This window comes from Equus caballus, chromosome 19 (genome assembly GCF_041296265.1).
Source record: "Equus caballus isolate H_3958 breed thoroughbred chromosome 19, TB-T2T, whole genome shotgun sequence".
Lineage (NCBI taxonomy): Eukaryota > Metazoa > Chordata > Mammalia > Perissodactyla > Equidae > Equus > Equus caballus.
The window spans coordinates 20469396-20541484 of NC_091702.1; the positions used below are offsets into that span (position 1 = coordinate 20469396).

Sequence of the window (72089 nt, forward strand, 5' to 3'; positions counted from 1 at the left end):
ATCCTAACACATAAGGATGAACAAAGAAACAGTAGTCACAAAGGTGACTGCCAAAGAGAGGGCAGAGGGTACCTAGGAGGGAGAAGCCTCATGTGGGTAAGGGGAGAGCATTTTTCATGAAGGAGCAGTCAACAATGTCAAATGCAATCAGGAGCATAAGAAATATGAGAACCAAAAAATATCCATGTGTTTGGTAACAATGGAGACCAGGGACCCAGAGGAGAGCAGGTTTAATGGACTGGGAAGGGTGGAAGTCAGACTCCTTGAGACAGGACTGACTGCAAAGTAAGAACGTGGAAACAGGGAGCATGAGAAACAGGGCTGGGAAGGGCATGAGAGACATGGGGCAGTATCTAGAGACGGAGTGAGGAAGCATGTGTGTATTTTCATTATTATTGCTTATTTAATGATGGTGGAAGCTTGCTTAAATGCCAATGGGAAAGAGCCAGCCGAGGAGGAGAGACCGACAACAAGAAAAGCGATCACCTATCGAGTGGAGCCCCAAGGTAGGAGAAGGGAGGACCCACAGCCTACGTGGAGAGATTGCTTTTAAACAATGAGGGGCCTCTCTTCCACCATATCAGGACAGAGGGAGAAAATGTCGATTTTTAGGTTTGTTGGGCAGAATTAGAGGAAGTTCTTATCTACTGGTTTCTTTTTTTTTAAATTAGGAAGTTATATGATCTGCTGAAAATGAGAGAGGATTCTGGGGGGGTCTGAAGTCTGAGGAGTGGGAATAAAGCTTGAAACAGAAAGAAGAGAAAGCTCATCAGTAACTATAAGATAGCCAGGCAGGTTGAAGTTGGAGATCATGAACTGACGGCACTATCAATCTGCCCAGTCTTTTCTGCCCATCTCTACCAGCCTGGAACCTTTGTCCACCAGCAGGTTTCCTAGTTTCTGGAAGAAAGGAAGGCATGCTCACATCCACTGCACAGTCAGAGCAAACAGGCCCTGCTGGAAAGTTCCAGCATGACAGCTCTCACCTGCATTTCCTCTCCTCCCTTTACCGTTCGTGTAAGGCAGTGGACGGAGGGCACAGCACCTAGAAATGTGAGAGATGAAATTTGTTTGCAATGGTTTTTACCCACATCCCTTTACTCAGACTATTGGCCCACTCGCCGATTTGTCCAGCAATGTTTATTGCATGTCTTCTGCTATGTGCCAGCCACTGTGTTTGCGTACACTGGCAAAGAAGGCATGGCCCTGACCTCAAATAATAACTATTCCAGGTTGAAACTTGGTTCTATAAACAGAGAATTACCACTCCAAAGGTTGTTAAAGAACACAAACAATGTGCTGCTGGAGCACAGAAGAGAGAATAACTGAAAATAAGAAATTTTATCAATTTGTACGTCATCCTCAAGCAGTCTTAATGTTTCCTCCAAAACTAAAATATCTATGTAGAAAACTAGAATTTTTTTTAAAAGGTATTTAGACAAAGTTAACACCTTTTGTATTTAATAAGGTATTTAAAGATCATGCAATTGATGGAGAAACTTTGCCATTACTCACAGAGGAGCATCTTCGAAGCACCATGGGATTAAAGCTCGGGCCAGCACTGAAGATCCAGTCGCAGGTAGGAGATTTTTCATAACTAAATATACATTAGTGGTCTTAAACTTAAGAGAAATGTGTTACTTTTATCTTGTCGTAATATGAATAATACCTATTTAACCTCTTTATTAAGCGTTTCTCCTCTGTGGGTGGGGACATGATAGAAGTGGAGGAACCTGAAAACATTCGATGGGGCAGTGGTACTCATTCCTAGGTGTAGTTGGGAAGAAACAAGTGTGCTGGTAAATGTTTAACAACCAGCTCTCTTTAAAAACAAAAATGAACCCTGATTTGTAGCATTTGTCCATTTCTGTAGTGTAAATACTCCCAGCGTGGCTGACAAACTCCTAATGTAACGTCACTGAAGACAGAAGTGGGAAGACATGCCCAGCAGCACCCCGTTTGAGAGTATTTTCACCGTATGGCTAGAACAGGTGTAAATAACCTCAACAGCAGAGATAATAATAATAGTAAAGCAATTAGGTAGAAACAATAAGTGATAAGTTTGGTTATTTATTACTTTAGTTTTCAATATAGCGTATTTAACTGTAAGTTCATATAATTTAATTTTTAGTATTGGCATGTTTAACAACTGGCTTGCAGATTTCCTAAAAATTTAACAACTGGTGCTCAAGGGCAGGAATGAGCCAGCTCCAGCACACCACTTCTCATCACCTCCACTGCTTCATTCTGGACTAAGGCACCATCATCTCTTATTAGATTACTGCATCAGCCTTCTAACTCTTCTCCTTGCTCTGCCCTTGCCTAGCCAGAGCCTATTCACAAAGCAGTAAAGAAGGATCCTTTGAATACATAAGACAGATCATGTCACTCTTCTGCTCAAAAGTCTGCAAGAGCCGCCTGTTGCCTTCAGAGTAAAAGTCAAAGTCCTATATTATTTGCACTCCTTCTCACCCACCACCACCCTTACCTTCTTCACCTCATCTTCCACTTCTCTCCCCTTCGATTCCTGCTTTTGCCCACTTGCCCCTGGATGCTACTTGAACATCAAGGCTTGCTCCACCTTAGGCCATTCCTTCTGCTTGGGATGCTCTTGCCCCTGACAGCATCCTGCTTTGCTCCCTCATCTCTTTCATCTTTGCTCTACTCTACCTTCTCAATGAGGCTCACAGGGTTCACTTTATTTAAAATAGCATGCAGCCCAGCCCCCCATACATCCTATTGCTATCCCTGTTTCTGCTCTTCTCTTTTTCCCCATAGCACCTACCACCTTCAATCATACCATGTAGTTTACTTATTCCTTATATTCATGTCTATTGTTGATTTCCCCTTGCCCCTACTAGAATGTAAGCTCCCTGAGAGCAGAGATCTTTATCTGTTTTGTTGACTGATGTATCCTTAGAAATGCCCATAGACCCATAATAGGCAGTAATTATCTGTTGAAAGAATGAGTTTCCTGAAAGTGAAACTAAAAAGCATCAACTAATTCTTCCCAGAATTTATACAGGACTCTATCCATTTATAATACATGTTTATGCCAGCAGTTGAGATTTCAAAATGTCCTTCAAAAACCATTTTTATTTGCCCAAAATGTTTAGGGGTAAAGAAGTTATTTCTAGTGCAAATACTTTAATGTTTCCATTGGTATTCTTTTTTCCAGCTTCTTGTTCTGGAATAATTTTAGATACAGAAAAGTTGCAAAGGTAGTACAGAGAATTCATTCAGCTTTTCCTAATGTTAACAGCTTACATAACGTGGTACATTTGTCAAAACTAAGAAATTAGCATTGGTACAATATGGCATTCACTTTTAAATAACTTATTTTTTTTAGTGAGGATACTATATATCTTGGCATACTTACAATGACACTGCATGGATTTTTCTCAAATCAAATTTTCTTTGGCTTTGATTTATCACGTTGGCTTTTTTTCTTTCTTTTTTTTTTTTTTTATCCTTACAATGCGGCCAACTCCAAGTCATTCTTAATTCCTCCTCACTTGCTGCTAGTGTTACCCTCTATACCATTTTCACGAGGCTGTCGTCATTTCCTGTGCTCCCATCTGATATGTGTAAGTGCCTCCAGGAAACCCAATTGGGTTGATACATCCCAGGCTCCATTCACCAGCGTAACAGGACAGGACTCCCACTGAAGCTTGGGGGACAGTCCAGCTGATGCCAGATGTTTAACCAAACAGAACAGTTCTAGAGTCCTTGGGGTTGGGAATTTCTGGGGATCCAGTTGAAGCAGTAGAATTGGAAGGTTCTGAGTAACATCTGACAGACCCAGAGGTGAGCAGGCAGGAGTTCATCAGTAGGTAAGATAAGAAAGTCTCAATCTCCAAAATGGGAATCAAGGGCAAAATTCCACGTTAGTGAGCCCTGCCAAGAAGAAGGAAACCCACCCTCCAGAGCAGAAACTTAGAAGTTGGGCCAGAACTTGGCACACAAGGAAAGGGGCAGGAGAAGAAGAAGTTATTGGAATTTGAGAACTCAGATAGTCCCAGAATGAAGGAAGCTGAGTTTGAGCTGTGACGATGTGAACAACACAGAAATCTTCCAGGTCCCATTTAGGGTCAGGTTTGTAGAGAAGGCCAGTGGTTAGTACAGAGACACCAAGTCCCAGAGCAGCCTCGTTTATGTCTCAGCACTAAGCCAACTGAAAGCCAGCTGTGTGCTGAGGCTGCCTAAAGAATCCCAGCCTCCACCAGGAGAAGGACCGGCTGGGTGTTGGTGGAGGTGGAGTGGGTCTCTGTGGGACCTATTGTGGGACCTCCTGTGGGACCGTTGGAAAAAGGAGAGGTGGAGTGAACTCAGAGGGAAATAATTGTGTGTACAGATGAAACACGGCAGAACCAGGAATGGCATTTGGAAAGTTACTACCACTTCGATATCTAGTTTTTCAGCAGTAAACACTGTATGATTCTGAGAGAAAGAAAAAGCCCACCACATCCTAGAATCAAGTCCCCCGCAACTATACAGATGCCTTGTGCCTGAAATTACCTCAGCATCCCTGCCACCTGTGGCTAAGCAGAGTACCTTAGGTTATTGAAAGTATTCATAGACTTAATTACTCTCATTATTTTGTCTTCAAAGGTATCTCAGCATGTGGAAAGTATGTTCTACAAGAAAAGTCTTTCACTTCCTGCCCATACAAGACAAGCATTTGATCAACCAGCAGATACATTCCCTATTTTGGATTCTAATTCCTGGGGTGATACGTTGGACATGCCTTGTTCCAAAGATATAATAATTCCTAAGGGAACTGAGCGAGATAGTATGAGAAATTAAAACCCTCGAAAAGTGTGAACAGTCTTAATCAGTTTTCCAAAGCGTCTAGGATACTCTGAAGGGTGTGTGAGGTTTTCCCGGGACCAGACGAAGGCTGAGAGGAAGAGAAAGCCAGCCCTCCCAGAGCTGTCTTGGAGGAGGCCTTGCCCAAGAGGCTTCCTGAAGTGACCTCAGCACAAAGTGGCTGGAGGCGTATCCTTGGAAACAAATGCTAAACGAAGGAGAGAATTTGCAAACATCAAAAAAGCTACAGTCGGATGTTTCCATGAGGAAATCTATGAAGCCAAAAGAGACGATACTGAAAAAAAGAGCTCCTTACCTCTTTTCACTCATTTCCCATCCCTCAAACCAGAAAGAGACAAAGGTAACCCAGTGGAGTGAGAAGAAGGATGAAGAGAAAGTGGAAAAGTACAAAGCAGAGAAATAAAGAAGCTGACCACAGGCTCCACCTCATCTAGTTACAGGCTTCCAGGCTGGAGGAGGCCCACGCGAGGGAAGGGCAGAAGCTTTAACCTTAAAATTCAGTGTCTGACTCTTACTTGGCGTTTTCTTTCTGATGTGAAACTATGTTATGACTAAAAATAACTGGAGGACTCATTATCTGAGAGGGAGGTGAAAAGTCATAGTACCCACCTCATGTTTCACCCAAGCGCTGGGGCAGCCTTATCTCTGCAAAGCAGGTTTGAATTGGCAAGATGGAAGGGAGAGGATTAAAGTGGCTTTCTGCTCGTACTCTGTGGAGTATGACTTTTTTCAACTTCACATTAACAGGAAGCCTCTGAAAAGATACGCAAGAAACTGAGGAGAGTTTGCTGAAGGAGAGGACTGGGTGACAGGCGTGCAAGGGAGACTCACTACATGCCCTCTTGTACATTTTGAATTTCTAGCTATGAGAATGTATTTTCCGTTTTAAAAATTGATATCTAAAATAAAGAAACTGTAGTAAGCAGACTCTAAGATGGCCCCCAATGATCCCTGCTTCCTGGTGTCCATGGCCTTGTGTAATCCCCTCTCCTTTTGGGAGAGCTGAATGTATTGTCTCTTTTCTAATGAACAGAATATGACAGATGTGATGGGATGTCACTTCTGGGGTTTCTATCTGGGGTGCCGTCTCTCACTGTCTTTGGAATCCTTGCTCTCGGAGAAGCCAGCTTCGATGTCTCCAGGCAGCCCTGTGGAGAGCTCTGCGTGACTGAACTTGGAAAGGAATTTTCTGAGGCCTGCCAACAGCCACATGAGGGAACTTGAAGGTGGCTCCTCCCTGAGTCAAGCCTTGAGATGACCATACAGCTCCTGTCTACAACTTAATGGCAGCCCTGAGCCTGAGGGCCCCCAGCAAAGCCGCTCCTGAATTCCTGACCCACAGAAACTGGGAGATAAGAAATATGTGTTGTCTTTAGTCACCAGGTTTTGGAATAATTTGTTTCACAGCAATAGATAACTAAAAAAATAAATTGCATCCATAAACATATATAGCATGCTACCCACATTCACTTTTTGATTTGGAAGGTGAGTTTTGAAGTCATGTCCCCATAAACCATGCTAATTTAGTGGAGCTTTGCTTTCTTTCACTTTTAATGTGAAAACAGCAGAGGGTTTTTTCTGACATAAAATTATATTATACGGTCAAATATGCTTGTGACTTGCTAGTTTACTCTCTTTGGAGAGAGAGAGAAAGAGAAATAATTCCTCCAAATTTCAATTTTTATTTATTTATTTATTTTTGGTGAGGAAGATTGGCCCTGAGCTAACATCTGTTGCCAATCTTCCTTTTCTTTTTCTCCCCAAAGCCCCAGTACATAGTTGTATATCTTAGTTGTAGGTCACTCTAGTTCTTCTATGTGGGATGCCACCACAGCATGGCTTTGATGAGCAGTGAGTGGGTCCGCACCCGGGATCTGAACCAGCAAACCCCGGGCCACTGAAGCAAAGTGCATGAACCTAACCACTTGGCCACTGGGCTGGCCCCCAAATTTCAAAATTTTAAGAAGTTTTGTCACAAGACCTTTCCCCTGCTATAATTTCCAGCAGGCAGAAGTTTCACAAGATGCCAGGTGTGAGGTAACAGATGTTATGGTAGGAGGTAAAAAGAAAAGCTAGCTAATATTTTTAGTGGCAAAGGGATCACGTGGTTCAACCCATATGCTGACTTTTGAGTTTCTTATCCCTGTGAAAAGAGTCAATGGAGTTGGGGACTGATTCACCTGAACAGATGCATCTCAACATTGCTCTAAAGAAAATGTTCTGATCTGCCATGCTGGCATGTGCTATCGCCAAGAAAAGCACTGGGCTTAATTTTAGATCCAGGCATAAAAAAAGAACCAGGGGACACATGGAAAGGAGGTTCTCCCCAGCTCTCGGCATGCTTCACCGGAAGAAAAGGAGACTGAAATTGCTTGTGCATACTAAAATCGCTTTCTTTCCAGATTAATGGCTCCAGGATACCTTCTAACAAAAGACTCATTTGAGTAACAGAAATTATTTGGGAGGCTGAAAATTTTACTTATGTTATCATGTAGAAATAGTTTTTAACTTTTCTGCAAATGCTAATTTAGTCTTGAGCATACCCTAGATCCTTTCTGAGAATAAAACAACAATAGCAACCAAAAAGTCCTCTCTTATGTTTGAAAACCAATCACAATAAGATTTGTTTGCTAAATAGGGTCTTCCGACTTACGAAATATTCTATTTATACAGACTGAATGAACATCCATATAATGGAGCACTATACAACTCTTTCATCTAGAGAAGTAGTACAGCTATTAAACAGTAATAATAGAATTCGAATATCACTATTTTGCACCCCTGAAAAATAAAGGACCTAGACAATGATCATAAATGGCTGCTAACATCAAAAGAAGAAAAACAACCAGACATTATATACCTCCTGATGGAAGTTCATGACACCCCATATGAAGTAGTCTTACCAAAAAAAAAAAAATTACCCAGTATCTAATTAAATCTCTAGATCCCAAAACCAATTTACAGGAAATTCAGAGGACAGAGAAACATGTTAAACATCACCACAGTTATGGAAATAGCAAAATCTGGATTGTGGGAAACTATATGGTAGAAATGACCTGAGTTTCTTCAACAAACAAATTACAAGGAAAAACAAGAGAGAAGGAAAAGGAAAACCAATAGATTAAAAGATATTAAAGATTCAAATCACGCAGATGTCAAAGTTTTGGAAACAAGTAGTAACGATGGTTGTGTAACACTGTAAATGTAATTAATGCCAGTGAATTGTACACTTAAAAATAGCAAATTTATGTTATATATATTTTACCACAATAAAATTTTTTTTTAAAGATTCAAATCACTCAATACAATTCCTTGGATCCCTACTGAATACACTGTAAAAAAAAAAAATAGATGAAACAATTGGAGAAATTTGAACACAATTGGGAATTTCAATGTTATTAAAGAGTTATTGCCCTTTTTAGGAATGGTAACAGTCTTGTGAAGCTGACTTCAATAGACTGCATCAAATGGCCTCCCCTCCCTCTGGGTTCCACTTGAGTTTGGCCAGTGGGAACCACCAACAGGAGAGCAAGGAATGGGAGGAAAGAGAGGCCAGAGTATTTATTCCTTGGGTTCCTTCCAGGCCAGGCTGCTTCCCTCATGAAGGCCACAGCTCCTGTCAGGCAGCCGTCTCCAGCAGCTACAGCTGCAGCTCTTCCTAAATTCTGGATTCTGGGAAACCAGCCCCTACCCTTGTTGTTTCAGGCCTAGGGATGAGAAGATTCTCGGCTATTGATGGCTCTTCTTGGTTTCCCTTAACCCCAGGCACACCAGTGTAAATGGTCCTTCATAAATCCTCCCCAATAACCTTGTTCAAGCGTGCCTTTTGTGTCCTGCCAGGATCCTGACTCACACACAATTAGAAAACCCAACTCAGATGTATATCATCAATGGAATTTATTGAATCATGGAACTGAAACTACAGATAGCTGGCTTCAGGCTACGGCAGTGGCTCAAATGATGGCATCTAGGGCTATTGGAACTGGAAGGGACTTTATTAATCCAATTGCTACCTTGATTATATTATAATTAAATCTGTGTGTAGGAGGGATGAGAGGAAGTTTTCTTGCTCCATTTTGCTAGTAAGAACACCAAAGAATGAGGAAAGTGATTTACTGGCCCAGTTGTTTCTGAATCCTATCTTAGTACTCTGTTAACATTTGAGATAAATAAATGAGGCCAAAAGCAAAAACTAACTCCACAGACATACATGGAACCTAAAGGGAAAATAAATAATTGGTCCACCATTTACATCTTTGCACATCATTAACTTTGTTTATCTTTTATTCCTTACAGTATCTAACACAGTCCTTACAGGGTGGGTGTTCAGTAAATTGATGGATGATGGAAAGTCCAAACTAGCTCTTCTTTCATGTGATGCTGGAGATGGTATAGCAACTGCTGTATCTCTCTGTTCCCAAATGCCTGTTGGCTTCTCCTGCCGAATTCGTATAATAAAAAGACTGAGGAAGGCCAAGGGCACCACCAGTAAGTGATTTATGGTAACCCAGGACAGGAAAATATACACTAGTGTTGATTTTTTTTTGGAAATTTAAAGACTTTCACTATGTACACAATGTTTCTAATAACACTATAATGTCAAAGTTAAAGAACAAGATAAACTATGCTTGAAAGTTTCCCATTGTTTCAAGTACTTTGAATTGTTTCTCCTGTGAACAATGGACAATTGCCCCATTAAACGGAAATACTTTTAGAAGATGTAACATAGCTGACCTCCCCCCCTAGAAAACACCTTTCACACTTTCTAAGTTAGAAAAAGATTTTTAAAATATTTTTGACTCTCTCACTTCTCTCTTCCTTAGGTAACCGATGAGTGTGTCTCTGTTGTTCCATGCTGTGCCCATGACAGCAGCTTTTCCCTCATTTAGCCTGGGCAGGTGTAACAAGCAAGAGAGTATTTGAGCATGAGAATTAGTGCAAAGCACTTGTGGCCTAGAGGAGGCAGGCGGGGTAAAATCGGGCCACATGAACGCAGGGACAATCCCTCCTCCTCTGTGCCCTCACCTAGCCAGAGCTCCCTGGGAGCCACAGCTTTGGGGAAGACTGGAGACCAGCAAGGACACTTTGACCTCAGGCTCAAGTACAGCTGAGCACAGCTCACTTGGATCTCTGAAGAACCCACACAGCACGTCTTTGTCAATTTTTTAAATTAAAAATACCTTTTTTTAAACAAATCATCCCATTTGCAGCAACATGGATGGACCTTGAGGGTATTGTGATAAGCAAAATAAGCCAGACAGAGAAAGACAAACACTGCATGATTTCACTCATGTGAGAGACAAAAACATGGATGGGGGTCGGCCCGGTGGCACAGCGGTTAAGTGCGCACATTGCTCTCTGGCAGCCTGGGGTTCACTGGTTAGGATCCCGGGTGCGGACATGGCATTGCTTGGCAAGCCATGCTGTGGTAGGCATCCCACATATAAAGTAGAGGAAGATGGGCATGGATGTTAGCTCAGGACCAGTCTTCCTCAGCAAAAAAGAGAAGGATTGGCAGCAGATGTTAGCTCAGGGCATATCTTCCTCAAAAAAACAAAAAAACACATGGATAAAGAGAACAGATTAGTAGCTTCCAGAGGGGAAGGGAGTGGGGGTGGGGATGAAAGGGGTAAAGGGGCACATATATATGGTGACGGATAAAAATTAGACTATTGGTGGTAAGCACAATGCAGTCTATACAGAATACTGATAAATAATAATGAACACCTGAAATTTCACAATGTTATAAACCATTATGACCTCAATAAAACAATTTTAAAAGTTAACTTTTTTCTTATTCCAAAAGCAATGCATGTTTGTTACACAGAATGTAGAAATTTAAGATTAACCAAACAAAAAAAAGAGGTAGGAGGAAGTGGCCCTTAATTCCCCCGCTTAGAAATGACGATGGTTAACATGTTGGTGGCTATTCAAAGCTTGCTTACTCCTTCTCTCCCTCTCTCTGTGGGATCTCATTGTAAATATTCTTTTGAGTACCTTTACACATCATTAATTTTATTTATCTTTCATTCCTCATAAAACCTAACACAGTCCTGGCACGAGTAAGTACTCAGTAAAAGGATGAATAATTGAATGTCCAAATCAGCTCCTTTTTCTCATAAGCTGCTGGAGATAATATAGCAACGGCTGCCCTCTGTCCCCTGTGCCTGCCGAAGGAATGCCATGTACTGGGACTTACCCGAAACCATCAGGAAAGCACAGTATGTCCTAACTGCACCAGAAAACCCCTCCTTAAAAAGAGTGCTTCACATCAAAGACCTAAAGATTAGGCCTGAAACAATAAGTCTTCTAGAAGAAAATATCGGCAGCACACTCTTTGACATCAGCTTCAAAAGAATCTTTTCGGACACCATAACCCCTCAGAGGAGGGAAACAATAGAAAGAATAAACAAATGGGACTTCATCAGGCTAAAGAGCTTCTTCAAGGCAAGAGAAAACAGGATTGAAACAAAAAAACAGCCCACTAATTGGGAAAAAATATTCACAAGTTATATATCCGACAAAGGGTTAATCTCCATAATATACAAAGAACTCACACGACTCAACAATAAAAAATCAAATAACCCAATTACAAAATGGGCAGGGGACATGAACAGACATTTCTCCAAAGAAGATATACGGATGGCCAATAGACACATGAAAAGATGTTCATCATCACTAATCATCAGGGAAATGCAAATCAAAACTACACTAAGATATCACCTTACACCTGTTAGAATGGCAAAAATATCCAAAACCAAGAGTGACAAATGTTGGAGAGGCTGTGGAGAAAAGGGAACCCTCATACACTGTTGGTGGGAATCCAAACTGGTGCAGCCACTATGGAAAACAGTATGGAGATTCCTCAAAAAGTTAAGAATAGAAATACCTGATGACCCAGCCATCCCACTACTGGGTATCTATCCTAAGAACCTGAAATCAGCAATTCCAGAAGTTCCATGCACCCCTATCTTCATTGCAGCATTATTCACAATAGCCAAGTCATGGAACCAACCTAAGTGCCCAGCAACTGATGAGTGGATAAAGAAGTTGTGGTATATATATACAATGGAATACTACTCAGCCATAAAAAAGGACAAAGTCGTCCCATTCACAACAACATGGATAGACCTTGAGAATATTATGTTGAGTGAAATAAGCCAGACAGAGAAAGACAAACTCTGTATGACTCCACTCATAGGTGGTAGTTAACATGTGGACAAAGAGAACTGATCGGTGGTTGCCAGGGGAAAGGGGGGTGGGGGGAGGGCACTAGGGGTGAAGTGGTGTACCTACAACATGACTAATAATAATGTACAACTGTAATTTCACAAGGATGTTAACTTTTATAACCTTAATTTAAAAAAAAAAAAAAAAAGAATGCTTCACAAGTGAAGGAGCCCTTAACCTGGAGCTAGAAGATCCAAGTTTGAATTCCAACTGGGTCATTTTATTCTCCATTTTACGTCTTTAAGTCTTCCTCTTCTAATCTGTGAAATGAAGGCATTGACCTATGACCTATAGGATCCCCAGCAGTTTATATTCTATGATATATATCTCTGTCTATCTGTCTATCCATACACATATATAAATACTTATTTTATTTTTTTAGTGAAGAAAGGAGCCACGATCTATGCTTTCAGGGGCTCATATGACAAAATCTGGTATGGTTTGCTTATTTTCTAAAAACTGAAGGTCTTATGGGAAATCCAGCCAACATGTGTTTCATGCCTATGAACAGTTTCTGCAGCTAAGCTGGGAAAATTGAAATCATGCAAACCAACAAAGAAAAACAGAAAATAATAAAAATATCTCTCTACGTGCGGCTTTTCTTAGTTCTCAGATTCTCCGAGGACTGTTGCAGTCCTGTCTGAGGCTCCCTTTCTTGTTTCACAGCTTTACACTTTGTTGTGCTATTTCTGAAATACATCCCCCATTTCCAGGGTTACAAGTGGAGAACAACTCTTCGCTGATCCGTGAATGATGAATTCTCTTCGGTAAGGGAACTTAGCAACTGAACCAAAAGAAATCCTAATATCAAAACAGGTTGAGACAGGAAAATGATCAGTAACTCAGCTGTCTGGGCGGAAAGGGGGTATGAACTATCACCGCCTCCTCCTTCCTTCTCGTCAAGCTCAGAGCCATTTTTAAACCCCATACCAATTCCTTGAGAGCATTTGAGAAATGAGATGTTTCCATGATGCTCTGGGTTATGCTGAGGTCTCCTCCCTGCACGTGCCTCTTCACCCTGCCTAGGCAGAGGGTAGGTTAAGCATGATTGAGGGGGACCAGAAGGAGCCACGCTTGGAAAACCCAGCTCCTGGAAGTTTGTCCACTCAAGTGCACTGAAGCTTTGCAGCTCACCACCTCCAGGGTGTCTGCTTTTTCCAAGTGATCAAACAGAACAGGTTTGTTCTTTGCCAATATGGGTGAAATACACTCAATTCTTGCTCATTTCCTCTAGCTTTGGACATTTTGCCCCTACGCTTGTAGCACCACCGTGCCAGGCCTGGTTGGAAGTGTTGTCTCTGATTCCTGGGGTCTAGGCCAGACCTTGCTGACCCAGTCATCACTGCTGTGGCCACCAAATGGGATGTGCGCTTAACCCCTGGGCCCTCCTGTTCCTGCAGTGGCGGGGAGCCAGCGCTGCCGCCACCTGGGCTAGTGAAGCAGCCCTCTGTCTTCAGCCGCACTTGCTGCTACTCTTCCTACTTTTGTTCTTTAAACTTAAATTTTATAGTTTCCAAAAATTAGTGCATGTGGTCACACGGCTCAAGAATGTATACAATGAAAAACCTCTGCTCCAACCCTGTCCTCTAGCCACTGATTGCCCTCCTGTAACAAATGAAAATGTACGTATATTTTTTTACCCCCTTTTTATGCAATTGTTAACACATTACACTTGGATTTGTTTTTTTAAATGTAACAAAATATTACACTGTTGCCAGCAATGAGTGAGTGCCTGTTGCCCCACACTCACCAACACAGTTTTATCAAAACTTTTGATCCTTGCTGGTCTGATGGGTGAAAAATATCAGTACAGCTTTAATTTGTAATACTTCCCCTGTAGGAAGTAGCAAGAATGCCTGCTGGAGTTACCTGTTCAGCCTTGAACTCTGGAAGAGGAGAGAACTGCCCAAGCGTTTCCTTTATCAAGCCAGCACCCCCACGGGCATCCAGCATCACCTCAGCCCCTGGTCCTTTCCCTCATGAGGCAGGGAGTCCCCGAACCAAAGTGCATGCAGTTCCCTTGTCCTGGGACTTGGCTGGGAATCTCTCTAACTCTGAGTGACTACGTGTGACTGCACGCTCCAACCAACTTCTCCTGATACTCTTCTTCCTAGAGAGCTCTCTGCCTGTGGACACAGTAGAAGCTGGAGCCTACCCCATTCCTAAACCCAAAGGGCCAAGGGGAGAGAACTGTTTCCAGAAGCCCAACTGAGAGATGTGAATGGAGAGGGCCACCTAGCAAGAGCTGTGATCTTCAACCAAGGGCACCGCCAGACCACTGCCTTGCAGCATGGAAGTGAACCAGTAGACCAGACAACCTGAGCTCTCCTCCCACCCCCCAATCTCCTGCCGGCACTCTCCATTGGCTGAATCTAACCAGAAGTCAGAGCAGGAGGAAGAACACTGATGTAGCCTCGGGATCACAAAGTGATGGAGATGCATGGAGAGGGGATCTAGAAAGGCAAATGGAAGACAGACACCCAGCATGCTCACAAAATAGCAAATCCCATGTTCCTCTGGAACTTAATTTCTCAGATTCTTTACTTCGCCTCTTGAATTTTCCAAGTTCCTGGAAGATAAAGGCTAACAGCTCTAAGGTTTTCAGTCATGCCTGTCCATGCTTCCCCTCATGTAAGATTTTTCTGGTAGATGGGCACTTAGCTGCATAGTAGTCATAATCGCCTCTGGGTTATTCAAAAAATTTTTAAACTTCATCATCTGGGTTTTGGATTAGCACAAAATCATATGGAAGAAACAGATCTGAATAAGGAGGAGGCAGTTATTATCACTCATTTGCAACAGGAAGATGATGTTTCATGAAGATCTGCTTGTTTCACAGGTTGAAAATAACTAATGTGTGTGCTCTGGACATGAAATAGGCAAGGGCAAATTACCGTTTTAACTCTAGAATCGTGGTGTCTCACCATCTTAAGACAACAGTTACAAATGAAGCCCCATTGATATTAATATCTAAATCTCAATAGTACTTCACTCCCACTTGTTCAACTATACGTAAACGCCCAATTTTTAACAGTGTCCCTATTTCTGGAAATTTTCTAGGATCCTCAGAAATCTTACACATGCCCATGAGTCAGTGGTGGCCATCATTTGCCATTCTCGTAAACTCAACTAGCATTTCACAGCCTCGGAGGCTGATGGTTCCATAGTCCTATCACACAGGACTGAAACTGCTCCTGTGCCCAGGCAAAGATAAGAAAATCATGAGTGCCCTGCATGGGAAGGATGATTCTGCTAATGCTCCCGTCTGAAATGACAAACAACTACTCTTTCAGTTAAAAAGACAAGTGATTTTTATACTATATTAAACATAAAAATATTTAATATTTTAAAAAAATATTAGCAGGCTAAAATTTACATATTCTCCTTTTTCAAAACAAAATATCTATGCTTGTTTTTCAATGATACATACTCAGTTGTCTTATTTGTGCTATTTCTTGAGCAGAACTCTAAAGAATCAACTCATTTTGAAATATTAAATCAATTTTCAAATAAAATTAGGATTATCATATTTAGTCTTATAGTAAATATATTTATATTAAATTTATTTATTGTTCTTTGTGATAACAGCTTTAAGTCACTGACATTATTAATGACATATTTTTAAATGAATGCTTTTATGAAAAGGTCAGGCCATGATTTGCTATACTTCCCTGTACTTGTTTTCTTTCCCATTTAGTCACGTACGTTTGTTTAACATAAAATGGGCCCAGCCCTGGTGGCCTAGTGGTTAAGTTCAGCGTGCTCTGCTTTGGCAGCCCAGGGTTCAGTCCTGGACCCAGACCTAAACCACTTGTCTGTCAGTGGCTATGCTGTGGTGGCTCACATACAAAAAGCAGAAGATTGGCAACAGATGTTAGCTCAGGGCGAATCTTCCTCAGCACAAAACAAAAGAAAAGAAAACAAAAACATATAAAATGGACCCAGAGAAAGCGTTATTTGAAACAAAGGAAACTGAACGTACCAGTTTCTAGTTTGCGTTAAGTCTGATCCAAAGTAATACATTTCTATATACTATTCCTTTCCACTTACTGGGATGGCGGCCCTCAGGAAACTGAATTTTTCAAGTCCCTCCCTATTCATCAGTTCTCCGGAGAGAGGATCCAGATTGAAGAACCCTTTGTTTAGCAGAGCATGGTAACAAGTTTTTAAATTTACATCCCCTAAGGATTCCAACAAAAAGTGAAGACCTCAATTTCTCTACTCTGTAACGCAAGAGAATCTGAGTTTCAGGGGGAGCTCTAGAAAGAAGTGACAGAGCCCAGGGGCAAAGAGAAGTTTTGCTTTGGCAAAAGAAAGGAAGATGGGCAATGCTCCTCATTTGGGAAAGATATAACAGTCAAATGACAGGAGTGAGATTGCAAATTCAAAGGGAAATCAGAGCAAGAAGTGGCTAGGAGAAACTCCCCACTGCCACCATCAAAGAGATAAATGGGATGCTGGGAAGAGGGTTGGAGCTATTTTTATATAACTATCAAATGGAAGGAGGACTGAGAAATTTGGCACTTGGCTTATATCTGTGTGAACATTAGCCATCATTAATGCTGCTATACACAACTGGGGAGAAACGGGGTGGAGGTAAACAAGGAGTGGAAGACAGTCTGCAGTGTAGACAGGCTAGAGTTGGGGAGAACCATTAGGAGGCTCTTGCACAATAGTTCAGGTGGGTAAGGATAAAGACCTGATCAAAACAATGGCAGTAGGCATGACAAGGAAGGGAAGAATTGCAAACATCTCGGTCTAGAATCAATTGGATGGGTGACTGTTCGGCAGAGGCACGGTTGGGATACCTCCAAGATTTCTAGCATGAGTAACTGAATGAAAAATGATGGACTTATCAGAGTTTTAAAATACAGTAAAAGGGGCAGGTTTTGTGGGGGAAATGGTGATTTCTAGTTGGACTGTCAGTGGAGATATCCAGAAGCCAGCTGGAAATAAACTTTCATGCAGTGTTTTGGAATGAAGCTGTAAGCATGAATGAGAATTCCCGGAACGCATAATGTAAAGAGAAGGGAAGAAGCTGAGCATGGAAGCATGGTGGCCAGGAACATTCCAGAGCTGGGTAAAGAGAGAATAGCTAAAGAGAAAAACAGAAGGAAGAACCTGATATCATAAATGCCAAAGAAGGACTATAAATCAAGAAGTGAATGGTCAATATTGCCAAATGCTGAATAAGATGCTAGCTGAAAAGAAGCTATTGGACTTGACCAGAATCATTAATGAACAGTGGAGGTAGAAACCAAATTGTTGTGGTCTAAGGAGTGAATGTCAGTGAGAACACGGATACAGTAAAAATTGAAGCTCTTCTGAAGAAGGTGGTAGGACAGGAGCTTGAGAGGGACTCATTGTCCACAAAGGATTTTTGTTCCCCATCATAGTCCTAGCCTAACATTTTGCACCTAGTAGGCACTCAGTATCTATTAAATGAATACTATTTTCATTTGTAGACCAGCTCTCTTATGAAAAGAATCCAATGTTCTCCAAATAAAACAGTACAAAACAGATCCATGATTTTGGACAGGGAGCAGGACTGAGCAAATAAAGACATTTCATATTCTATATTATGTTTTAGGTTAATTGCTAAGAATTACCACTTTTTTCTCCGGACACCCCCTAATTATAGACTAGAGGGGAAACGAGCTAAATGGCTTGCTGATCCTGTCCCCTGAGTGCAGAATTGCGTAGTTCAAAAAAGAACTTTCACTATCTTACTTTATAAAAGATTAGGCATCAAGACATCACGATTTGCCTTAATTACATATTTAATTGCTATTAGGTTACATATGTTATATTGAATATGAAGAATTTTTTAATGATATAATAATGCTTACAACATAAGCGTTATTAAGTAAAAAAAGGCTACCATATTGCATATGCAGTGTGATCTCAATTTGGGGAAGGGGAAAATATATAAATATAAATACAAATATCTATAGATACATATACACAAGTACACACAAATTACGAATAAGTACTAGAAAATAAACTAAAATGGTAACAGATCTCTGGGTGGTAGAATTAGGGAATTTTATTTTCGTCTCACTTTTTTGTATTTTCCACAATTAAAAATGCTTTTGAATCTCCATAAAGTCATGGGACTTCCGATCTAAACACTCACTAGCAATTTAAGCCCCTTCTCTTTCTTCTAGGTGGCTCTAAAATGACTTAGTTATAACAGGAATTCATCAGACTTGAAGCAGCCTGCGCTCTTCTCCACTCCCAACTCCTTGGACCTTTTCTCCTATCCATCTTACCAGCTGCTTGTACTTCCCTGGGTTCTCTCTGACTCTTGGATTCTAAACGTGGGTTTTGAGAAGCAAGGTGGAAAATGGAATGGAGAAGCCAAAGTCTGTTTTAGAGGAGCCGTACTACCCGGTACACTGTATGGAAAAAAACCGGCCCAGGCCTCGGCTCTGCCGCGTACCAATTGTGGAGCCTTAGATAAATCAATTCGTACCTCTGCCCCTCAGTTGTCTTGGCTTTCCCATCTTTTAAAGGGGGTTAAAAGAATTCACGTGACGAATGAGGCAGGGCTCATTGGGAAGACGGGAATTGCGAGAGTTGGAGACGCCCCAAATTCCGCAGAGCTCAGTAAGTCCCTCTTGGAAAGGCCCCACCCAAAGGTCTATCCCGAGGGGGTGGGGCCTGGGAATCTGTATTTCAGTAGCTTCCCAGGTGATTCAGACGTTCAGTCAGGTTTGAGACCCAAGGACTCTTTCCAGCCCTCTTGTTCTCTAATCCACTTCTCAACTTCCTTCTGGCCCCAGCGATTACCAGTTCCCGCAACAAACGGAGCCGAGGGAAGAGGGGAGCCAAGACGCCACCAAGGCCAGCCGGGCCCACCCGGTTCCCGGCCTCCCGCAGCCTCCCGGCTCCCGGGCGCCAGCCGCCAGGTTACATAACGGGCCCGGCGGCGCGCTCTCGCGAGATTTCCACCGCCCCCTCCTCACTCCACGTCAGAGGGAAGCGGGCGGAGCGGCCAACATGGCGGAACGCAGGCGACATAAGAAGCGGATCCAGGTAGTAAAGCCGAACCCTGGGGTAGGGGGCTTCAGGGCACTCGGAAGAGGAGGAAGCAGGGAAAGGCCCCTGGAAGGGCGAGCGAAACCGAGGGCGAGGCGGGGCGGGGTTCGGCCGCGAGGCCCCGGCCGCGGGCTGCGTCGTTGCGAGGGGCCTGAGGGGGGGCGGTGCTGGCCGAGGCGGAGACCGAGGCGGAGGTGCTGGGGCAGCGGCGGAAGGCCGGAGGCGCCGGGCTCGGAAGCCGCCGCGGAGGCGCGGCCGCCAGCCCGGGATTCCCGTGGCAGCTCCGGCCGGGGCCTCGGCTGGGGGGTGAGCCTCCTCCCGGGCGCAGACGGCGACCTCCCCGGGCTCCTCTCTCCCTTCTCCACCCCATCCCGTCGCCCTAACGATCCCGAAATTAAGGCCATGATAATTAGGGTAGAAGGAGGCGGAGGGCTGACCTAAGGCAGCCCGTTCTTTGTGCGCAGATAGCAGGACCGCAGGAGGGGGAGTAATCTGGCTTTGGTCAGCTGGCCCGGGGGCCCAGGCGGAGATCTGTCTGGCCAGATGTTCAGCTGCGTGCACTCTCCTTTCTCTTCGGTGTTATTAACTTCATAGTCCACTTGGAGCTTCTGCACCGTGTAAACACTGCCCTGTTGGTACTGCGACGAGGCCGGTCGCGCCCAGAAACCTTTCGTATGCTAGTGTGTCATCCTCATAACCTACATAACATCCCTCCCTCATCCCACATGCATGTCATCTGTGCATTTCTGCCCTACAATTTTCCCTGTTGTTCTTGCTCTGTGCCAGCAGGATTAAATACGTGGAACATCTTAGACTCGAGATGTTTATTAGTCCGTACTCATCAGCTCGTGTGCCTAGAAACCTTCCTATGTCATAAATTGATCACATGTTGTAAATTGTTAATATACTAATCACAAATTGTTACACTCCTCCTTGTCTTTCTGTTTCTTACTATTTCTTTGCTTAGAATGACTTATCTAATGTATGCCTCCATTAAAAAAATTATCACTTAAATTGGCTTACACCACAGGTGATTTTTGCTGTGCAAGTTAAAATTCCCCTGGAAACTTTGAAGTACTAGAAAAAAAGATGCCAGTGATCAGTAAATTTGGAATTTACTGGGAACTGGGGAGAAATAAGAAAGTAGTTGCGAACAGAGTTCAGGAGGGGATCAGAAAGAGACAAATTCCCCCAAATTCAGACAGGTCATAAAACCAGGGCTTAAGGTTATTATGGAAGAAGTTTCTAATAGTACTGTTCCTAGTCTTTCAAAATTTTAATGTTACAAGCACGAATATATAGTACTTTTAATAGAATTTGTATTGACATTACTGGTCAAATTATACTTACTGTACTCTCTATATTTGGGCGTACAGTACATTTTATGCCCCTTAGTATACAGTTTTTACAATTTCAGCTGTTCTTTAATGTTGTTGTAAAGGTGATCCTAATTCATTTTTTGAATTGCTGCTCTTACTTCGTTTGTGACCTTGTATTAAACAGAAAGGTAGATTAAGAAACTATATAGTGGTGGTAGTGGCTGGGAGCTAAAATTTGAGCCAGACTCTGCCTGTTTGTACCCATTTTACTAATTATTTGCTGTGTAACTTTGGGCAAGTTACTTAACTTTTTACCTCAATTTCCAAATCTGTAAGAAGGGATATTTACCTCAAAAAAAAAAAAAAAAAAGAAAAAGAAAAAGAAAGAAAGAAACCACATAGGGTTGTAAGGTTGTTTTGAAAAATAGGTGAGTCAATGACTTGTTAAAAAAGGTTGCAAAAGTTATTAAGAGTGCTTGGCATGTGACTCCTTTCTTTTCCCCCTCGCCCAAGGGTGAAGGATTTTGGATGGTTTGTTTGGGTTTTTGTTAAGCACTCTAAAATGCTGAAGATTAACAGCTATCTATTCAGTAAATAAACTGTTAGGTTGTGAGTTCCATAAAGTATAGCTGTTTACTTATTGTTTATTTGAGGATCAGATAAATATGTGAGGATCTATTGTTAAAAATCAACCTGGCATACTGCTAAATGAAATCAGGTCAATTATACCTCAATGAAAAGAAAATAAATAACATTTTTCCCATCCTTGAAGTTATTTATGTGGTTGTGCTAAAATGTTGTGGAGATCTTGGGAGTGCTACTTGGGCTACTATTATGCAGTCTTAACAAATTTATAAAACTATACAGTATCTTATAAAATTCCTTGTTCCCCCCCAAATCAGACACTATAATATTGACATCACTTTAGACAAAAAGATCAAATGTAATGACAAAGTTCAGAGTTTAAGTTACAGAAAAGATTCTGTTGTAAGACTTTTGGGCAAAAAAGTCTGTAAAATCAGCGGAGTTTCCTGTTGTTTATTACTTGATGTTTCATGTTTAGAAAAGATTTTTATGTTTAATAGATTCAAGTGACCTCAAATTGTAATTTGTGGGAAATGGTTGATACAAACAAGTTAAAGGGTTTAAAAAAGTAGCTGATTCATTTGCTTTTTCTAGTGTAGCATAACTTCAGATTCTGGTATCCCATCAAAGTTGGAAGCAAGAGGATTATTTCATCACATTTCCTTCTTGGACTCACTTTACCCGTCACTGAAACGCAGGAGTGAGCTATGTGTTCATTGACGTTATGTTGGGAAATTTTAATGATTGAGATTCTCAAATGAGAGTGATCTCAGTCCAAATTAATGAAACACTTGAAAATAAATAACTTTTAAGTTATTTAAGAAATGCAATTATGCAAGTTTTTAAGAACATATAGTAAGTGCTTATAGGTTAACGAAGTGCTTACTAGAAAGGTTGATTTAGAATCCTGGTATCATGAAAGTTTTGAATTGAAAAGGATTTTCAAATAGTAGGGTTTGTTTGGAATCCTTTTCCACAAATGCTGTTCTTATGTAAAAGCAGGGTGGTGGGCTGAAAGCTCTTCCCGGCAGTACCCCACTGCCATCATCCCCATGTCCATGGTCCTTTAAGCTACTTCTAGGACCTAGATCTAAAAGTATTACCACGTGTAAAACTTACTGATCTAAACCATCACCCTCATTTTACAGAGAAGCTGAGGTTCAGTGAGGTTATGTGACTTGACCCAGGGTCACTCATCAAGATAGTAACACCAGATTTAGTTCAAATCTTCTAATTCCCAGTTGAATGTTGTTTCCACTTCACCATTGATAAAATAAAAACAAATTGTTTGAAATACTTTAATCCTGAAATCTTTATATTAAATCGTATAACAAAAAGACTTAACGTGACTTGTCCCTACTAAAGAGAGAATCATGCCATTTAGTATTCTGCTTATGTATAAAGTCTCCAGTTGAGTTTTGGAACATTTAATTGGCTTACTAATTCTTAGAGCTTTTATAACCTGCATCTCAGTTAATTTTGTTGCACCCAGCTATCTCCCTGGCAGTAAAACCCTGACATATCATGGGCCTACATGCTTAATTTCAGAAAAGTGAAAAAAAGAGAAAGTTTGTGACTATACAAGTCTGACTCTCTGGGATATTTTGAGGAAAAGAGAAGGAACCCAGGAAGCCACTCCTAAGTCTGAAAACTCCCCCCAGAGGCTTACTGGAGGGCTTAGAATAGGAGTGGAGCAGGATGGTATTACAGACCGGCACCGTCAGAGTCAAGATACAGGGACTCTTGTACAGCTTTATTAGTCACGTGCTGTGACTTTAAGCTAATAATTTATCTCAGGTCCCCTCCAGCTTTCAGATTTTATTCAGCTAACCTATTTACATTTTCACAAATATTTTATACTGCTTCTATGAAGATACAAATTCACAATTTGTAGAGCTTTTTCTTTTTTGCTCAGTTCACTCAGCAAATCAGCTAAAGTTATTTCTATTGAATATAGCAATTTTTGAAAATTCTTCTAAATCAGAAATTCTGTAAGATTGTCCACGGCTTACTCTTTTTTTTTTTTTTAAGAATAGCTGCTTTTTTTTTTTTTTTTTAGTATGCTTTTTGGTGAGGAAGATTGGCTCTGAGCTAACATCTGTTGCCAGTCTTCCTCCTTTTTTCTTTTTTTCCCTCCCCAAAGCCACAGTACATAGTTGCATATCTTAGTTGTAGGTCATTCTAGGTCTTCTATGTGGGATGCCACCAAAGCATGGCTTGATGAGCGGTGTGTAGATCCACACCCAGGATCCGAACAGGCAAACCCCAGGCCGCTGAAGTGGAGCGTGTGAACTTAACCACTTAGGGTGCCAGCCTCCAGACTCTTGATCTAATATTTTTTTGCAGAAGAGCATCTTAAGTACTGGCTAAAATAGTACATAGTTATAAGTGGTAACATGTTTCATTATAGTATTTGAGTGTTGATGTATTCTAAAGTAAAAATAGTATTTGTTAAATAATTTAAAAAGAGTGTCCTAACCAAACTTTCAATTTATGTAATTCTGGATTGTCAGTTTTGGCAGCCACCATCTTGGTATTTGGGTGCAAAGATGGCTGTCCAGCCTTAAAACTTATTGCCTCTTCGATTCCTCATTTGAAGACGTTTGAGTTCATTCATTGAGCTATAGAGTTCTCTGAGGGTTGAGGAGCTGATTTCTCTTTATTAGTGTGTGATGCTGTTCCCAAAAGGCCTTCTCATTTTGTTAGAAGTTTTCTAGAAAAGTTATGAAAATATTCTGAAGATTTGTTCACATCAAAAGGGAACAAAGAGGGGAGGTCCTAAAGTCTAATGTATAAACAGGAAGAGAGAGACTTTGATGCTCTGTGGAGGCTGCAGCAGGGGAGCAGAGAGAGTGGAGACTGCGGGGCGGGATCTTCTGTACAGCCAGCTTCCTGTGGGTGTTGGTGCCTCCATAGCAATCTTTCTTTCTGGCTTCACAGCCCCAGCAGATGGCACAAAGTCTATACTTTTCATTAAAGACAGTCTACAATATGGATAACTTATATGTGGTATAATGAAAATTTCATAATATTTCACAAAGGAAAATAGAAACTTTTTACGCATTTGAACTTCAAGAAGTAGCAAGGAAGGTATCAATTCTGTTAGACCAATATCTTGAAAGAATTCACTACTTTTCTAGTCACAAGTTCCAGAGAAGTTACTGATAGTTTAAGAAAGTATCACTGGATACGTAATTGTGTGTCTAGTTGGAGAAATTAGCCAAGTCCGTGTTTTCTGGGCCTATTCTGTTCCTTGTTGCTTAGTACTGCCTTTATCAAGGAGGGAAAAGGAATGGAAATAGATTCCTTGAGTCTGTTTTGCATTTGTGCAGAAGAGTTTGGTGAACTTGAAGCTTCTGTTAAAATGAGGTCTTAAAATGTTGTGGATTCCTGTAGTATCAGATCCTCTATTTCTTGTGTATCCTGATATCATATTTTACATGTGATGCCTCCACCAACAATCAGGAGATTAGTACATTTGTGCATGTGTTTAGTAAATGGTTTAATTGAGTGTTAGTATGAGTGTAGATTGTCATGCCTAAAGTTGATATGATTGTTTTTTCCCCAGAATCACCTTCCTTCCAAATTTCTGTTATTGAAAACTATCCTTTCAGTTGATCAAATTAGAAATCTGACATCTTTTACTCAGCCATTTCATTCATCCTTTGTCATTGAGTCCTATCTCTTCTACATTTGCAGTGTTTCAAATAGGCACAGTTCCTTCCCATCCCTAGTCCAGTAGCACATCACATCTTACTTGAATACTAAACTAATTTCCCTGCCTTGTGCATTTTTTTCCCAATTGATTCCATGCACAGGCTCCAAAATAACGTGTCTAAGTCATTTTTTCTAATCATGGTCTTCTTCTATTCAAAAACTACTGATAATCTTTCTGGTACTTACAGGGTGAAGTTGAAATTTTTCAGACTGCTTTGAAGACGTTTTAGCCCTATTCTGCTTCTACGTGCTTAACCTCACAATGCTTCCCAGCTTGTCTCTGCTGGAGCCAAATTGTGTGCTCATTCTCAGCCACAGTGTTTATGCTGTTCGTTCAGCTTACCCCATACTTGTCAATTTTTCAAAATCCAGCTGCCTCTTCCAGGAGGTCTTGTATAGCTGTTCTCATCCACACTGATAACCCCACTCCTTTGTGTACTCCTAAAATATTTTTTCTACCGCTCATTTTGGAAAATAACAGTTGTTGTTTTGGATAATTATAACGAAGTCTAGGTATCAGGCCTTACAAATTTTTGGTATTAACTGTAGCGCTGAAAGATATTATAGGGTAGACACTCAGTAAGTATTTGAATGTTTTATGTTTATTCACTCTTCGCTGCCAAAATCATTTTTAATCAAACATAATCCAGTAATACATTATCAGTTAATTAGATAACTCTTTAAATTGACAACAGATGTATCAAATGAGGGAAAAAATTGAGCATATATGAATGTGATTATAAAATAGAATTGGTTTCTATAACCAATTATGGTATCTCATTATTTTCAACTATTGATAGTATTACTTTTTTAGCTATACCACAAATACATAGGATATTAGTTACTAGTAGATGAGGCTCCTAGAAATGTAGCTAAATACTATCCTTTAACATATTTATAGTAACATATATGTTAATATATTTTAGTGTGATTTCAAAAATTGAAATGTAGAATTTTCACCTTTTAGTGTATCAAAGTATATTTTGTGGCTGGGCCTCAAATTAAATCATTATGAACCTTGTAGATGTTAGTGAACTTGGAGTGTTAGATTTTGAATGTGAAATTTTTTAAGATTCTATTTTTCTATGATACATATTTTTATATATAAAACGAAAGGTTTTCTATTCATATAAATATTTGGTTTTTACTGTAGTCTTCAGTTGGATTGAATGATTTAGGCTTTTAATTTTTATTGCCACAAATAATAACCCACAAATGGGGTAGTAGCAGAGTGTAGGAATCATACACAGTTAACTGGGCTACTGGAAGTAGAGAAGTTGGGAAATGCAAAGGAGGAAATATGAGAAGAAGCTGCCAGGTGACTCAACAACCAAAGCACAGGCTTCCACTTCATTCAACAAATTACTCCTTTTCAGGATAAAATTAAAGCTGAAACCCTGGTTTGTTAATTGTTCCTTATTGTCATCAAAGGTAACTAAATTCAGATTTGTATGAAATTTTGGAGAAAACCGACATAAAGACAGATGATTTAGGTAGATTATTTTTTCTAGTTTGTGCTATTAGAATGTCTTGCCTGGAGCATAACTGTCTTTAGCATTAATTGTTCTCAGCATCCTAGATTCTTGGCAGATAATTCTTTACTGTTATTTGGCACTTTGTTTAAGAAACAGCCTTTCCTGAAATCATTCACATTTAGATTACGTATAGCTGGAAATACATTGCGTGAGTGGTCTATGTATTGTGCTTAAACATGTAATTAAAGACAGTACTTTTGTTTCAATAGCTTATAGCAATAAGACAACTTCTAAAAGCATATATATAAGATGTGTACAAGTGTGGATTGTCTTCATTTTCTTCAGTATGTGGGTGGGGAGAATGAGTACACAGGAGGAATTGTCAAAAGTAGTAGTTCAGAAGGTAAGGAAATAAGAGGAAGATGGGGAATGATGAACAATGAAGAGAAAGATTTAAAAAACTGGAGAAAGGAATGGAAGAAAGAAAACAGGGAAGGCTTAAAGCAGCCTTTCCAAAACCCTCTGTCTGTGCACTTCCGTTAAGCAGTTCTTCAAATGATTGTAATTTATCTGTGTGTTGCATTTTTATTTTTGCTTTACCTCTACTAAGGAAGAAAAGAAGAAAGACAAGGTGAGAAAGGAGTCCTAGACAGTATTTGGGATCTGCAACCACAAGGGGAAAGGGAAGGGAATACAAATCTTCAGCATCTCAGATAGTAGTTCTTACGGCTGCTTCCCTGGGACAGATAGCTGACTATCTTTGGTTAATCTGAGAACTCCTGTTGTGGTCTGTTGCCCACTGTTCAGTGTACATAGCTTTGGCTGCTGTTTAACATTCGTTTATGGCACCTGTTTCTACTTAGTTGGATGTTTGGGCACTCCCTATTGGCAACCTCTTAATCTTTTAAATTATTGCTTTGTGGCATATAAAAGGAGACCAGGCAAGAAGGAAGGTGAACTAGTACAAAGTAGTTACCATGCTGGAAAAACAGCTCAAAATAATGCCTTTTCGCTAGGGCTAAGAGAGACAGGTGTGGGCCCTATCCACTTGTATTTGAAAAACATGTAATTAAAAAAAATCTCCGTTCTTTCTTCTGTATACATGACCCAGTCTGCTCTAGAGAAAGCTTGAAAGAAAGGCCTATATTCCACTTGAAAAGATTTGCAGAACAGATCTGTAAATTCAGTGCACAAATTTCTCAAGTAGATGATTACGTTCAATTACTATTCTTACTTTGCAGGAAGTTGGCGAACCATCTAAAGAAGAGAAGGCTGTAGCTAAATATCTTCGATTCAACTGTCCAACGAAGTCCACCAATATGATGGGTCACCGGGTTGATTATTTTATTGGTAGGATTATATCAGTTTAATTATATTAGTGTACATATCTTATGAAGATACCTAAACTTGAGATGTGTAGACGTTTTAAAAAAAGTCTTTCCAGTGTGATTGGTGAAGCTGGGTGATGGGCGTATGGCAGTTGGTTATCCTATTCGTTTCTTTTGTGATTGAAAATGTCAATAATAAAAAGCTCAAAATGCTTTGTGAAAATATTTATTGGAAATTTTTAAAATAGGATTTCTTTTCAGTATGAATACTACCTTTTGTTCAGGTAGTACATGTACTTAAAGATAATCTTTTTGTAAAACTCTAGAGTAGAATTCAGTGTGAAACAAGTCTGTTGGAACCAACTTAGGAGCTTTGGTTCTTCACATAATCCAAACAACCTCATCATAAGGTAATGTCATCTGTAACTTAGCCCCATGGCTTAAAAATAGTGGTTGAGTTTACCTGTCTCATCAATTGAGATTGCATTGCCATTATAGAGAAGAAATTCCTTATCTTCTCTTCTTTAGTGCTGTGATTAATGATTTTGATATTCATTACAAGTTTAGAAAAATAGACATGCTGTTCTCTTCAAACCTAATATATTTAGCTTCTTCTCCTGACACCAGTAGATTGTTCACAGAGCTTATTCCTCAGTAGGTTACAGTAAAACTTGATGACAGAATTTCTGTTATTGTGGGAGAGGAAGATTTTTGTTTTGTTTATTATATATTTAATTGTGCTTATATTGGTAAGAGTGATATTTACATTTATTTTGAATTTTTTTGTTTAGAACATTTTCCCATTAATTTACCTTGCTTTAGTTAATATTTTTGAATGCCATTTATTTCCCTGCGTTACTTTAAAATTTTGAGGAACTGTTTATCACGATCATATCAGACTAAATTTTCTTTTGAACTTAGTTTTAGTTTCTGATGCCAGAATGTTGAACTTTGCTTTATAAAATATAATTCAGATAGACATAAATTCTCATGTATACTAAATTTAAAATAATAAATTTCTTCTTTAGCTTCAAAAGCAGTGGATTGCCTTTTGGATTCAAAGTGGGCAAAGGCCAAGAAAGGAGAGGAAGCTTTATTTACAACACGGGAGTCTGTGGTTGACTACTGTAACAGGTAGTGTTTGTTTCTTAGTGAAGGATAACATAAATAGTAATTTAAGAATATTCTCCTTAGTCCTGAAGCTCCTTACCCGTGTTCATAATTAAATGTAGTGATATTACAACACAGCTCAAACATAGCTTTTACACACAACCTGGATTTCTTCAGTACCTTGGAATGCTTTTATTTGGTGTTAGACTGTCATATTTTTATGATTTTTATTCTGTTACATTTGTACATTTGCCAGGCCGACTGAACTGAAAGATCAGCAATGAAAATCATATACCAATGCCTACAGTGAACAAAAAGTTTCTTTCTTTTCTGGAGCAGACAGTTAGGGAGTCTCTTCCAAAACTTTGGCGGGGATTCCTAATGGACCTCTTGTCCTTGGCGTGGGGTTTTTTTTTAGAGCCTACATGCTGAGCCATTGGCCATGTACCCTTTCCTATTTTGTTTAGTGATTGGTAATGGATTCCTTGTAAAATCAAGGCAGCTGCAACCTCTGCCTTTTCTTGATTCCAAGATGAAGTATAGACAGTTCAGTAACATAGCCATGTTTTTCATAGTAGGCACTTCTCCTTTGGGAAAAACTTTTGATGATGAGTGATGTATGAAAAGCACTTTGCTCTTGGAAAGAAGTATGCTGGTTTTTCTTTCCACTTTTTTCCCTTGGCTTACTTACTACTTAAATAATTAAGCATATTTATTAAGATGTTAATAAACCAGATTTTGTTTTTGTGACACTAAAGTTTATAATCAGTGGGGATTTGACATTTTAAATTATTTTATGTTTGGTTGAGTGGTACAGATAACATTTACTAATGTATTCTTTAATGCCGTTAAAAGTATCAGCCACATGAGACCCCTCTAAAAACCACTCTTTCACAACCTGATTTCTGAAACTGTGAAGTTAAAAATTATCAAATATTTCTTAAAATTCTTAATTGCCGAAAACTGGAGACACTGATGGCCCTTTCAGAAACAATGAAAAGTTCATTGGTGGGGCAGGGATGAGCTAACAGTGGTACAGTAGGTCTTTTCCTTTACAGCCATTTGTGTATTTAGAACTCGAAGGTGCAAATTTCCCTGCCTGCCTGAAAGTAGATTTTTTTTTTTTTAATATATATGGTTTAAAAATTGAGAGATGTGATAAATGCAAAAACAGGGAGGTTAGGTAACTTACCCAAGGTCACACAGCTAGTAAGTAGCAGAGCCAGAATTCTACATCCCACAGTCGGGCTCCGTAGTCCATGCTTGTAACTGCTGCATTATACTCTCTCCTCAAACAAAATGATGATGCATTTAATGAAGCAAAAATTAAGATGAAGGATTCACCTGTCAATACTATTTGAATATTAAATCTCTGAGCCCAAACCTCTGAGGAGAGCAGCCAGAATTAGTCCACATTTCTTGGCCTCTTAGGAGTCTTGATACCTTGTTATATGAAAAGCCCGAGATACCTAAGTACAGTGTGTCCTAGAGATGCACTCACTTGTCATTGAATATGTTATTCCATTCATGCCAGGTTGTTTGTGTCCTTTCTGCACTAAAGCAGAGAAGCATAACTACCTGAATTCTTCAGAGCCACTTGTATTAGAACCATAGAGGCCTCGTGGTGGCCAGCCCTTAGGAGTTCCTGCCTGACTACAGACAAAACCACAAAGGCACACTGGTCTAGTCTTATTGTCTGAAGCTGCGAAGTGGGCTTGAGGGAGTCTGAGGAAAAACAAAAGAAAACAGGAAAGTGTAGGGTGATACACAGAACAATCTTTTCTAATAATGCTCGATGCTTCTTTATGGCCTATTTCAAGTATGAACTCTTCAACCTTTAATCTAGCAGCATCCTAACTCTCCATATAACTTTGCATTTCCAATCCCCTAGTCCAGTAATGTCCTTCTCATTCATTTAGCACACTCATTCTCTCTCTGGTCTTTGATCATAACCTGCCACTTTTCCCAAATCGTTCTCCCTCTACCCTGCCTTCCTCTCAAAATAAATATCCCTTCAGTTTCATCTCTACCGTGTAGTCTTGTGTAGTCTTCCTCGGGTCCTCCAGCCCACATTAATCTTTGTATCTAAGTTTCTACAGAATTTATAAAGTTAGTATCATACAGTTTAGCCTTTAACTATTTTAGAATTGTTGCATATATGTTACTTTTTTTCTTGCCAGCTAAATCTGAAGGCAATTGTAGGACTGTTTTATACTTTATTGTCACTCCACAGCAATTAGCACAATGTGGGCATTTAATAAAATGTCACCATTGCCGCATAGGTGAAAGTCCTAAACACACCTGACATTGAATGTTTGTTAAACCTGAAAAAAAATTAAGAGATGAGGAAAAATATAAGCAATTTAATAACTTTTTACAGCTGCTTTTAATCCATTTGTTTATTCAACAAATATATATCAAATATCTATTATATGCCAGGCCACAGGAATACAGAGATGACTATTGTCTTGGTCTTTACCTCCAAAGTGCATATTCTGGTCTGTTAGAGATCCTGGCAAGGGGCACAGAACATAGTGAGACAGGGAAGTATGAGTAGTTCTGTGAAAATGTCAGCTTTGTCTGAGTGATTTGTACCGTCTGATGTGTTTAAAGCTAAATAAATGGAGGCACTGATTTCATGACGATAGTAAATGCCATCTTGCTTTTCGAAGCATGGAGTGAGGTGAATCAGACATTCTCTAAAGACCCATCAAGGAACTAAGTCAGTGATTCTACTTATTACTGAATAGACTGATGCTATAATATCATGATTAGGAAACCAAATGTGTTTGCATGTGCGTATTCCATAACTATTAATGAAATCCAGGGTTTTACTGTAGCAATAATAATGACTAACACTGAGTACTTATATGCCGGGCACCAAGCTGAACAGTCTACATACTTCTCATTTAGTCCTAGAAACCCCTATGAGATAGATACCCCATTTGATAAATAAACTAAAATTAAGTAACTTACCCAAAATCACACAGCTAGTTAAGTGGTAGAGGTGGTACTTGAACTCATCTACCTGAACATGAACTTTTCAACACTAATTTGATTGGTTGATAGTCTACTTTTCTTTCGTGGGGGTGGGACAGCTGTGCAGGAAGGGTGCAGAAGTGAACATTCCTGCTGGTTCTCTGCCCTTTGGTGTCTACTCATCAAGGGAAAGATTTTTTTCTCCTGAAATTCTGTGTTTTTGTTTTTTTTTTATTATTTATTTCTTTACTAAGAACAATTTTTTCCCACTAAAGTAAATTTGAGAAAACTTTGAAAATGATACAGGAGAAAATCAGTTACACTACTTTACCATTTGAGAATGTATACTCAGGTATCTACATTGTACACATGTACTCTGAATGTATTGAGATCTGTAATTTGAACTGTGATATAAAATACTGGTTTTCAGTTAACATACAATATGTAGGAAGGATGTATTCTTGTTTTCATATTAATGAATGTTCCAGGTAATAAATGTTTCTGATAGAAAATCTGGAAATAACATAAGTGCAAAAAAGAAAAATTGAGACTATGTTCATTATAAATTTTTGTAAGACATGAGGAAGTAGAGAAAAATTAAAAATCCTCCTTCATGTTTAAATACCCACCACTACTACTCTTAAATTTCACTTTCCACTCATAAGTAGTTAATTATATTCTGAACTGGTAGAAGCCTGAATGAGGAGACCTAGACTTAGCTTCGTGGAGATGTTCGTGGAGTGGACCTGATTGGGCATAAGAAAGAAACCCAGCCAGGCAGGGAAAAACGTAGGTGCTACAGAGGGCACAACGCAATGACCAGAAATAAGTGGTCTTTGGGCAGAAAGGAGGCATCTAGTTAACAAGTGGTATGATGTGCTGGAGCAGGCTCCAGTGGAAATAGAAAGGTGGATAGTCACCATTAACAGGCACAGATGGTGGCAGAGAGGCCTAGCTTCTAACTTATGTTTTGGTAGTTGTACCTCATCAAGGCAGGAATGAAGGAACAAATCAGGAACTCTGCAACTGGAATGTAAGATTTGAAAAGATGGCTTTTAAATGGCAAAGGTAAAGGCAACTGAGTTTCTTGAGTAGGATTATAAGGTTAGAAAGGTTAGAAGGAACTGCCACCAAGGTTGACTTAGAGTCAGAGCTGAGCGTCTAAACTCATCAGGTAAAGAAATGAATAACATAGGGCTCTCTCTTAAGTAGTTTACAGTCTAGTGAAGGGGGCAAACAGACATAACATAAATAGTCTATTAAGTTAGAAGGTAAATGCTATGGCTAGGATAACAGGAAACAGGAGGGAGGATGGGGGATGGGTTTATCATTTTAAACAGGGTAGCCTGAGTTGGGAAGGTAGCATTTGAGGGAAGGCTTGAAGGAATCGAAGGAGTGAGCCAAAAGGACGTGCTTGTTTGGGGGAAGAGCATTCCAGACAAAAGGAACAGCCAATGTAAAAGGCCTGAGGTAGGAATGTTAAAACAAAAAACAAAGAAACTGCTGAATAGAGGGAAGAACAATGTATTGAGAGAAATTAGTGAAACAAGGAATACACAGTGTTGTTTCACCAAGTATACTTTACAGTTTTTTATTTGATACAGTGAGAGTTGTTTTCAGAGTCCAGAAATCTCACCTTGGTATATTTAGTTATTCATTACTTAATTCAAGATTTTTTAGTATAGTGGCCCGCTAAATTGTGAAGTACATGGAGAGAAAAAAATAACCTTGAGAAAGACAACACAATTTGGATCAGTCAAATTATGAAGACATTTTTAATCTAACATTTCTTAAACTGTTATATTTAATTTCTTCTTTCTTATGTCTGCTTTTGAATTTGAGATTTAACATTAAATAAAGCAGAGCTTGATTTATTGTTAAATGAATCTAGAGAAAAGCTTCGTAAGGGTAATTCCAAACATATAATCTCTTATATCTAAATTGTGTAGTTAAAAAATGAAAATTAGGTTGACAACTTTTATATAATCAAATTGTACAATTTTTTTGATTAGAGGTGGGGTTGACTATTTTTTTATGGGCTTACTACTTATACTTTCTCTTGTGGCTTGCCAACGCTGTCTTCCTTTGCTCATTTTATTTGGGTTTGGATATTTTTGCTTTTTAGTCTGTGTCTGGGTAATTGATAGGGAATGTAATGCCATACCTTTTTTCCCAAAGGCTTTTAAAGAAGCAGTTTTTTCACCGGGCACTGAAAGTAATGAAAATGAAGTATGATAAAGACATAAAAAAAGAAAAAGAGAAAGGAAAAGCTGAAAGTGGAAAAGAAGAAGATAAAAAGAGCAAGAAAGAAAATCCAAAGGATGAAAAGACGAAAAAGGAAAAAGAAAAAAAAAAAGATGGTGAAAAGGAAGAATCCAAAAAGGTGATTTCAACTAAAATTAAGTAAAAAGCAAAAATCATTATGTTCACATGATCACTACTGGCATATGAACACTTTTGAAATATTATGCAACAACCACTGAAGATAACCATATTAGGGTTTTTATAAATACCATAGTTGAGAATACCATAGCTGAGAATTTTGATTTCTGTGTCTCAAATAGTGAAATTATTTTGACTATTTGAATGTCTTCCTGCTTTTTGCTTGTTTGTAAATGTTTTTTTCTTCTATTCACCTTGTATTTTGACAGGAGGAAACTCCAGGAACTCCCAAAAAGAAGGAAACTAAGAAAAAATTCAAGCTTGAGCCACATGATGATCAAGTTTTTCTGGATGGAAATGAGGTGAGAGTATCTTGCTTATAAGTAGTAATCCGGTTTTCTATAGGAGTTTTCAGAATTATCTTTGATGGCTTCACTAAGAAAAGAAGTAATTTAGATAAATCTAACTATATAGATATAAAATCTACTTTTTAAAAATCAATAATTTCTCTGAATTTAGATTTATAAAAAATTTATTAAAAACCAGTCAGACTTAGGTTCAACTGTCTGAGTGACAGGAAAGCTGAAATCACAGTGGCTTAAAACAGAATAGATACTTGTTTCTCTTCATCAGTGAATCTGAGTGGAAGCAGTACAGATACGGCAGCCCCATGATGGATCTGAGCTCTTCCTCCTGTGTGAGGCAGTTAGTACAGGTTACCTCAGGGTCCAAAATGACTGCCAGCCTTACATCTGCATCCAAAGGAGGAAAGGATAATGATGGATATGCCTCCTATTTGAGGACACCTTGGAAGTTGGCAATTTCATTTTTGCTTGGATTCTGTTGGCCAGAACCTAGTCATGTGTAAAGTCTTAGAAATGTGCTTTTTAAACTGGGTTGTCATCTGCCCAGCTAAAATGCAGGGTTTCCATTACTGTCAAAAAAGAAAGAGCAGACTGGTTGATGAGGGACACCGACTGGTTTCTGCCTCTTATGGTCAGACATACTATTTTAGGGGCCTGAAATTTTCAACATTACATGACACATTACTTAAGGAAATCATTTTTATTTCTTTTATAATGAGAAATTTGTGTGGTGTTAGCTTTCCATGAAGACTGTTTAATTTAGTCATTTAACCAATATCAAAACAGTAGTTGTGTACTGGCTATTTAATTGTGAATTTCAAGACATATCTCTTCTTGCTATACCTAATACAAAAGTAGTATATATAAAGTAGTGGTTCCTAGAGCTATGAGTTTGTAATTTTGGGAAAGCTTTTCAGAAAACATGTGCTTTAGGCTCATTCTAGACAAACTTGCGTGAGACATTCTAGGGTGGAATCCAGGGAGAGAGAGAGAGAGAGAGAGAGAGAGAGGGAGGTGTGTGTGTGTGTGTGTGTTAACGTCCCAGGGTGATTCTGTTGTGAACCCCTGGTTAAGAACCACTGCAATAGAGGACCACAGGTCTTTCCTAACGTGAAAGCTCAAGTACCTTCAATGAAACGTCAGGCATCAGCTAGCTATATGCCAGGACATTTTTATAGGTGCTGGGAATAGCATGTCAAATAAGGTAAAATCCTCTTCTTGGAAGCTCTTGTAGTCTAGCAAAGATACAAGCTTTTAAACATGTTACTGTATTATAGTGTGGTAAGTGTTATGGTGGGAGAACACCACTTAGGAATAATTAGTTTAATCAGGAGAGGATAAGGAGAGTCTGAAGACCCGGAACACTTCAGCCTTAAAGGATGACTGGCAGATTACCAGGTGCGCCTGGGGGACTTATAGGTCTTTTAGGTGAAGAAAGCAGCCTGAGCAAAAGTGTGGGTACTTGCATTCCTAAAAAGACTAGATTTTATTCTATAGAAAGCAGCGTGCTTTCAAAGGTGGGAAATGTCTTTAAAAACTTGTCTTTTTAGAATGCCTAACTGGCAGAAGTGATGTCTGTGGATCTGATTTCCAGGGGAAATGTGCAGAGTTAAAAAAGAGGAATGAAATCCCCAGGGTTAGAAACAGAATGAAATCAAAAAGATAGTAACAGAGAGTTCTGGTCAAAACAGAACCAGAAAATGGAGGAGTACTGTTATTTATAGAAACTAAGAGATAAAACTAGGAGTTTTACGGACGATGATTGAGCAGGGTTCTGCTTGTTCTGAATGAAGTAAATATCTGTTGTATACAGTAAATTAAGCTTTAACGCAGTGATTCCCAGCTTCTGGGTGGCATCCTGCATGGGGGAGTAGGCCATGAAGTTACTGCAGGGGCTCATAAAATCTTTGTTGACTAATCCTGATCTTTAATAGTGCTTCTTTGCATCTCATCAGTAGGAGAGGACAGAATGCAGTTGAGAGCTGCTGAAGCTGTAACGGTCTGGCTGGAATCTCTCTTAACTGTGCTCTTACCCCAGACTGGTTCTACTCATGCCAGTGTACATGATCATGTTAGGGACAAAAAGGTTGTACAATCGCTGGTTTTTAGGTTGAATAAGTAATGATTTGCACATATGAACAAATTGTTAAGTGCTTGTAAGTACATAAAATTTACTTAAGTGCATTACAGAATTTATAGTTTTTAAAATTATTTTCTAACTGAATGGATACCAAAAGAAACACTGCTAGTAAAGAAAAGTCTTTGAAATTTGTTTACCTTAGAAAGTGGTTCTTATATGTTAAGAAGTTGGAAGTGCCTGTTGCAGAGGATCTAAAATCTAAAATTAAGCTTAACTTTCTAATGTGACCTTAGAACTTTAAGCACTGGGGTTTCTTGATTCTTCTAGGTATTTGTGTGGATCTATGACCCAGTTCACTTCAAAACATTTGTCATGGGATTAATTCTTGGTAAGTACAATGTCTAAAATTTAGAAAGGAAAATAAAAATGCAAAAGCCATAAAGAAAAATATTTAACATAAAGTAATTACTTAAATAAGGTATACTTTAGATAAAGTCAGAACATGTATGATAAACTGAGGGAAATATTTGCAACACATTAAAGCAGAGATCTTTAAGAGATTAACAGCCTGGTAGAAAAATGGTAAAAGCAGCTCACAGATAAAGAAATACAGCCATCAATAATTGTGAATGATACTTAATCACACTCATAATAAATACTAATTAAAAGAACAGTGATTGAAAGGATTACAAAGTATGAGAGTGCTTAATCTTAGTGAAGGCCCAACACTTAGGAAAAATACACACTCTCCAGCAACTGATGGTATTTTCATTGTTTCAGTTTTTATGGAGAGCAGTTTGGCAATACCTTTCAAATTTTAAATATGTACACACGGACCCTCCTCTTCTACTTCTAGGAATTTATCCCATGGCTGTTCTTTTGTGTTTTTTGAGATTTTATTTTTCCTTTTTCTCCCCAAAGCTCCCCAGTACATAGTTGCATATTTTTAGTTGTGGGTCCTTCTAGTTGTGGCATGTGGGACGCCGCCCCAGCATGGCCTGATGATCGGTGCCATGTCCATGCCCAGAATCCGAGCCGGTGAAACCCTGGACTGCCGAAGCAAGTGCACGAACTTAACCACTCGGCCACGGGGCCGCTCCCCCAATGGCTGTTCTTAATACAGGTGTACAAAGTGTCTATTCAAAACTGTGCGTTGACATGTCATCTAGTCTAATCCAGATCCCTCAGACTATAGTTAGGAGGATAATTAGCAAATATCTTTCAAATTTTAAATGCCTATAGTTTTTGACCGAACAATTACAGTTGGGGATTTATCTTATGCTGTAGTGCACAGTTGCACAAGTGTATACTACATTGGTATGTGTTGCACTATTGCCTATAATAGGAAAAAACTGGAAATAATTCAAGTCCCTCAATAGAATGGTAAGTAAATTACAGTACTACACACTAGAATACCATGCAGCTTTTAAAGAATTAGGTAGGACGTACTGATGGAAAGATAGCTAGAATAGATTAAATGAAAAAAAGTTGTAAAAGAGTAAGAATAGTATAAGCTTATTTCTGTAAGAAAAAGAATTCTGGGTGGCTAGTTTGAATTATATATAGGCAGTCTCTGGGAGTACAAATAAGAAACATAATAGTAATTACCCTCTGGCAAGTGAACCAAGAATTAGGTGAAGACTTCACCTGTTGGTTTGTTTTTTGTTTTTTTTGACCGTGAGTATCTGTTATTCCTCTAAGTTCAGGGTAGTGGGTGTGAGGGAGGAAGAGAGAATGATTTAACAAGTAGAAAAAAATAGATAGCAGTTAAATAAACAAGCTTGATTAATATGATATCATAGGATCTCATTCAAAATAACTCTTAAGAATTGAAACTCAATTAAATCCAACCGATATAGCTAATAGCTATTGATCGCTTACTATCTACTAATCACTTTGCTAAATATGTTACATGCATTATTTCATTTCATCCTCACAACAGTCTAAAAACCATAAGGACAGTCACATATTAAATATGTGTTTAATAACTTGCCCAGGGTTACATAGCTTATAAATGATAGAGCAAGACTTTGAATCCTGATCTCCCTTGCTCTAAAAGCCTAATAACCAGGCTTCTAATTTCTTCTCATTACTCCATGTGGTCCCACTATGCTTAGAAAAAAACTGGAGGTGCTTGTATACAGTTTCCCTAAATACCAAAGAACCATCTCCATCGGAATCACCAGGTGAGCTTTTTGAATCTGCAGATGTCAGAGCTCCACTCCACAGTGGGATCTTTGGAATCATTTTTTGGTTAGCTTTGTTGTTTGGTTGTTGTTTCTGTAAGCTCCCCTATTCAGTAGACAAGTACCTTATATTCAAAAAGTAAGGTAGGCATTGCTTGAAAACAGCAGCAGTTGATCATTTAAGGAGCTAACAATTTCACATTTTTAGACAGCACTTTTTTCTAATCATGTGTGATTCATAATAGAAAAATCCTAACCTGATTTAAGAACAGTAGTAAAATGTTAGGTTGAACTACGTGAAGTGGCTGGTAATTGACCACTTTTTACCTATAAAAATGACAATTTTAGGGGCTGGCCCTGTGGCCGAGTGGTTAAGTTCGTGTGCTCCGCTGCAGGCAGCCCAGTGTTTCGTTGGTTTGAATCCTGGGCACAGACATGGCACTGCTCATCAAACCACGCTGAGGCAGCGTCCCACATGCCACAACTAGAAGGACCCACAACGAAGAATATACAACTATGTACTGGGGGGCTTTGGGGAGAAAAAGGAAGAAATAAAATCTTTAAAAAAAAAATGACAATTTTATATGAGATGTTTCAGCTTTCCCTCTAGGAACATGTTCACTGATATTGCAACCAGGCCGTTTAACTTTTAATCTAAAAGTTACCCATGTCACCGTGTCGTTTCTTGTTCTAGTGATTGCAGTGATAGCAGCCACGCTCTTCCCTCTCTGGCCAGCGGAAATGAGAGTGGGGGTTTACTACCTGAGTGTGGGCGCAGGCTGCTTTGTAGCCAGCATTCTTCTCCTTGCTGTTGGTAAGTAGTGGTGTTAGTGAAACTGACCTCACGAAGGTAGATATGAGCAGTTCAGACTATAATCTGGAGCTTCAAGTAAAGCTTAATAGCAAAATTAGGCAAATGAAGAAGTACGTGGACCTAATTTTGGGTCATATCCCAAAACTGACTCAGGCTTGAAGTAGTATATGTGCTTGATTAGATTTAGCCTATTTTGAAGAAAAAGGATTTAATGTGTCTTAACTCTGCACGTACATACGCTTTAAAGTTTAGCTACTACAAGGACTTTAGTATTTTTATAGAGGTTAATCATTTATTAAACGTAATACTTTCAGGGAAATATTTTTATATTTTGAATTAAGGCAAATGAAACTTGTATTAAATATTTAAATTCTATGTATATATTCACTGAATGATTCTAGACACTTGATTTGCCATTTTGAGGAAAATCAGTTTGCACCCATGTACCAGAATAAATTCTAAATGCATCAGCAAATTTTAAAATGTTTTAAAAAAGGAAACAAGAAAGTGTAAGTAATGTTTTTTACATTTCTGGATGATTGGGGTCTTTCATAGCTGAAAATAAGAGTATAAAAATGATTAATAAATATATGAAAAATGCTCATCACTACTAATCAAACAATAAAATTAAGATAATGAGGTATTTTTGGCTATTAGGAAGATTTTTTTTTAAATGGGAATACTCAATGCCAGGTAGGGTTTAACTGGAAGAAAATGCACCTAAATATAAATGGTGGTGATAGTAATAAATAATTTTAATGTTCTTTATATTTGTCTGTATTTTATATAGTGAGCATATTACTTACCATTAAAAAAAGCAAATATTATTTTACTTAAAATCTTAATCTTTGAAGATTTTCCCATATAGGGTGGGCAGGTCTAATTTAATGTTTCACTTTGGGAAAGAAATAGAAATTTTTTTCAGCTTATCTAAAGCTATCTAGTGATTTTTAAACTTATCTTTATTCCTTGATCCATCTATAGAGTTTATGTTGGTATATGTTACTAAGTTCTGATTATTTTCCCCAAGTGACAAATCAGCTTTTCTACCAAGACATATAGGAGTACTTCTGTATAAAAAGAAAAACCAACACACGTTAGTGACCTAATATCTGTGGTTAGAGTATATAATTTGGCCAAGATTATCTGAACCAGGGGAATGTTACTCTGAGGTTCCATGATACAGAATAGATTCTTACATTTAAAAAACATTACTCTTGTAGCCCTAAGCAATTTCCCTCTGGACATCAAGGTGCCCTGAGTTGGTGCCACCATCCATAGACCTTAGGAACTCATCTACTATTTTCATTCACTTCGCCATATTCATGGGCCTCCTTTTTTCTCTGTCATGTCTGACTGTGTGAAGCCTTCTCCACCCCCTTTCATTTTTCCCTTCCTCTAGCTTAGTCACCTGGGAAAGTCCCCTTATCTTTTATTTAAACCAATATTCACAATAATTTACGGTTATTATATTGTTTTGCTCCTTAAAATACTGTTTGTTCAGTAGTGTTTTCTGTAATTTTTCATTTTAAATATACTTTCAAATAGTTTTGACCTGTAGCCCATTTAAAATTGGTATTTCTTTTGTATTATCCTATGAAGTATTTTATATTGGTCAAAATTAAATTTGGTGCTACTTTGAATATGTATTGTTAATGTTGCCATTTAAAATAAGACCTTGGCAATGAGGCACTTTAGTATAGGAATAGTATGACAGGACATGTCATGGTGGTTTTCCCATCATTCTTCCCCTTTTGCCTCTATAAAATATGTTAGAATTCTGCCATGCTCAATTTGTATATGTTGAGAATTTAGATTTTATTTGTGCCATTTCTGTATTGTTTTTCCTTGGATTTGAGGCAAGATTTCATATTGTGAACTGTCTTAACAGCCCTGTGAGTCTGTCTTAACATCATAATTCTATTTGGAGAAAAACATATGCAGCCTCCTTAAAAGATGTTCATTATTTCTTTTTATCAGTGGAATTTATTCTTAAATCATAATTTCAAACATATTTGCCTTTTCTGTTTGTACCACAAAAGATAGCAGTGTGCACAGAGTCTTTCAGAATATTTATATTCTTTTGTGAAAATAGAAATCACTACTTCATGAAAGTTAAGTCAGGTATACCATTTCCTTTATTTATCCAAAAAGAATAATGGAGGAAGCATAGATGAGCTTTCTTCACGTGATACAGTTGTCTGTAGGGAACACAAAACCAAAACCCTGTCAGAATTGATTAGGCCATAACATTCACATAATCGTCACGACCTTTTTTTAAAAAAAAAGATCACTCAGCTCTATATAATTGGCAAATTAAGAGAAAACTCTATGAAATCTTGGGGTTTGTGTTTGTGACAACTCATTACTATAAACTTTAAAATTCTCCAATTCTTCCATTATCTAACCGCAGTTTTGTCATATATTGCTCCAAGAGAGTTACCTCAAACCCTATTTGTTTAAGCAATCCAGCTTTCATTAGCATTGTATTGTTTCCTAATATTGGGAGAGAGCTGGTCCTTAAATAAACAAATTACATAATTACTTAATTAACAAAATTGTAACGTTGAGAAAAATGTTCTCTGATTCCTCAGAAGTGTTTTTACTTAGAAGCCTTATCCTCCAGCCAGGGTATCCACATGCCTTGGGCCCAGATACATTGAGGGACCCACAGAAATGTTTTCATTTTCATTTCTTTTAAAATCAGAAGTAATAATACATACACATGTATATAATAATGAACCTATGCAGCATTATATTTATATTTATAGAAATATGGTTGTAAAAAGTATAATTTTAATATTTTTTATAGAGTAATTGCCTTAGAGAAAAGTGCCTAGGGTCTAGGAAAGTCATGGGGCAGCCCTGTGTTTTCTTTTTTAAAGGTTTCCTAAGATATTCTTCATCCCTTACTCGCATTTATTTCCTTTCATTTACTGTGGTCTCATGCATACTTAAACATCCAACTCACATCTGTTTTTATTGACCTATAACATAGCAAAGTGCCTATGTATATCCATGAAACAGCATCCAGATGAAAAAAAACAGAAGTAATTTTTCGAGTGGCATTGTACCATTTTGCCCTCAAGGTCAGAGCAGAATGCCCTGCACCTAGAATACTGTGACAGCTGCTAAACTAGTTAGGATTTAATTATTCATATTTAAGGTGCATGTAAAGTGCAAATAATAAAATTCTGAGTCTTCTCCTAGTTTTTTATTAACAGATATTCCCTGCTGTCTAAATTGGTGTTTGAATGATTCAATTAGAGAAATTTTTCTCCCACAGCTCGTTGCATTCTGTTTCTCATCATTTGGCTCATAACTGGAGGAAGGCACCACTTTTGGTTCTTGCCAAATCTGACTGCTGACGTGGGCTTCATTGACTCCTTCAGACCTCTGTACACACATGAATATAAAGGACCAAAAGCAGACTTAAAGAAAGATGAGAAATCTGAAACCAAAAAGCAGCAGAAGTCCGACAGTGAGGAAAAGTCAGACAGTGAGAAGAAGGAAGATGAGGAGGGAAAAGCAGGACCAGGAAGTCAGGGCACAGAAGGCTCGGGTGGAGAACGGCACTCAGACACAGACAGCGACAGGAGGGAAGACGACCGGTCCCAGCACAGTAGCGGAAATGGGAATGATTTTGAAATGATCACAAAAGAGGAACTGGAACAGCAGACAGATGGGGATTGTGAAGAGGAGGAAGAAGACGATAATGATGGAGAAACAACTCAATCTTCACATGAAAAATCATAATCTGACTAATTTGGGGACTAAGTGCAAGAGGTTGGATTTTCTATGTTGGCTGATCATCATAATGTACACTTGACATTTGTGGCATTCTTTCAGTTCATTTGCTGAAATGTATTTGATATCCAAGCAATTATATTCAGTCCTTCATTTCATAGAATACTACTGTTGGTACATCTAAAGCCATTTATAAGTTTTATCTACTTGATAATTTTACAGTAAGTAGGTCTCATTCATTTTGATAGTTATCAAAGATGTACTTTCCACAATGAAATTTAGATTAATGGCATTTTTGATAGTTGTATGGCTTTTTACTGTTAGACTAATCAAAATAAGTAAAAGGGATAAAAAAGAAACACCAACATTTCAGATTATGCATAGTTACGTAGCCATTTTACAGTTTCTTTAAGATGAAACACTTAAACCCGTTGTTCTGGATAGTTAAGCTTTTGTTGATTATAAAATTATACCAGGAAATTTCTAAGATTCTGAGTTAGCAGGGTTCAAAAGCATTTTGTGGAAACAAGCCAACTAGTAATGATGCAGCAACATTTTTAGTTTAGCTACACATTTTCCTTTCCAACTTAGGAAATCCAAACTGATTTGTACGTCTCATTCATAGACACATGGTCATCTCAGCAGAGAAGGCAAACAGCGTTGGCTGGAAGGTGATGGCTCTTCTCCCTTCTTCCCATCTCCTTGTCGTAAAGTAAAATGTATTCTGTACATAATTTACAAATAAACATTTTATTTTAATTGTTACTTATTATTTAGACATTTTCTCAACACATAAATTTGTAAAATTAAGACCATTTAAGGGTATGTTTTTAGAGAAATGGAAGTTCCAATAACCCAGAGAACATCTGTGATCTTTTACAGCAGCTTCAGTTTTGTGCCAACATTCCATGTATTTGAATATGAGTTAAAACGATCCTTATTAAATAAGAGCAGACCTAAAGTAACTGTTTGTACGCCTTAATGTTCATTTTGACTTATCGTAAATCTCTACATTCAGAAATGGGGTACTGTATTATCAGACCAGGAGGCACAGCTATGAAAGATAATTTACTGTTCTAAAATACCAATTTAAAATAAAGAACATAAAAGAAAACATAAGAGAACCATTGGACTCTAATTGCTTTGAACTAGTTTTGCAGTTTGATTTTATATCTTGCATACTTTAGTTACAAATCTTTTGGAAAAATCTTGTGTTTACTTATGAATATATCATTCCTTGGAGTTATACTCTTATAAGCTGATAATATTAAATTATTTTCCTTCGGTCACAGTGAGAGCATTCTGCTTCGTAGTTGAAATACGTGGTGCGTGTAGGTCTTTATCTTTTTTTAGGCTGTTTCCCATCTAAGTGTTTGACTAAAGGTGTTAAATTTTTCTAATTGTGAAGAAATACAATTTCTGTATACTGACACATTTTATTAAACATGGCTTGATTGCTTCTTTACAGTTTTCCTTGTAAGTGGACAGAAATGTGGCTATTTGATGTTAATGCAGCTCTATCAAGGCTGCCGTCAGTCATTTAAAAAGTTTTCTCCTGGCAGATGTTTATTGATTTAAGTGCCTGGGTGTTTCCTCTTGCATTTTCAGAGCTCTCCTGCTTTATTTCCACGGTAAGGGCATGCGTAATTATAGCTTCTGAGCTTCTTAATCACCAGTAGCATTAATACCTGTTTTGGGTTTTGATAATGGTACCAAAAGTGTTTTTCAGAAATAAAAATGACTTAACTTTTACTCCTATGATAATACCCAGGCACTCAATATTTAATCCTGAAGCTCTCTATAATACGTGTACTATGTCTAGTCCTAAAGACCTTTGGAGCATGGCAAGAAAGTCGGCTTTTTATTGATGTTTGTGAATTCTTACAGAATGTTAGTACAAATTTTTATAAATATTTGGTGGTCCCTGGGGGAAAATGTTATTCTTACTATGGTTAGAAAGTGAGTTAGAAATTTCAGCTCGGTGTCTTCTACTATTCAAGGTTGTGTACTTTAAACAAATAGAAAAGTCAAAAGCTGCCACTATTCTGGCCCTCAGAAGAATCAATGGCTGTCTTTTTGGCTAACGTTAAATTAAATACTCTTACGCCAGAGCTTGGAGAATTGTTTCCATTAGTCAATGGAATGGTGACTTTTTTTAAAAGAAACTTCAGGTTTGCTATGCTACCGTAAGTAGAAGCATGAAGCTTTTGGATAATGTAGGATTTATTGTGGAATGGGTATAAAGTGGCCTAACTAAGTAGGATTGAATTAACCAGCTGAGTCCACATAATAAGAATAATGCATATGTGATTGTTCTTAAAGTGAATGTATTAAATTGTTTTTCCTTTTCCCTCCCATTAATTTCTTTAATTTTCAAACTATATGGCCTTCTAGACAACTTTAAAATAATTTGAATTTAGTACATACTATTCAGAAAGTAATAAATTTCAATATGTCACATTGAAATTATGCAGTGGTGATGGTTTTAATGTTTTCTTCTCTTTCTAGTTTTACATTATGAGTACCAATTAGCTGCTGATTACAGAAAAATCATCTTGTATCTTTTATAAATTGACTTTGCTTGTTTGAATCTTTATTAGGAACTGGAAAACAGCAAGTACAGTTGATTGTCGTTATTCATGGTGGTAGGGCTCTATAAAGTCACCACCAACACGCAATTAATGAGTACTGAATCATTGCTCCGAGGGGAAATACAGGGCTGATCTCTGAGCCTCTGGTCCATTTTCGACAACCAGTCAAGCCATAGACTTGTTTCAGGTGTCTTTCTGTTTTGCTGATTTACTGACGTTGACCTCTTGGTCGGCAGCCCTGTGGCCTCGTCCCTGGCTGCTGCTCATCCAACACATGTTTCTTCTCCCGGAGGCACGTCACTGCCTTCTTCTACTTCAGGAACACCAGACAGCACTTCAGCACTACATTTGGGGGACATTTTAAGCAGTGAAATCCCCAAGAAAAATGCAAAAACACTAAATTGAGCAAAGGACACTTGTTTACAAGAGCTGAGCAGGAAAGCAGCTTGTCACCTTATTCAGCGTCAACTGGGAGCAAATATGTTGGGCAAGTCAAATTTTCTCTCTATGCATGACCATGAAGGCAAATTCGCAAATACGGAATCCACGAATAGTGAAGATCGGCTGTACTTAACTATATCCTAAAGCTGTGACGTGTATCTATCTGGTCTACAGAACAGAACTTACTGCTCAGTCATGCTCCATTATTTCCATAGCCTTTTAAATGTCCGCTCTGTCTGAAAGTAAATAGTTCCTAACTGTGTGCTGTAGTTTGTTATTACTCTTTGTTGCAGCAATATTTCAGTTCTTTGTTAAATTGTTGAGTAATGCTGAGCACTTAACTACGTGCCAGAACTTTACTAGGCATAGCCATGAAGAAAAAAATACAGTTGTGCCCTCTTGGACCGTCAGATAGTGTGATGAGTGCTAAGGTAGGGATTTGCCAGATGTGCTGGCTCTCTACCCCTTCAGCTCCGCTCTGCTCTCTGCCCATGAGACTGATGAGTGGACCACAGCAGTGGGGCCTTTGCCTCCTGACTTCTGGGTGGGTTTGGCCAAGGAGTGTCTGGGCAAGAGATGTGAGGACGGTCATGGCATCTTCCCTTGGTTCTCTCCCAGTGGGGCTCCCTCAGCGGTCAAAGGTCACCACTTCCAAACTTCCGTTTCCCACTTTCAAGTTGCCACTCCCTGTTGGCTTCCTTTCTGGCCCAGAGGTGACGTCAGCTCTGCCGCTCCTGGCCTGGAGCTGCTGCGCTTCCTCTCTGGCCCCCTACACCCACACCTTCCTACAGCTCTCCTCAAAGGATCGTACTTTAAGAACCATCTGTTTTCTATTGGAACCAAGACCAATAAACCAAAGAGAGATTCCTAGAGAACAAGAATTCCCATGAGGAGTTTACCTCTTTGACACATCCTTGTCGCCAGACATTATTAGAAAGGATCTTACGACCTTGTCGAGCATGTTCTACAAGTTTTGATAACCAAAGTCCTGCTCTAGTGGATATCTGTGCAGATAGCTATACAAAGAAATGAATTTGTCTTCTTTGGCAACCTCTTAAACCAATGTCGGCAGCATTTGTTTGTGAGGTTTTTAGTAGGTCCAAATGCATTTACTCCACTTTTCCAACCTAGCCCAGAGACCCTTTGAAACTTAAAGAAGTCACATGGCTTTTCTATCCAGATAGAATTTTCAGTCTGTGAGAGGACATCTTTTCCTAGGTTTGTCCTCTGAGGATTGTCCCAAAGGCCTGTGATCTCTGTTCTCAGCATGGCGTTAGAAAGGAGGTAGGGCAGGCTGTTTGTCTGGAGTCAGAGCATCATGCTTTGGTCTTGGTTCATTTTAAGCGAACACCTGGATCACTTCAACCTTTTTGTGCCCTGGCGCCTTTGTCATGATAATGTTTTTAAGTGCAGAAAACAAGAAGCATGGGATTACAAAGGAAACCAATTATATTGAAGTGTGAGTTATCAAAATTTGTAAATGTGCGCCAGAGTAATGTATGTGTTCATTTAGTGACCAGACCCAGCGGGGAGTTGAGTGACTGCTGTGACACTGAAGTAGCATAAACCATATATTGACATGTCTGCAACAGCTGTAATGTGATATGAAAATACCTGATTTCTCCTATTGGCAAAGTCACAGTTACTGCCTAACACAATTCTGGATTGCTGTCTGCATTTATAATCAAAGGAATACTCAATTTCAGCTACAGTCTGTGGAAAATAAAGCAATTTTTTTCTACCTAAGTTCATATATCCTCTGAATTCTATCCTTAAATCCCTTACAGATCTTAACTCTAGGTTAAGAACCTCTGACCTAGCTAATCAGATCCACTAATATTTCAGATAGGACTATAACATCATATTCAAAGGCCAATGATATTCAATTTAGCATAATTTAGTATTCCATATTGTTCACATCTCACGTTGACTCCACTAACATATTTAATAAGTTATATGTGTTGTGTAAGGTTTGATTTATAATAGATCATACCAGGGCCAGCCCTGTGGCTGAGTGGTTAAGTTTGCACGCTCCACTTCGGTGGCCCAGGGTTTCACAGGTTCGGATCCTGGGCACGGACATGGCACCGCTCATCAGGCTACATTGGGGCGGCATCCCACATGCCACAACTAGAAGGACTCACAACTAAAATATACAACTATGTATTGGGGAGATTTGGGGAGAAAAACCAAAATAAAAATAATAAAATAGATCATATCTTACTCCTAAACAAAAATTCAGGATTTTTTAAGGAATTTCTTTTTTTTTTAAATTTCATATTTTTTTTATTGAGTTATTGATAGGTTACAATCTTGTGAAATTTCAATTGTACATTAATGTTTGTCAGTCATGTTGTAGGTGCACCACTTCACCCTTTGTGCCCACCCCCCACCCCACCTTTCCCCTGGTATCCACTAAACTGTTCTTGGTCCATAGTTTTAAATTCCTCATATGAGTGGAGTCATACACAGATTATCTTTCTCTCGCTGGCTTATTTCACTTAACATAATTCTCTCAAGGTCCATCCATGTTATTGCAAATGGAATGATTTTGTTCTGTTTTGCAGCTGAGTAGTATTCCATTGTATATATGTACCACATCTTCTTTATCCATTCGTCTGTTGATGGGCACTTAGGTTGCTTCCACGTCTTGGCTATTGTAAACAGTGCTGCAATAAACATTGGGGTGCACAGGAGTTTTGGGATTGCTGACTTCAGGCTCTTTGGATAAACACCCAGTAGTGGGATGGCTGGATCGTATGGTAGTTCTATTTTTAGTTTTTTGAGGAATCTCCATACTGTTTTCCATAGTAGCTGCACCAGTTTGCATTCCCACCAGCAGTGTATAAGGGTTCCTTTTTCTCCGCAACCTCTCCAACATTTGTTGCTATTAGTTTTAGATATTTTTGTCATTCTAATGGGTGTAAGGTGATATCTTAGTGTAGTTTTGATTTGCATTTCCCTGATGATCAGCGATGATGAGCATCTTTTCATGTGCCTATTGGCCATCAGTATATCTTCTTTGGAGAAATGTTTGTTCATGTCTCCAGCCCATTTTTTGATTGGGTTGTTTGATGTTTTGTGGTTGAGTTGCGAGAGTTCTTTATATATTAAGGATACTAAGCCTTTGTCAGATATATGACTTGCAAATATTTTTTCCCATTTAGTGGGTTGTTTTTTTGTTTCAATCCTGTTTTCATTTGTCTTGAAGAAGCTCTTTAATCTGATGAAGTCCCATTTGTTTATTCTTTCTATTGTTTCCCTTCTCTGAGAAGGCATGGTGTCCGAAAAGATCCTTTTAATACTGATGTCAAAGAGTGTACTGCCTACGTTTTCTTCCAGAAGCCTTATGGTTTCAGGTCTCACCTTTAGGTCTTTAATCCATTTTGAGTTTATTTTGGTGAATGGTGAAAAAGAATGGTCAATTTTCATTCTTTTACTTGTGGCTTTCCAGTTTTCCCAGCACCATTTGTTGAAAAGACTTTCTTTTCTCCATTGTATGCCCTCAGCTCCTTTGTCAAAGATAAGCTATCCATAGATGTGTGGTTTTATTTCTGGGCTTTCAATTCTGTTCCATTGATCTGTGCACCTGTTTTTGTACCAGTACCATGCTGTTTTGATTACTGTAGCTTTGTAGTATGTTTTGAAGTCAGGGATTGTGATGCCTCCCGTTTTGTTCTTTTTTCTCAGGATTGCTTTAGAAATTCGGGGTCTTTGGTTGCCCCATATGAATTTTAGGATTCTTTGTTCTAATTCTGTAAAGAATGTCATTGGGATTCTGATTGGGATGGCGTTGAATCTGTAGATTGCTTTAGGTAGAACGGTCATTTTAACTATGTTTATTCTTCCAATGCATGTACATGGAATGTCTTTCCATCTCCTTATGTCGTCATCCAATTCTCTCAGAAAGGCCTTGTAATTTTCATTATATAGGTCCTTCACTTCCTTAGTTAAATTTACCCCAAGGTATTTTATTCTTTTTGTTGCGATTGTGAATGGTATTGTATTCTTGAGTTCTTTTTCTGTTGGTTCATTACTGGAGTATAGAAATGCTACTGATTTATACAAATTGATTTTATACCCTGCAACTTTGCTGTAGTTGTTGATTACTTCTAAGAGTTTTCCAATCGATTCTTTGGGGTTTTCTATATATAAGATCAAGCCATCTGCAAACAGCGAGAGTTTCACTTCTTCCCTCCCTATTTGGATTCCTTTTATTCCTTTTTCTTGCCTGATTGCTCTGGCCAGGACCTCCAGTACTATGTTAAATAAGAGTGGTGATACAGGGCATCCTTGTCTCGTTCCTGTTTTCAGGGGGATGGGGTTCAGTTTTTGCCCATTGAGTATGATGTTGGGTATGGGTTTGTCGTATATGGCCTTTATTATGTTGAGGTAGTTTCCTCCTATGCCCATTTTGTTCAGAGTTTTTATCATAAATGGCTGTTGGATCTTGTCAAATGCCTTCTCTGCATCTATTGAGATGATCATGTGGTTTTTATTCCTCAGTTTGTTGATGTGGTGTATCACGTTGATTGATTTGCGGATGTTGAACCATCCCTCTGTCCCTAGTATGAATCCCACCTGATCATGATGTATGATTCTTTTGATGAATTGCTGAATTCTGGTTGTCAAAATTTTGTTTAGAATTTTTGCATCTATGTTCATCAGTGATATTGGCCTGTAGTTCTCTTTTATCGTGGTGTCCTTGTCAGGTTTTGGTATCAGCGTGATGTTGGCCTCATAGAATGTGTTAGGAAGTGTTCCATCTTCCCTAATTTTTTGGAATAGCTTGAAAAGGATAGGTATTAAATCCTCTCTGAAAGTTTGGTAGAATTCCCCAGGAAAGCCATCTGGTCCTGGGGTTTTATTCTTTGGGATGTTTTTGATTGCTGTTTCAATCTCTTTCCTTGTGATTGGTCTGTTCAAATTGTCTGCCTCTTCTTGAGTGAGCTTTGGGAGATTGTAGGAGTCCAAGAATTTATCCATTTCCTCTAGGTTATCCATTCTGTTGGCATATAGTTTTTTGTAGTATTCTCTTATAATCCGTTGTATTTCTGCAGAGTCTGTTGTTATTTCTCCTCTTTCATTTCTGATTTTGTTTATTTGAGCTTTCTCCCTTTTTTTCTTTGTAAGTCTGGCTAGTGGTTTGTCAATTTTATTTATCTTCTCAAAAAACCAACTCTTTGTTTCATTGATCCTTTCTACTGCCTTTTTTGTTTCAATAGTATTTATTTCTGCTCAGATTTTTATTATTTCTCTCCTTCTGCTGACTTTGGGCTTCATTTGTTCTTTTTTCTCTAGTTCAGTTAGGTGTGCTTTAAGGTTGCTTATTTGGGATTTTTCTTGTTTGTTAAGATGTGCCTGTATTGCGATGAATTTTCCTCTTTATACAGCTTTTGCTGTATCCCATATGAGTTGGTATGGCATGCTATCATTTTCATTTGTTTCCAGGTATTTTTTGATTTCTTCTTTAATTTCTTCAATGATCCATTGCTTGTTCAGTAGTGTGTTGTTTAGTCTCCACATCTTTGTGCCTTTCTCAGCGTTTTTCTTGTAATTAATTTCTAGCCTTATAGCACTATGATCTGAGAAGATGCTTGTTATTATTTCAATTTTTTAAAATTTGTAGAGGCTTGCCTTGTTTCCCAACATATGGTCTATCCTAGAGAATGTTCCATGTGCACTTGAGAAGAATGTGCATTCAGCTCCTTCAGGGTGGAGTGATCTATATATGTCTATTAAGTCCAATTGTTTTAGTTTTTCATTCAGCTCCACTATTTCCTTGTTGATTTTCTGTCTGGATGATCTGTCCATTGATGTGAGTGGGGTGTTGAGGTCCCCTACTATTATTGTGTTGTTTTTAACATCTTCCTTTAGGTCTGTTAATAGTTGCTTTATGAATCTTGGTGCTCCTGTGTTGGGTGCATAGATATTTATAAGCGTTATTTCTTCTTGATGAAGTGTCCCTTTGATCATTATATATTGTCCCTGTGTGTCTCTCTTTACCTGTCTTATTTTGAAATCCACTTGGTCTGATATGAGAATTGCAACACCTGCCTTTTTTTCCTTGCTGTTTGCTTGAAGTATTGTCCTCCACCCCTTCACCCTGAGCCTGTGTTTGTCCTTGGGGCTGAGGTGTGTTTCCTGGAGGCAACAAATTGTTGGATCTTGTTCTTTAATCCATTTTGCCACTCTGTGTCTTTTTATTGGAGAGTTCAATCCGTTCATATTGAGAGTGATTATTGATGCATGTGGACTTAATGCTGTCAATCTGTCGCTCATTATCTTGTTTTCCTGTGTTTCTTTTCCTGTGTGCTTTAGATTACCCATTTAATACTGCAATTTCTTATGCTGGGTTTCTTAGATTTTTCCTTATCTATGATTTGTGACTCTGTTCTGTACTTTATTTTAGTGTCTACCTTGAAGTTTGTATTTAGAATCTCGTGTATAATATAGTCTATTCTCTGGTGGTCTCTTACTTACTCGACCAATACTGATTTAGACCCTTTGCTCTTCCCCTCCTAAATAATTATTTTCATTTTTTATTCCAACTCGTCTTATTAATTTGTAGTTAGAGTGCTAAGATCATCCTTGTTTTGGTAGTTTCCTTATTTTTACCCTAATGCTATAGTTGAATATTTGCTATCCTGTTCTGGTTCTATCCATCGGTCTCCCTAGTCTGTGGATTGTGTCCCCTTTCTCCCTTTTTTCTTTTTTCAAGTATGAGAGCCTTCTTGAGGATTTCTTGTAATGGAGGGCTTTTAGTTACAAATTCCCTTAACTTTTGTTTGTCTGGAAAAGATTTAATTTCTCCCTCATATCTGAAGGAAATTCTTGCTGGATCAAGTATTCTTGGCTGAAGGTTTTTATCCTTTAAAGCTTTGAATATATCACTTCATTCTCTCCTAGCTTGTAGGGTTTCTGTAGAGAAATCCGCTGACAGTCTGATAGGGGCTCCTTTATAGGTTATTCTCTTTTTTTTTCTTACTTCCCTGAGTATTCTTTCCTTATCATTCCTATTTGCCAACTTTACTATTATGTGCCTTGAGGTGGGTCTTTTTACATTGACAAATCTAGGAGATCTAAAACCCTCCCCTACACACATTTCTCCGTTGATCCCTAGATTTGGGAAGTTCTCTTCAATAATTTCGTTAAGCACACTTTCTGCTCCATTTTCCTTTTCCATATTCTCGGGAATTCCTATGATCCTTATGTTCTTACTCCTCATTGAATCCATTATCTCTCGGAGATATTCCTCATTTTTTTTAATTCTTAGTTCTCTTTCTTCCTCTGTCTGGCGCCATTCAGCCTGTCTGTCCTCAATTATGGTAATTTGCTCCTCTATGTTGTCTACACGGGCATTCAGGGAATCTGTATTCTGTTTTATCTGGTCCATTGTGTTTTTCATCTCAAGTAATTCTGTTTGATTCTTCTTTATGATTTCAATCTCTTTTGTGAAGTAACTCCAGAACTCGGCTTGTTTCTCTATCTTTCTCTCTACCTCATTGAGTTTTTTTATTATAGCTGCTCCGAATTCATTATCACTTACTTTACCTAATTCCAAGTCCTCAGGACTTAATTCTGTGTTTTTATCGTTTTCCTTCTGGTCTGGGGCTTTTATAAATTGCTGGATGGTAGAGGAGCGGTTTTTTCTCATGGTGGTAGAATTCAGTTGCAGTTACAGCCTGTCGCCACTAGATGGGGGTCGAGAGCGGCGTGTTAGCTCTCCGCCTTCGGGCAAGATGGCTGCGCCCACTGGCTTTGCTGGGGGGGAGGGGCTGTTACTCACACACGCCGGTCTGGGTTCAGATCAGTTCTGTTCTCTGGTCTCCCGAGGCCCTTGATTTATAGGGTCCCCACGGAGGGAAGCTTTCCCCCTGTCAGCGGGTCTCCACTGAATCAGCGGCAGGAGTCCTGGATGATCGCCGGGTCGCGCGGCCCCTCCCCCGCTCCTTCCCAACCCGCGTGGCAGCGATCGCAGACTCTAGGGGAGGGAGCACTGTTCTCTCTACCGTTCCAGTGCCTCCGAGGGTGTAAGCAAGGGTTATGATCTCCGCCTTCTTGGTATTGTAGGTCTCTAACGAGCTGGCATTATGTTTATCCTCTGAAATTCAGTTCTTCCAATCTTTTGTTGTATTTTGGAGGGGAGAGAATCCCGGGCCAGCTCACCCCGCCATTTTGCTCCGCCCTCTAGGAATTTCTTAAATGGAGGAAGCAGGGCAAGATATTGTTCACACTGAGGTTATCTTTTAGTCATTCAACAAACATTTGTGGGGCAAGTACTATATGCCATGTGTTGTGCACTGAACTCAGAGCTAGTTTAGTGAGAGAGAGACAAGTACTTCTGCAAACAGTTGCACAGAGTGCAGTGTGATGTATCTGTGGCGTGCCTATGGGATCACATAAATGAATAACCAGCCCAGATAGGGAGCATTGGGAGAGACATCCCATAGAAGTAACATGAACTAGATCTTGAAGGGTGAGTTGGCTCAGTAAAGAAGAGAAGAAGGTTATTTTGGGCCAATGCAGCGAGACATGCAAAATAAGAGCCAACAGAGTGAGTCTGGCGTGTTCCTGGATCTGAAAATAGTTCAGGTGCAGCTGGAAAAGAGATGAGTCTGGAGAATTGTGGAATGTGGCCGATGATTGGACAGCCCGTAGAACTGGCCAGCACTGCCATCATCATCCTGGTGCGCTGCTTCACTTGTGGCACGATCATCTGCAACAAGTTGGAGGCCTGCCTGGGGCTGCTGCAGGCTCAGTACATCAAGGGGGCTGCCCTGGATGCGCTGGGCCCAAAGTGCATCTGCAGCCATTGCATGCTGCTGGCCCATGTGCACTTGACTGAATGGCTGCTCAATTATGCGCCCCTGGAGAAGTGACTGCTGGACCCGTGCTGACCACGGGCAGTCAGTGTCTTCCCCAGAGTTCTTTCCATTGAGGTAGCAGAGCTGGGAGCAATGCCAGGCCACTGCCGTGTGGGCATGTGTCCTCCCTGTCTGGAAGGAACCATCCAGTAAAGGTCTTTGCAGAACCACAAAAAAAAAAAAAAAAAAAAAAAGAGGGAGGAAGAGAGATGAGTCTAGAGAGGGTTATAGGCAGCAGGTATGGTTTGCCTAGAATCCCTTCCTTCAGGGAACACTTCTTCCCCTTCCGTAGTCTTCCTCGTTCCATTCTGGGGTGACTAGCCCCAGAAAGAGCGCATGACCCAACCCAGGCTAGTCCAAGCCCTCTCACTTCATTACTTCCTCACCGCCTCACTTCTAAGGACCGTGTGGGCCTGGAGATGCCCACGGCTCTGTTGCCTCCACATGGACACAGGCTGTCTAAAAAGAAAACCAACGTGAAAAAAACAGAACCAGGAAAGACAGGGCATTAATGCGTCTGTGAACTCCTAGATCTTGTCCTGCCTGAAGCCAATGTGGGACTTTTCAGTTACAGGAGCGAACAAATTCCTCATTTTTTCATAAGCTATTTTGAGTGAGGTTTCTGTCACTTGGAACTGAAAGATGACTGACTTACACAGGATGGTAAGTGTGAAGAGTGACACTGAAAGCACCTTTGGAGGGAACTGACTCAAAGCAGGGCAGTGCCACCATCGGATTTGCATCTTAGATGACACTAACCACATGGAAATGGGCTGATGGGGGCCAGTCTAGAGGGAAGGAGAATGATGTGGCTACTGGACCATGGAATTCTCTGAATATTTCTAACATACCCACAACTCCCCTCCTGTTGTTTTAAAATAATTGTAAAATCTTTTCTTGTTACAGAAAACTCAGAAAATATTTAAAAGCAAAAATAAGGAAAGAGAAAACCTCCAAACCTACCCTCCAGGGACAATCACTGTTAAAACTCATATATATCCTTCTAAACCTTGACGTGTGTGATGTGCATCTGTGTGTTCACTGAGATGGCACAAGGTATTCAATAAATGGGCTCATACCCTTGAACCTTGAACTTAGAATATGCAAAACTGATGATCTGGAAAAAGAAGATAGTGTGAAACCACAGACAACATTTTTCCAGAACAAATCATTGACCAGCTTATGATTTTGACTTGTATTTCTGCTCTTCAACTTCAAGCTGAGAATGTGGACTTATGTTAACCTTTGACTGAGTATATGCAAATTTCATGTTACAGACAAAGATTCACATTACAGTGTGTTGGATGATCAACATTGCAGGGGATTAGAAGAGGAAGATCTTATGATTAACTTTTCCACATCTTCACCTCTTGCAATTGTGGGAAAGAAAAAGTAAAGATCACTAACAAGCAAATTAGTCTACAGCTGAGGACAAGAGCAATGAGTATGCAGAAACTGGCCTGCATTTATATAGCGTGTCTATACCATATCGGCCAGACTGCACGTCTGTAACAGCTGTTGGATGCTGCACAAAGTAAGACAGGTCGCATCGCCATCCCAACTCTCTAGTTGCATATAATCTGCAAGGTTTACAAGATTGAAACCCTTATTCTTAATGACTTTTTTTTTGTCACTGGCCTTTATTAAAAGAACTCTCAGAGTTCTCCACTTCTCAAATTCCTATATACTTTCTTCTGCCTCACCTTCCACCCTACTCCCAGCTTAGATTGCAAATTTTATTTCTTAAAACAGCATATGCAAGGACTCTGAAGATGTCTGGTATTTTCTTCAGTCTCCAACCAAAGTTACTTGTTAAATAACAGCGTTGGAGGGGAGCGTGGAACGTTTGTTTTAAAGGCTGCATCAATGCCAAGCCACCATTAGCAACAGATCACCTCCCTATCTCAGGGGAGCCAACTACTCGGGAAGAAGCTCAAATTTTCGTCCCCATTGCCACCTCCCATTCTTTATTCCAGCCTAGACAGACTGAGAGGAGGGTGGTGCGCAGCAGAGACAGAAGGCATGCCAGCTGGATGCCCCGAGAGACCTAGTCCACCTTTTCGGGAGGCCATTACAGACTTGTGCAGCGCTCAGCAGGCAGGTCGTCTGAAGACTCTCGCATCTGGGAGAGCTGATCGACCGTGCCTTCTTGTTTTCATTCAGCCAGCACTCACCGAGCCCCTACTATGTACCAAACAATGAAAATACGAACATCAGCAACCTGTGGCCCCTGCTCCCAACAGCTCCCAGTCCAGGGACAGGGCGAGCAGCCGGCCTCTGCCCGTGCGAGCAAACCGATGCCGAGGGAGACCCATCTTCTGCCCTAAGAGCTGCAGGCTCTGCCACCCGAAAGATTCCAGCCTGGTGGCCGATAAGGCGACTACAAAGCTGAAACTTACCTAACATCAAGACAAAACGTTGGTGCTGTGGGGCTTTGAGAGAGAGATCATGGAGGCAAGATCGGGAGGCGAAAAGAGAAGACCGATGACAGCGCTTACCCAGCAAGCAAGGATTTTATAGCTGCCATCGCTCATTCCCTGGGTTTCTTTTTTACCATCAACATATGCTTTCCAAAATTGGGAATACTGCCCTCCGGGAGTTTACAAATCCCAGTGAAAAGTAACTGCTAACTGCTTGAGTAGAAAGGAAAGAAACAGAAGAATAACTCCTTGGGCCTCTTTGTGATCGAGGCTCCCAGCACAGAGCCTTCTCATCTGGGACAATATGAGATAAGCATTCCATTTTTCTCTTAAGTATCTTGTGCTTATCATGGTTAAAATTAAACCTGCTTAAAATAAAATCTACCAGGATGCTCATTTTGTTTACTCTCCCCCCACCTCCCATGTTACAAAGAGGAAGCAACCCAACACATTGTTCTGTGCTGCTGAGAACAATTCCGTTTCCTTCCTGTTGGCTGTTTTTTTCTTGATATAACATGTAATTAAGGGATTTTTTTTTCCAAGTGGATTTGTGCTGTAAAACTCAGTCCCTCATGTAGCAACATAAGATCCCTCTGCAGATGGAGGCAGCCAAGAACTGAGCAAAAGGACGTGATTTGCTTTAGTGTTGTGTGTGACCAACTTCCTGCTGCCTTTTAATGTTCTGCTGCTAGAACAGCTTAATTGGATAATTAGTTAAGAAATGCACAGCAAATATTTTAAGATAAACTTTTAAAATAAAGCGTGACATACCTAATGGGAAGTGCACAAATCCTAAGTGTATGGCTCAGTGAATTATCACCAAGTGAACACACCCACATGACATCAGCCACACCAAGAAGCAGAACGCCAGAACGCCTCCCTACCATGCTCCCTTTGACACCGGCGATTCGTTTTGCCTGTTTTTAACTTCATGTAAATGGAATCATCTTACATACTCTTTTGTGTTGGACGTTTCAACATTGTGGGATCCATATTGTGTGTAGTAGCAGTTCCTTCATTTTCGTTGCATGGACTATTAATCCCATCCTGAATGGGAAAGACAACTACACAGACGAGTGTGAGGTTGCCCTCAGACTGGAACTCCGAGTGCAGCTCCATTTCCTCATCTCCCCGGTCTAACATTGGATGAAGACAGCCGCCATTATCCACTGAGGATGGATTCCTGGCTAGATGAATAATTTCCTGAGAACTCTCGACCATTGTACCTCAATCCCTGTTAAGAATGTTTCTGTTCCCTTCACTGGGAATTCAACTCGTATTTGCTGAGCACCTCCTCTGTGTGAGTCCTTGTGCTATGTGAGTGCAGCAGGGAAAACAATCCCAGCTGTGAAGCTCACACTAGAAAGGAGAAATAAGACTATACACAAGTAACTCTAATTCAAGGGCATAATCTGATTAGAGATGATAAGAGAGCTACAAGGTGCTTTGAGAATTTTAAAGTCAGAGGGAATCACACTCAATCAAGGGATGAGAAGAAGGCTTTGAGATGGTATCTCATTGGTCCATGAGACTAATAGGATGATCTGTGGAAATATTCCAGGCCAAGGCTATATCCTGAGTAAAAACAAACAAACAAAGACAATGGGGTATTGTGCAAAATGTTAAGTGTCTCAATTGTCCTAAGCATCGGGAGTACTGGGGATTGAGTCTAGAAAGTCAGATGGGAATCATATTGTAGGAGACCTTAAATGTCAAGGTAAGAAAGGACTTTATTCCAGTGGCTTCTTCTACTGGTTTCTGCCCTTCAGTCTACAAATGTGCTCAGACCTCCTTTTTCTAACAATTAACTTTTGTCCACTTTGCTTCTCTCTCAAGTATCTTCATCCCTTCCTTGACTCCCTGTCCTTTTTTTTTAAAAGATTTTATTTTTTTCCTTTTTCTCCCCAAAGGCCCCCAGTACATAGTTGCATATTCTTAGTTGTGGGTCCTTCTAGTTGTGGCATGTGGGATGCCGCCTCAGCATGGCCTGACGAGCAGTGCCATGTCCGCACCCAGGATTCGAACTGACGAAACACTGGGCCGCCTGCAGCGGAGCGCGCGAACTTAGCCACTCGGCCACGGGGCCAGCCCCCTCCCTGTCCTTTTTAAGAATTCTTATCCTCCACTTCAGTTTAACCTACTGCAAGCTAATTTCTATACCCAACATTCTTCTGAAATTATTGCTGCTGAGATCTCCGTATGTCTCAGAGTTCTGGTTGTAAAGAACTGAACCAGCTCTGGCTAGAGAAGACAGAAATGGGCTGTATGGGAAGGATGTTGAATGGCTCCCAAGATTGAAGGGAAGGCGGGAAAAGTATGCTTGGAAAATAGGAAGGAACCAAGAAATATCTAGCAGCCTAGGACTCAGCCGCCAGAACAGGCTACTCAGGCCTTCACTGCTGTTGAATCCTCCCACACCGCTGCTTGCTTGATCTGACTGCCCTAGTGTTGCATCACTTTTTCAAGACTCAAGGTCCTGGGTGGGAGCATCCTCTGGCTGAGCTTGGGTTATGGGTTTGGCCTCTCACCCGGGTGTCAGGGAGAAGAACTTTTTATCCTTCTCTCTCAGCTTTTTAGTGAGAGGCAGAGTCCCCCAGATAGTAAGGTATTTGAGTAAGTACAACCTCTCCCAACTGCTAAGCCAAATAGTCTCTTTCTAGCCTTCATTCTGCTTTATCTCGGCAACATTCATCACCGTCAGCCACCAACCTCCCACCTCCCCGCTTCTCAAACCTCTCTCTCCCCTCAGCATCCAGGATATGGCTTTCTCCTAGTTCTTCTCAGCTTCTGGCCACTTCTGCTCCTCTATCTGCCTCTTAAATGTTGGGGCTCCCAAAATTCCTCCCTTGGTTCCCGCTCATTATACACTCCCTCAGGAGATTACTTTTATTTCCTTGGCTCCAAATGTAACCCTAAATCTTCTGTCGTGGCCTTGATTCTCATTCTGGCCTAAGTCCCATGGTCACTTCAATATCAGCACGTCTCAAGTGGAACTTCACCCTCCCTCCCTGTAGGGCTGTGCCCTTACTGATCTCAAGTCACAAATGGCCCAACTAGAAAGTCGTCATCCCCAGTCCCCACGTATAATAAGTCACCAAATTCTATTCATTCCACTTCAAAACTGTCCCTTTACTTACTGAAGTATTTAAAAGGTCTCTCAACTGCCATTCTGCTTCCCAATTGGCTCAAGGCTCTATGATCTCAGGCCTGGATGAGGGAGGTGGTATGAAGGGTTGAGATGGGGTAGATGGAGAATGGCTAATAAGACAAAGAATGCAAAGAAAGATTGTGTAGGAGAGAGAAGACAAAGTCTGAGATGATTCCAGGTTTCTGGCCTCAGCAACTAAATAAACCAAAAGAAAACAGTGGGTCTTTAGAAGAGCTCCTAGTTTGGAAGGTAGGGCAAGATAGTGCCGTTTCAAGCATGTTATGTTTGAGATAGGACGTCCGGATGGGAATGTCCAGTAGGCCATTGATATAATCATGTAAAGGTTGAGAGGAAGGACAGCATTAGACCCCTGATTTTTGGAGACATCACATCAACCAACACCTAGTGGATGAAATCATGTAACTGGGTAACATTAACAACAGGAAGCAAAGAGAGAGATGAGCAGTGAGGTAAGGTTGGACCCCGGAGACATCGCCATTTCAGAGGAGGCAGAGAAGGAGGAGCCCATCAAGGAGGCTGTCATCAAAGCCAAGGGACAGAGAGTCAAAGGCCAGGCTACTAATAGTGGAGTCAAATGCAACAAGGAAGTGCACTGGGCTTTGCAAAATGGGATCAGCATAGGGCACGCAAGAGCAATTTCATCAGAGGCTGGGACAGAGCCAGCCGGCAGGGAGTTCAAGAGTAAATGAATGGGAAGTGGTGAGAAGAGGGAAGTGACCAAGGGATAGCAGGATGAAAAGAGCCCCCTTTTGTCTGGAACACTTAAACTTGTTCAGAGTGAGATTGAGAACATGCGTGCACTTGAGAGGAAAAGCAAGCTTGAGAGAGAAACTGAAAACCCACAGAGGAGATGGACTCTGTCTGCCTGATGGAGCCACACAGCCAGGAGAGACAGGAGGGAGGAAATCAAGAGTCCCACCTGGGAACTTACAGCTGCTGTATTTCAGGGGCCTTCAAGAACATTTGCTTTTTCTTCTCTGTCTCTTTTTTAAGTTTAATTTTTTAATTATATTCACATGTTCAAAAATAAAAAATTATAAAAGCTCCCTCTTAGCCTTGCATCAGCCCAGTTTCTCCCTCCCACTCCACCCTGTTTCCTGTAGCTATCCTTCCAGAGTTTCTTAATACATGTACAATAAAGTACAAATATAGATTCTTATTTTCACTCCCTCCTTCTCCCCTGACCTTTGTTTTTACCCAAAAAGCACACACCATATCCTCTATTCTGTATCTTACTCTTTGTCACTTAATAGTATGTCTTGCAGAGTCTTTCCATATCATTGCATGGAGAGCAGCCTTATTTTCAGAGCATTTTCCTCACGTGCTGGTGTCATAAATGCCTGAAAAGTGTGTTAGACATGTGTTTTCATTCCATCTGGGTGAACTGCCTGTCAACCCTAATAGTCAGGGACTTTATTTTTGGAGTACAGCGAGTTCAATAACAATTTGCTGGAAATATTAACCAGTTCTGGTCTTTTCTATATTCCAAATCAGCCATAAGAGTAACTGAAATTTAAACAAACATCAAAGATTATGACTCCATCTTAGAAGAGAGGATGTTACCACATTTCAGAATAAATGCCCTGTTGTGGGGTAGGATGGGGAAAGTGTAAAGAAATCGTTTGGGGGTTAACAGCAGGAAATCAGCAAACTACAAAGCTGATAGTGGTTAGAAACTTGGGCAGGATAGCTGATTCAGGTTTAGCAACAGGAAAACGTCACTATCACCTAAGGGCAAATGCAGAAGCGGTTCTGGTGACCTCCAGAAGTGGAGAGCTGGGGCACAGTCAGAGCTGTGAAACATGTTAACCCTCTCTCACCTCCTAGGCTTTCAAGACGTGAAGTGATTGTTTTGAACTATAATAAGCAGAATCATTAGCTGCCTTTCTAGAAATGTTTGCATGGGAAGAGATGATTTGAATTGGATTTTGTGCTTTGAATAAATTTAAAGGATTATGTATCAATTTTAGCCATTATAACAATAATACTGTGTGACAAATCACTCACAATTCAGTGGTTTCAAAAACCCAGACGACCTTGGATTTGGCAATGAGTTTTTAGATTTAATACCAAAAAAAACAATTCACAAAAGAAAACACTGAGAAGTTGTTCTTCATTAATATTAAAAACTTCTGCTCTGTAAAATACTCTATGGAGAGAATGAAAATACAAGCTGCAGACTGGGAGGAAATATTTGCCAAGTACCTATCTGATAAAGGACTTGTATCCAAAACATACAAACAACTCTTAAATGTCAACAATAAGAAAACAAACAACCCAATTTAAAAGTGGGCAAAGATCTGGACACCTCACCAAAGAAGATAAACAGATGATGAACAAGCATATGAAAAGATGCTCAACATCTTATGTCTTTAGGGAAATGCAAATTAAAACAACAATGAGATACCACCACACGTGTATTAGTATGGCTAAAAGCCAAATCACCAACAATACCAAACCCTGATGAGGATGTGGAACAACAGGAACTTTCCTTCATTGCTGCTGGAAATGCAAAATGGTGCAGCCACTGTGGAAGACCGTTTGGCCATATCTTACAAAGATAAATGCAGACTTACCATACAATCCAGCAATCACGGCCATATCTTACAAAGATAAATGCAGACTTACCATACAATCCAGTATTTACCCAAAGGAGTTGAAACCTTATGTCCACAGAAACACCTGCACACAAATGTTTATAGCAGCTTTATTCATAATTGCCAAAAATTGGAAACAACGATGACCTTCAATTGATGAATGGCAACAAAGTGTGGTACATGCAAACAGTGGAAGATTATTCAGCAGTAAAAAGAAATACGCTATCAATCCATGGAAAGACATGGAGGAACCTTAAAGGTTAACTGCTGTGTGAAAGAAGCCAATCTGGAAAAGGCAAAACTATAAAGACGGTGAAAAGATCAGTGGTTGCCAGGGACTTGGGGGAAGCAGAAACAAGGGGAGCACAGGGGATTTTTAGGACAGTGAAACTATTCTGTATGATACTGCGACAGTGGATACGTGACATTATGCATTTGTCAGAATCCACAGACCAGTATGTACAACACAAAGAGTGTACCGTAATATAAAACTGTTGACTTTAGTTCATAATAATGTGTCAATATTTGCTCATCAATTGCAGCAAATGTACCATGCTAATGCAAGATGTTAATAACAGGGGAGGCGAGTATATGAGGCCTCTCTGTACTTTCTGCTGAGTATTTATGTAAACCTAAAACTGTTCTAAAAAAAAAGGCTACTGGGGCTGGCCCCATGGCCAAGTGGTTAAGTTCGCACGCTTTGCTTCCATGGCCCAGGGTTTCGCTGGTTCAGATCCTGTGTGCCGACCTAGCATCAGGCCATGCTGAGGCAGCGTCCCACACAGCACAACCAGAAGAACCTACAACTAGAATATACAACTATGTACTGGGGGGCTTTGGGGAGAAGAAGAAGAAGAAGAAGAAGAAGAAGAAGAAGAAGAAGAAAGAAGATTGGCAACAGATGTTAGCTCAGGTGCCAATGTGAAAAAAAAAGTCTACTAATTTTCTTTAAAAGCCAGCCTGTATGTCTACGAGTCAGCTGTGGATTGGCTGATCTGGGCTGGGCCTGGCTAGGTGGCTTTGCTGCAAGCTGTGAGCCTGGCTGGGCTTGACTTCTCACTGTGAGGTCTACTCCACATGGGCTCATTCTGAGGCCTAGGCCAAAGGGGCAGCAGCCATACAGGGGAACCTCTTCTCATGGTGATGGCAAAAGCACAAAAGGGCAAGCCCAGCCATTCAAGTGCAGGTCAGGCCTCCACTTAAGGCACATACACTAAAAGCCCATGGGCCAAAGCTGGTCAGAAAATCAAGCCCAAAGTCAAGGGGTGGGAAATATCCACTATCTCAGTACAAAGTCACATGGCAAAGGGAATAGCCAAAGGGACACGTGAAGAATTGGAACCAATAATTCCAATTCTAATCCACAGAGACCTTCTCTTTTTAGGCATCCTTTAGGTATCTCTTTTTAGGCCACTCTGTTAAGTAGCCAATAGACACAATATTTTTCTGTTTTTACTCTTCACATATACACCACCATATTTCACTGATTTTAAGAAGCCATTAGTTGTAAAGCATACCCTTATTTTGTATATCCCTAAAAAAGAGAAAACACTGCCAATTAAGCAATGATACAGTGCTTTAACAATAGTCCTGTGTTGCTCTGATCTTTCTTTCATTTCTTCTAAAGATTTGGTAGTTTACTCTGTTTTCAGCTGCACTGATTGACATGTGATAAGCAGTCCTATGGTATATACTCAATAACAAGACGTAACCCACCTTCATCCACTTGTAGCATCTTCCTTTGTTAGGTCCTGGAGAGGACATGGTTCTTGCTTTGCGAGAGAATACAGAATTGCAATCATTTCTCCAATTATAAATATTTGCTTCACTAATATCAAATTTACAACTTGCTGATATCACCGAGAAAAAAATGAGAAAAAACCCAGAAAATCTGAATAGTGATATATCTTTTAAAGAAACTTAATCTGATTTTTAAAAAACTTTCCCACAAAGAAAACTCAAGGGTCAGATTGAATTCATAGAAATTCTTCCAAATGTTTAAGGATAAAATATCACCAATCTTTTTGTGTGCGTATTAAAATTTTCTTTATTACAAAATTTTCAAACAAACGGAAAAGTTGGGTAATGAACCCCAAGTGTCCCTTCACATAGCTTCAAAAATTAACAATATCTGGCAATCTCATTACACTTTCCTCTTCCATTTTCCAGTACCAAAGAAAATGTGTGCCTCCCAATACATCCAGTAAAAGTCTGTGGCTTGCACTTCATCAGCCTGGCTGGGCTACCTTCCCATCGCTTGCACCAATCAAGGTCAGAAGATGATCAGATGAGGCAGCCTGGATTCTGTGCCCACTCCTGCTACTAGGATGGGTCAACTACTTCCAAACCAAATGGACTCCTTGCTTATGCAAAATCTTATACAAACTCTTCTGGAAAATAGAAAAAGAGAAAACATTTCCCAACTAATTTTATGAAGCTAGTGCAACCTTGATATAAAATTCTGAAAAGGACATAAGAAAAAAGGGAAAGTAGAGATCAATTTTTATCATGAACATATATGAAAAAATCCTAAGTAAAATATTAAAAATCAAATCCAGTGATGCATTTTATATATATATTATTCAAATGATAAACCACCACTGCAATTCTAGAATAACCATATATGTGTAGTTATACACACACACACACAAACGAGGTGAGTTATTCTAAAAGTGCAAGCATGATTTGTCACTTGAAAATAAATCAATATGATTCACTACATTAACAGAAAAAAGGGAGAAAATCCTATCAACACTTCTATACATTCAGAAAAAGCATTTGATAAAACTTAACTTTATTCATAATTTTTAAAAATACTCTTAGCAAACTACAAGTAGAAGAAAATTTTCTAAACCTAATAAAGAGTACCTACAAAACCTATAAAAACATCACAAAGATTAATTATTGAAAACTTATTCCAGTAAGATTCCAGTAATGAAATAAGAGTGTCTCCTATTTGATAGCATACTGGAGGTCCTAGCTGATGCAATAAGGAAACAAGAAGGAATAAAGAGCATAAGGACTGGAAAGAAAGAAACTGTATGACATGATTATATACAGAGAAAATACAAAAGAATTTACAGACAAACCACTGGAACTGGGAAGACAAACCATATATTAAACTGGGTAAAGTTTAATACATAATAGATTAAAAACTCAATGGAATTTCTATATACAAACAGCAAACAAGTAGAAACCGAAATTTAAATAGTGCCATTTACAATAGCATCAAAAAATATCAAATATCTAGGATTAAATCTAACAAAATGTGCAAGAAATGTTATTGCACTGAATTAATGCTTCTCTATACTGAAAACTTAAAAATATTATTAAGATGAACTAAAGAAGACATAAATAAACTGATTACTATACCATGTTCATGAATTATAAGACAATATTATAAAGGTTTTAGTTCTCCTCAAATTGATTTATATATTCAATTAAATTCTAATCAAATATCCCAACAGGGATTTTTTAAAATGGAAATTGATAAGCTGATTCTAAAATGCATATGGAAATGTAAGAGCCAAAAATAGCCAAGACATCCTTGAAAAAGATTAATACTCACATTTATATTCATTTGATTTATGATAAAGATGATACTCGAGTCCAGTGGGGCAAGAATGTGAGTAACTGTTTTATTACCAGACCACAATGACATAGAGAGCTTGTGCAAGAATGTAATCAACATACTACTTACTTCATCAAGAAGTCTTGGTCTGAAAAAAAGTCAGGAACTAAACGATGTGCTTAGTGAAATAGATGATTGACATTCTAGTGCAAACCTCATCTGATGGCAGACTAATAACAAAAAAAAAAATGCCATAATATTATTTGAAAGTACACTGCGTTAAATTAAAGATATATACTGTAAACTTTAGGGCAACCATCAAAAAAATTTTTTATGATGTATAATTAATAAGTCAATAGTGAAGATTAAATAAAAACAATAAATACTCAATTGATCAAATTAAAAGGCAGGGAAAGAAGGGAAAATGAATTAGGAACAGATCAGACAAACAGAAAGCAACTAGAAAGATGGTAGATTTAAGGCTGACACTAAGTGTAAATAGTCTAAATACCCTCAAGTAAAAGGCAGAGGTTGTCAGACTGAATAAAGATAAAAGCATAGATGGGCTAAAAGGAAAAGGATGGACAAAGACGTACCATGCAAATGCAAATCAAAAGGAAGCTATAGAGGCTCTATTAACATCAGACAAAGTGGTCAGCAATGAAGAGGAATATTATACAATGATAAAGGCATTAATTTATCAAGAAAACATAATTCTGAATACGTATGCACTCAAGAACAAAGTTTCAAAATACATGAAGCAAAAACTGTTAAAACTGATAGGAGAAATAGACTATTCTACAAATATAGTCAGAGATTTCAACACTACTGTCTCAGGACAAGTAGACAGAAAAATCAGAAGGGAGATAGAAGTGCATCACACTATCAACCTACTTCGCCTAACGTCCATTTATAGAACACTCTACCCAATGACAGCAGAGTAGGTATTCTTTTCAAGTTGACATGAAACATTCACCAAGATAGACCACATTCTGGGCCATACAAAATTTTTTTAAAGAATTGAAATCATATAAAATTTTCTGACCACGACAGAATTAAAGTTGAAATCTAAAATGGAAGGTATCTGGTAAATCCCCAAATGTTTGGAAATTAAACAACATGCTTCTAAATAACTCATGGGTCTAAGAGGATGTCAAATGGACAATTAGAAAATATTGTGAACCAAATGGAAATAAAGACAAAAACATATCAGAATTTGGGGCATGTAGCCAAAGCAGTGCTTACAGAGAAATTTATAGAACTAAATGTTTATATTAGAAAAAGAGAAAGATTTCAAAGCAAAAATCTAAGCTTCTACTTTAAGAAACTAGAAAAAAGAATAAATTAAGCCCAAAGCAAGCAGAAGAAAACCATAAAGAGAAAAAGAGATGTCAATGAAAACAGTAGAGTAAAATCAATGAAACCAAAGATAGTTCTCTGAAAATATTTAAAATAGGCACACCTCTAGCCAAACTCATTAAGAAAGAAAGGGAAGACACAAATTACAATTATCAGATCCTACAGACATTAAGAGATAGTAAAGGAATATTGTGAACAAATTTATTATAATAAATTTCATAAATCAGATGAAATGGACAGATTCCTTGAAAGATACAAATGATCAAAGCCCATTCGAAAAGAAATAGATAAGCTGAATACTCTTATATCCATTTTTAAAAACGAAATTTGCATTTAAAAACCTTCCCACAAAGAAAATTCCAGGTTCAGATGGTTTCACTGGTAAATTTGAAGGTGTTACATACTTTATGATTCCATTTGTATAACAGTCTCAAAATGCAGAACCACAGAAATGGAGAATGGATTAATGGTTATCAGGAGACAGAGATGGTTGAATATAAAAGCGTAGCACAAGGGAGTTCTTTTGTGATGATGAAACAGTTTTCCATCTTGATTGCGGTGGTGGTTACATGACTCTATACATAAGATAAAACTGCATGGAACTACACACAAACACAAATAAATGTATGTTAAAAATGGTAAAAACTAAATCAGGTCTATAGCCTAGTTAGCAGAATCGTACCAACGTTATTTTCCCAGATTTGATATTGCACTACAGTTACACCATTGGGAGAACCTAGGAGAAGAGTATAAGTGACTCTATGTATATTTTTGTAACTTCCTGTTAGGCTATAATTATTTAAAAAGAAGAAGTTTTAGAGGGGCTGGCCCCGTGGCCGAGTGGTTAAGTTCACGCACTCCACTGCAGGCGGCCCAGTGTTTCGTTGGTTCGAATCCTGGGCGCGGACATGGCACTGCTCATCAAACCACGCTGAGGTGGCATCCCACATGCCACAACTGGAGGGACCCACAGCGAAGAATATACAAGTATGTACTGGGTGGGGGGGAGGGCTTTGGGGAGAAAAAGGAAAAAAATTTCAAAAAAATTAAAAAAAAAAAAAAGAAGTTTTAGGGGCTGGCCCAGTGGTGTAGTGGTTAAGTTGGCACACTGCTTCGCTGACCCAGGGTTTGTGGGTTTAGATCCTGGGTGTGGACCTACACACTGCTGGTCACGCCATGCTGTGGCAGTGTCCCACATATAAAATAGAAGAAGACTGGCATAGATGTCAGCTCAAGGACAATCTTCCTCAAGCGAAAAAAAAAAAAAAAGAGGAAGGATTGGCAATAAGATGTTAGCTCAGGGCCAACCTTCCTCACCAAAAAAAAAAAAAAAAAAAAAAGGGCAGAGGATCTGAATAGACATTTTTCCAAAAAAGACATACAGATGGCCAACTGGTACATGAAAAGGTACTCAATATCACTCATTATCAGGGAAATGCAAATCAAAACTACAATAAGATATCACCTCACACCTTTTAGAATGGCTATTATCAAAAAGACAAGAAATAACAAGTGTTGGTGAGGATGTGGAGAAAAGGGAACCCTTGTGCACTGTTGGTGGGAATGTGAATTGGTGCAGACATTATGGAAAACAATACGGAAGTTCCACAAAAAATTAAAAATACAACTACTATATGATCCAGCAATTCCACTTCTGGGTATTTATCTAAAGGAAACCAAAATACTAACTCAAGGGACTGGCCCTGTGGCCTAGTGGTTAAGTTTGGCATGCTCTACTTCAGTGGCCTGAGTTCAGTTCCCAGGCGTGGACCTACACCCCTTGGTGGTGGCCATGGTGTGGCTGCAACCCACATACAAAATAGAAGAAGACTGACATAGATGTTAGCTCAGGGCAAATCTTCCTCAAGCAAAAAGAGGAAGATTGGCAACAGATTTAGTTCAGGGCGAATCTTCCTCAGCAAAAAAACAAAACAAAAACTAACTCAAAAAGATATATGCACCCCCATGTTCATTGCAGCATTCTTCGCAACAAACAATACATGGCAGCAACCTAAGTGTCCATCAATGGATGAATGGATAAAGAAGATGTGATATATATACAACGGAATATTATTCAGCCACAAACAAGAAGGAAATCCTGCCATTTGCAACAACATGGATGGATCTTGCTAAGTGAAATAAGTCAGACAGAGAAAGACAAATACCGTATGATCTCACTTATATGTGGAATCTAAAAAAATTAGAAACGGAACTCACAGACACAGAACAGTTTGTTGGTTGCCAGAGGCAGGGGGTGGAAGGTGGGTGAAATGGGTGAAGGTGATCAAAAGGTGCAAACTTCCAGTTATAAAATAATAAAGTCTTGGTGTGTAATGTACAGCATGATGACTATAGTTAATAATACTGTGTTGTATAGTTGAAAGTTGCTAAGCTATGAGAACTTAAAAGTTCTCATCATAAGAAAGAAGAATTTGTTACCATGCATGATGATGGATGTTAACTAGACTTATTGTGGTAATAATTTCACAATATATACAAATATCAAGTCAGTATGTTATACACCCAAAACCAATATAATGTTATATGTCGATAATATCTCAATTTAAAAAAAAGAAACAATGTAAGCTAAAAGACAGTGGAGCAACTCCTTTAAAATCCTGAAAGAAAATACTGTCAACCTATAATTCTCCTACCCCAGTGAAAATATCTTTCAAAAATCTAGACAAAATAAAGATGTTTTCCAAACATACAAAAACTGAAAGATCTTATTATCAACAGACCCATGTTGCAAGAAATGTCAAAGGAAGTTATTCACACAGGAGGAAAATGGTGCCAGATGGAAGGATGGATGCACACAGAATGAAGAGCGCCGAAAATGGCAGCAGTCCTCAGCACACGGTCTGGGAACTCCCGGTTGGTAGCCTCCTTCCAGGAGATCTGCAAGGTCAGATTATTTCCATAATAATGCTGAGACGTCATTGCCTTTTCCTACTCATTCTCTCACAGCATATGGTGGAGTTTTCCAGAGTGGTATGGCAACAGAATAAATGCAGAGGCACAAAGGAGAATCTAGCTTTCCTCAATTAAGCCAGACATTCCAAAGATTTGTTAAAAACATAAAATAGTGCCACTCTTCTCACAAGTTTTTTGTTTTGAAAAATGTTTTTCATAAAAACATGTTATTTATGTCAACCTGTAATCTCATTCATTGTTTTTTTAAGATTCGTTAATAACTTTTTAAAATTTTTGTTTTTTAAATTTTGAATGCAGTAAATATTGATAGAAATAATCCACAGAAACAGAAGCTTTTCAGCATCCTCAATAATCTTTAAGAGTATTTAAGGAGTCCTGCGACCAAAAAGTATGACAGCTGCTCTTTCTAGAGCAGCTTAGCTTTTAAAGGGCTTTGACAACAATGAGTGAAAATAAGGAGGGTTTGGTGACACACAGAGCCATGTGGTAAAAAAAAAAAAGCAAAGCATGAATTGAAGGAAGGGCTTTAGAAATGGAGGCAGAAGAACGGCACCAGAAATCTCAAGCTGGAGGGTTATACAAAATGGAGGAGGGGCAAAAGCTTCCAGGAGACGTCTCTGGGGTGTAAATCATTTACATGCTCACTGTGGACCAGTTGTGCCTGGCAGATAGAATTGCCTGGCAACTTCAGCAATTAGATGTTGGAGACACAGGTATGACTGCAGATTGTGGCTACCTTTAATAATAGCACCATTTAAATTGCAACTGGCACATAGGGACACGGTCCAAGTCCCTAGGGGCATCCTCAATCACAGTTACTTTCTGCCATCACGTATCCCTTTTACGTATAAAGAAATTGCAAACGTGCAGAAGAAAAGAGTGTGCGACTGTGGATTCAGGCAGTTCTGGACTCAAAATTCTGCCTCATCCTACCTTCATCTAGAAATTGCTG

At 39.2% G+C, this 72089-nt stretch overlaps 3 protein-coding genes across 3 annotated transcripts in view; all 3 read left to right on the forward strand.

Moving 5' to 3' along the window:
• The window catches only part of SAMD7 (sterile alpha motif domain containing 7), a 20174-nt gene extending 12253 nt beyond the window's left edge, over positions 1-7921 (forward strand). The window contains exons 6-7 of the mRNA XM_001491465.4: positions 1469-1579; positions 4612-7921. Of these exons, the coding sequence (XP_001491515.3) occupies positions 1469-1579; positions 4612-4806 (306 nt within the window). The 3' untranslated portion in view covers positions 4807-7921. The remainder of the gene's footprint in view (positions 1-1468; positions 1580-4611) is intronic.
• A 10693-nt stretch (positions 7922-18614) lies between these two features.
• SEC62 (SEC62 homolog, preprotein translocation factor) lies at positions 18615-45654 on the forward strand. Its single transcript, XM_023623287.2, has 9 exons — positions 18615-18669; positions 18846-19098; positions 27439-27547; positions 28554-28659; positions 33793-33997; positions 34266-34358; positions 36769-36829; positions 39322-39441; positions 42728-45654. The coding sequence occupies exons 2-9, from the start codon at positions 19063-19065 to the stop codon at positions 43195-43197; spliced, it is 1200 nt and encodes a 399-aa protein (XP_023479055.1). The 5' UTR covers positions 18615-18669; positions 18846-19062; the 3' UTR covers positions 43198-45654.
• Positions 45655-54582: 8928 nt separating this feature from the next.
• LOC100629865 (RNA polymerase II subunit L) lies at positions 54583-57887 on the forward strand. The gene has a single exon (XM_070243231.1). It carries the CDS (start codon positions 54833-54835, stop codon positions 55100-55102), a length of 270 nt encoding a protein of 89 aa, XP_070099332.1. The 5' UTR covers positions 54583-54832; the 3' UTR covers positions 55103-57887.
• The last annotated feature ends 14202 nt before the right edge of the window (positions 57888-72089 follow it).

Coding starts and splice junctions, on each gene's coding strand:
- SEC62 (XM_023623287.2), top strand. CDS start 19,063: ATGGCGGAACGCAGGCGACATAAGAAGCGGATCCAG. Junction 19,099..27,438: donor GACATAAGAAGCGGATCCAG/GTAGTAAAGCCG, acceptor CTTACTTTGCAG/GAAGTTGGCGAACCATCTAA. Junction 36,830..39,321: donor TGTCATGGGATTAATTCTTG/GTAAGTACAATG, acceptor TTCTTGTTCTAG/TGATTGCAGTGATAGCAGCC.
- LOC100629865 (XM_070243231.1), top strand. CDS start 54,833: ATGAGTCTGGAGAATTGTGGAATGTGGCCGATGATTGGACAGCCCGTA.